This window comes from Oryzias latipes, chromosome 12, assembly GCF_053564925.1.
Source record: "Oryzias latipes strain Hd-rR chromosome 12, Olatipes_Hd-rR_3.1".
In the NCBI taxonomy this organism is placed as follows: Eukaryota; Metazoa; Chordata; class Actinopteri; order Beloniformes; family Adrianichthyidae; genus Oryzias; species Oryzias latipes.
In genome coordinates this window covers 2,370,531-2,436,492 of record NC_136248.1, presented here as the reverse complement: position 1 = coordinate 2,436,492, position 65,962 = coordinate 2,370,531, and the positions used below count along the sequence as shown (strand labels likewise).

The 65,962-nt window shown below is 43.0% G+C and overlaps 1 protein-coding gene and 1 long non-coding RNA gene across 8 annotated transcripts; one reads left to right on the top strand and one right to left on the bottom strand.

The window, feature by feature from the left end:
* The first annotated feature begins 9,607 nt into the window (after positions 1–9,607).
* Positions 9,608–64,990, top strand: LOC101161662 (uncharacterized). Of its 7 annotated transcripts, none has more exons than XM_078955581.1 (23): positions 9,608–9,721; positions 27,397–27,513; positions 30,604–30,734; positions 40,117–40,234; positions 41,986–42,176; positions 42,284–42,362; positions 51,537–52,061; positions 52,909–53,193; positions 54,904–55,002; positions 55,374–55,526; positions 55,606–55,707; positions 56,429–56,487; positions 56,561–56,708; positions 56,791–56,895; positions 58,806–58,958; positions 59,057–59,224; positions 59,318–59,491; positions 61,486–61,575; positions 61,655–61,738; positions 61,916–62,034; positions 62,962–63,070; positions 63,300–63,463; positions 63,643–64,990. In XM_078955581.1, exons 6-23 carry the CDS (start codon positions 42,324–42,326, stop codon positions 63,752–63,754), a joined length of 2,688 nt encoding a protein of 895 aa, XP_078811707.1. In that variant the 5' UTR covers positions 9,608–9,721; positions 27,397–27,513; positions 30,604–30,734; positions 40,117–40,234; positions 41,986–42,176; positions 42,284–42,323; the 3' UTR covers positions 63,755–64,990. The 7 variants fall into 7 exon arrangements, with proteins under 7 accessions (XP_078811707.1, XP_078811708.1, XP_078811706.1 ...); XM_078955580.1 differs by lacking the exon at positions 9,608–9,721 and adding an exon at positions 10,085–10,240; XM_020707918.3 differs by lacking the exon at positions 9,608–9,721 and adding an exon at positions 22,923–23,111.
* LOC144996250 (uncharacterized) lies at positions 27,229–30,607 on the bottom strand. Its single transcript, XR_013659261.1, has 2 exons — positions 30,434–30,607; positions 27,229–28,717 (listed from the first exon to the last, which is right to left on the bottom strand). It is a non-coding gene; the product is annotated as an uncharacterized LOC144996250 (long non-coding RNA).
* Positions 64,991–65,962: the final 972 nt, after the last annotated feature.

The window sequence follows — 65,962 nt, the reverse complement described above, 5'->3', positions numbered from 1 at the left end:
TCTGTAACAGTTCAAAGCTAAATTCATGTTTCCATTTTCATTCCAATCATCCATCTGTGTTCCCCACTTATGAAAGTCTCACAGGTGGACACCGGCTCTCTGCAGGTGAAAAAGGGCAAACCTGTGCAGGTGGGCTGCAGGAAACAGTTGGTGAGCCCTTTGAGTAAAAACACAACATGCAATGGTAAAGCTAGTATGAAGTAGATACAGACGGATCATACCGATGTTTCACTTTTTATCAAACATCACTAAATCAGTACAAGGGGCTCCTGTATGCTATTTCACTGAAGTATGTGCTCCTGCTGGAGCCGGGCCTTGCAGCTCTTTGACTAAAGACACCGTACCACAGCATCACCCATATGTCATAACTGCCATCCGCCTCACCAACGCTTCACCATATTCCAATATACACCATCCAATTGCCACACGTATGACAACCATCGTTGTCGTCACATCTGTTTTGGAGGCCGTACGAGCATCAAGGAAACTCCAAAACACACCTGGGCTCTCCGTAAGAGGCAGCCCCTCCTCTCTAAACCCGCAGCCCGTGTACGGGTCAGCCCCCTTACAGGTACAGGTGAGTCACAGCGGCAGCAGTCCAAGCAGAGGAGGCTCCTCCCTCTCCACAAAGACATCCTGTAGTTCTGCCAGGGAACGCCGAGGAGCTCCCAGACCAGCTGACAGACAGATTCCCTTCAGTGTATCCTGGTTCTTCCCTGGAGATTTATCCCAGTGGAAGATTCTTGGAATACCTCTTCATGAAGGTGTCAGGGAATCATCTGAAAGAGAAGGTTGTGGTGAGGCAGCAGCTTAGATCCTGTCCTGCAGGAGAAACTAGATTCAGTTTGCTTCTTATGAGCCGCTATAGGTGAGGGTAGGAACGTAGACTGACCAGTAAATCCACACTACAGCGCTCCGATCTTATGCTCCATCATTCATGAACGATAGCCCGGGATTCTTGAGCTTTATTCACACAGGAAATGCGTTTAAGAACACACGAAACATGACTTCTTGAGTTCATATTCAGACCAAGGTGTTCACAGTGGACAAGCAGGGAGGGGCTTCTTCTTCCTTTACTTTCTCTACTCTTTACTAGCTCATGTCCACCACCTACAGTTGGTGTTTTGGTGTGAAATATTGAAGTGATGCAAATATGGTGAACCTTCTCCAGTTTTCTTGTCCAACTCTATTCTGATGAAAGACTCAGAAAATTCCTGCCGGGCTCAAACCGCATCAATCATTCATTTCTCCTTCATGATCAATGTTCAAACGGTTGGCCCTTTTCGTGACTTAAAAGGGACGCCATCCATACGTTCCTACCAAAGTCCGCTCCCTGATTGGTCAAAGTTCCACCTGGTGTAACTTTCAACGTTTCACGCCTTTGGTACGCAGAGCCTGAAAACGGCGTCAGAAACCTGCTTGCCCACGTGTGAACGCCACAGTTTTCCAGCGGAAGGCTGGAACACGCATTCCATCGGCTCTACAATGAAAGTGGGGGCTTGAAAACAAGCTGCTGAGGCTGGTGGGGACGTAGCTGTAACTCTTGTGCTATCCTAGGCACTTTACCATTGGGAGTGGGTCATCTAGACCCACTAGACAGTGCTCTGAACCTTTTTTCTTCAATGATTTGTGATCTTCACTGGTGTCCATGGATTACATGAAATCTTTCCACCTTTATCCACCTTTGTCATGGTAGGGAGAACATGTCAATGGAAGGGGGGGGTCATCTAAGATAGCACAAGGGTTATTTTGAATTTCCACCAAACAAATTACCTTCAGCATATACTTGCTAAAACTTTTTAACTTATTTAAACTTTCCTCAGCTTAGATTTAGCCCATTTTGATTTAATATCAATATGCTTGAGATCCTAGTAAAGAGAAACAAATGTTGGCTCCTTAAACAGCTTTTTAAGAATTTCCAACTTGAAAACCTCAGAAACGTGAAAATAAACACAGATGTTTTATTTCTCCAAACAATGTAAAAGATGACACCAGGAAGTCAAAAACTTTTTTTGTTTTTGTTTCTACCAGCCGTTTTTTTGTCATCTTGTCCTTCTCTATTGGATATTTTTATTGGAGTTACTTCTCAAGAAACTTAATATTCAGAGAAATATTATCACATGTACTGGAATTAGGACACATTTGTTTCTGTCCAGGTCCTGACCGTAGAAAAAGAAAAGCAGAACACATAAGGGGTCAAAGTAAAATCGGAACATTTGAATGTGAACTTCTTTACATTAAGGCCTAATGTGGGCACATCTCAGTCCCCAGAGAAAGCAGCAGGTTGTGTTACATTGTGGGAACATACTGTTGTTGTTGTGAGATGCATGTATTTTTGGATCTTTAGAGGAGGTCTGAAGTATGAATGCTTTTCTGGGGTGTATGGTATCCGTTCTGATCCATACGTCCATTCTCAGTACCGTCTGGTCCCTGTGCAGGGTCACGGGGTTGCTGGAGCCAATCCCAGTCCGTCGCAGAACACCACACAGACAAAGACCCACCCACACTCACAGTGACATGAGTCTCGTTGAAAGTGCCTGTGCAGCATGTCACAGAAGGTAACGGATACGTTTGACAGCATCACCAGCTTCTCAGACGGTTCCGTCATTGTCAACATCCTCATCCAACAGCAGGCAGACTCATCAAACGTCCTCCGCTTGGTCCAGCAGATGTTGAAGGCCTAAAGTCTCCCTAGAAAACAGTTTGATTTAGTCCAGTTTTTACCATTTTCATTATCTTTTTTACGTTGTTCTGTGATCTATAGTTTTTTATGAGTTATGTCTCATGGCTACAATAAAAGAAATGCCCAAGTCATCATTCCTCCACTGCCGTGCCTGGCAGTTGGCTTGTGAGGATTGAAATTCAATGTTTTTCCAAACGTGGGGGTGGGCATAAAAACCAAACGACTTCCATTTTGGGGTTTCTGCTCCTTCAGGCAGGTATTATAAGCTCTGTTCAGATGCAGTTTTATGACCCTAACATTGAAAAAAAACAAAAAGAGTATCTGCTGTTTGATTTGCTAGACTGCTCTGATGATTTTATTTTACCAAAGATAAGCAAAGGAGCCTTAAAATTTCAACAACACTCCCTTCAACCATCATAGTCGTGTTCATTAGCAGGACTATATCCTTCAGCGCCTCACAGGTCCAGGACCACTAACAGCAGCACGGAGATACGTGTCACAGCAGACTGTTTCCACCATGTTTCTTCATCGATAATCTGATGAACAAGTCTGGTTGTCGCCAGGAGAAGACGTCTGACTGCTCCAGGCCACGTTTGAGGTTCCTGAGGGGGGTGTATTATGGTGTGGGCTTGTTTTTTAGGAGGTGGACATGCGGCAAGAAGGCGCTTAACCCTTGTGCTATCCTAGGCACTTTAACGTTGGGAGTTGGGTCATCTAGACCCACTAGACAGTGTTCTGAACCTTTTTTCTTCAATGATTTGTGATCTTCACTGGTGTCCATGGATTACATGAAATCTTTCCACCTTCATCCACCTTTGTCATGGTGGGGAGAACACGTCAATGGAAGGGGGGGGGGGGGGGGGGGGGTCATCTAAGATAGCACAAGGGTTAAATAAATTCTTTCTGAGTGGACCTGGATCCAGAACTGTTCTTCAAGCTTCTGCCAATCCCTGTCAAGCACCCTAACGTTAGAGGAAAATACATTTATGATGGAAGTTTGCTTTGATGTGGCTTTCTTTATTTGAATTCCTATAATTCAAGCAATTAAAACAAAACAAAAAAATACTAAAGAAGACAAATAAAAGGTTAATATATCTATTTATAGATAAACGTATTTTAAACCCAGGATAATTATTCATGGTTTGATTGGAAAATAAAAACTAAAAAGGAAAAGAGAAACACATCCATGTTTTTTTAATCCACAATCACGTCATCATAATTAATCATAAACAGACATGTTTGCACTCATACACACCACATGACACACTGAATCCATATAATGTGAAGTTTGTCAAAAAGAGTTTCATTAATTACATAATTAGTTTCCATAATCAGGTCCTTAACTTCAGATTAGGTTGAATGATACTTGACCAGTCCGAATGCAGATTAGTCATCAAATCCATCACTATTATTAATATCAAATAACAAAGGTGAAGTGCTTATTGGTTACATAAGAGGAAATTACAATATTGCAGAAATCCTGGAGTGTTTGTAAAGATTAATGCATTAAACACCATTAATAATTATTATTATTTCTTTTTTTTAAATCAGTTTCCTTATCACGGCTGAACCGGGTTACAGATGTAGGCATGATGTTTGATGAAAGGTCCATGTTCTCCAAGTTCTCCATGGTGATTGACAGGTGACTGTTGGATGGTTGGAACAACGTAAGCAAGCGTGTCCCGTCAATGCCCCCTCCCATTTGGTCATGTGACTGCGCGGTTGACCCATCTCTCTTCCTGTGTCCGTCCTGCTGATGGACTCTGACATGATGCAGTTTTCCCCGTATCCCTCGTGCAATCCTATGGGGTCCAGATGACCCGATCCTTACCATGACAAAGGAGGATAAAGGTGGAAAGATTTCATGTAATCCATGGACACCAGTGAAGATCACAAATCATTGAAGAAAAAAGGTTCAGAGCACTGTCCTGTGGGTCTAGATGACCCAACTCCCAACGTTAAAGTGCCTAGGATAGCACAAGGGTTACAGGAAGAACCGTCAGCACACTTCCCAGCATCACAGGATGAGTTTGGAACGTGGTGTAATGTAATTATACATCACAGGTGTGGTTTGTTCAATAATCTGCAAGGGATCCTTCATATGAATTTGCATGAAGATTTGAGCCATAAAATAACATTTGATTCATATCTTGTCAAGACACAGATCCCCACATGTAAGGAAGTAGGTCAAACTTCTGGTGTTTGCTGTATTCTTCCTTTAGGATTCCCCGCTGAAGCGCCGTTTCATCACATTTTAGTCCCTTGGAGTTGAGCGCATTAAAAGCCTAAAACCTCCCTCCTTACTCATCTTCCTCTTCGTGTTTTGAAAGTCCAAACATGCCCAAAACTGACTCTGCCTTCCAAGGTTGTTCCACCGTCGGTTTAGTCATCGGAGCACATCTCTGACAGAAATCCTCACCGCGCTGCTGAAACAGGCCTGCACCGACGGCACCATGTCAGCGTTTGGGCTGAGGTCATCCTCTCACCAGCACACCTTTGACTGGGATTTCATCCGTCTGTGTCCCCGAGCAACGATTTCCCACGTCAGAGGAGCTGATGCAGAAGGCAGGGCAGTTCACGTCCCACAGATGGAAGCCACCGAGTTCTCTCATGAAATGAAAGATGCCCCTTATTACCCTAAAACCCCCAGCAACAGACTAATGTCTCTGCGTGGTGCGTTCACTGAGCTCCGGACATCAGCGGAACCCAATCGGCCTCCCAGCCCAAGTCAGTCCGCTACATTTTTCATTTTTCTACAATCTGCTTCAAAACAAAACAGAGAAAACACCAGAAGAAATTTAAAACTGATCAGTTTAAACAAAAGTATGATTTTCCCCTTAAACTTTAACGTAATCAGACATCAGAACTCCACGTTTCCACTGATTTCTGGTGAAACCTCATGCAAGGCGGAAGCCTCTGGTTCAGGCTGACTCGTCCCCCCCCCCTCCTCGTCTGCAGGCAGCAGCTCCAGTGAACGTTGGTGGATCCAGACGTTTGTGTCGATTAAGACGAGATGCCGGATTCTTTTCTGATGCCGCTCTGGGCAGAAAAAGTTTAAAGTTTTACAGCGGGGGTAGAAGATGAATCATTTAGCATGGAAAGAAAGCAAACACTTCAGACAAAAGCCGTGCACAGACACTGGAGCATGATGGCACAGAGACACACAAACCCACTGAAAAACTGACACAAACTCACAAAAACATCACCGTCCTGCAGCTGGTAACACAAAGACCCCAGCTAACCACTGCTGGGTGGGACTCAAACCTCGTCCCTGCAGCCGCTCACCCAACCGGTTTTTCCCCAACTGTCCTAACTGGTAACGCTGCACTGACTCTGCATGTTTTACGCTCGGTTTTGTTTGTTGTTTCACCCCTAATTTATCCGAGGGAGCGGTTTGGAGACAGCGGGTGACTGAATCTCTGGACGTCTCATTAATCTTTGTGGGATTCAAATGTTGCTTTGATTTTCATGGAGTCACATCTTTACAACTTTAAGAAACCATTTAATGTTATTGGAATTTCAGAATGTTGGTACAAATCCAGCACTGGTTAAAATCCTGAATCCTAACAGTTTTTTAAACTATTGATTTGATTTGATTGATTTCAAGCATTGTAGTCAAAGTAATAAAGAATGTACACAGATTTATCAAACTCATTACAGAAATGATGAAATGCATCGATTAAGAAAACAGAAAATATAGAAGTGATCTTATATAATCCCACCCCTACTGAGTTCATTAATTAAACTACTAATTAATTAAACCATAAAGGACCAAAGATCCTCTTAAGGATGTAACAAACCCAAAGGGGTATGATTCTTGGTTCTGTGGTGAGTGGTCCCAGGTTCAAATCCTGGACAATTGTAACAAACCCAAACCCAAGTCTGCTACTCTCAGCGGGACGAGCTGCAACACAAACACTCACCAGGAGAACGGGACGCCATGACCAATAGAGGGACCAGTTCACAAGCGTTAGTGTTCATTCGGCATAGCTAGACAACCGCAGCCTCTCACAGCCCAGCGTCCGCCTCTTTAATCTGCGTCCGCTTCTCCTGGGTGACAGCCCTTCAATGCAGCTGTCCCACCTCTCAGCTGATCGAGTCGCTAAAACAGAGAACAGAAAAGAACAACAACAAAGAAAACTGGCAGGCCGTAACAAAGGATCTAAGCGGATCTGAGATCTGTTGAGGTAAAAAGACGTTTCATGCTGAACTCTGCAGAATTGGACCCATTTTGGTCCATTTTGATCTGCAAAATTCACTTTTGGTTGAGCAGAAAAACTGAGCTCTGTCTTCTTATCAAACTGGAGTTGTGCCAGAGTGCTGCTTGTGTCTTAGGAGCTATAGGTAAGTTAAAAAAAAAATCCAATTCTTCTCCATTGGTCAAAGCGGGATAACTGTTGGATTTTCCGAATCCAGCCACAGTTCAGTGAAAAACACAACGTGGCTGAAAAGTCAAGAGGTTTGAAACAAAACGCTGAGCCGTGGCTTTGAGGATTACGCTGAGTCACACATGAGCTGCATATCTGAGAGCTCATGTCACATAAACGTCTCCTCATCAATGATTGCAGCATTGTGAGTAAAGGTTACCTCACTGAGACGCACCCCTCCACAGTCTGTTTCTTAGAACACACCCAGAAAAAGGCAGCTGACATGAAACACTGTGTTCTCTACATGTGAGGAGTGAAGGTGAAAGGAAGCCTGATGGTTTCAGCCTTTTCGGTCTTAATGTTGCTGCACTGAAACCTGAAAATAGTGCTCATCGATTCTGACCATGATGGTTAAGTTTAGCCGTCCTAAAGCTGTTTGGCCGACCGGAAGCGGGTTCCTGACGATCCTCCAGCAGTCATGGCTTTATCTCACCAGGCTCACCTTTACTCAGATGCTGAGCTTCTCACTGGAAAATTCTTACCAGTGAATTCAGATAAACTTTCTAAGAATTGCTGCTTTTATCCTGAACAGTTATCAGAATTTCCTGGAGTTAATTTGAATCTCAAAGTGCAAGAAAGAAACCCAAGAAGGTCCCGACTTCTGGAATACTGACTGGACACAGAAAGTCCACTCCAGTCAAATTCAGCCCAAATCTTCACAAAAGTCATGAATGTAAATGTCGTGTTTATATTCCAGCCTTTCAAACTGAATGGATGAGGTCCGGTCTGAAGGTTTGGGGAAACAACAAATCTGATTTCAGACAAACTCAGAAGTTCAAAAAACTGTTAGAATGAACGTAAAACTTTCCTGTGCCGTATACGTTCATCCCAACGGCCCTTACGGGGGGATACGGGCTGTCTGCTGGCTAAAAATGGGCAAACGTGTGCGGGGCACGCTGGTGACCCATGAGAAATGTCCGGTTCAGTGAGCCCATAGAGAAAAAATCTTAATGCACTTGTTTTTCTAAAGACATGCTCAGGCAACAGGTGGTAGTGAACACTTCAGCAACACATTAGGGTAAGTAAAGTTAAAGTCCCATGTGTTAAGTTCTCTGCATTTGAGCCCTCCCCTGGGGGAGCGGTGAGCTGCAGACACAGCCGCACTCGGGAACCATTTGGTGGTTTAACCCCCCAATCCAACCCCTTAATGCTGAGTGTCAAGCAGGGAGGCATTTTTAGAGTCTTTGGTGTGAATCGGCCTGGATTTGAACTCATCTCCCAGTCACAGGGCAGACACTCTACCACAAGGCCACTGAGCAAGTAGGTGAGACATAGATGTGTCGTATAGACTTTTCCAAACCCTCCGCACTGCACAGGTGGTCCAACGATGCTGTTCTAGTGACAGGTGCACACTCCTTGTGCGCAGCCTTGCTGTGGAAATTTGACAAATTCCTCCATTTTATCCTCAGTCACTTTGAGCTGCAGCTCTCACCTTTTGTTTTCTACCTTCACAAAGCTTCTTCCATCATCCCCTTCAACCGTCAACCCTCCGAGTCTGCTGGTCGAGGTCGTTTTTCCCGTCAGTGGTGGCAGAACCTCAGACAAACCACCGAACCACTTCAACACACTTAACAACCAGCCTGAACCCCCACCCCCCTGCAGACCCGTCCTGTCCGACGGCGGCGAAGGATCCAGGCATGAACACGGACAGCAAGTACACAGACGGCTGAACCAGGAATCAAACCAGAAACCTCAATCAGTGAGGAGGCAGACATTCTTGTCAGTATGAGATGTATGAACCAAATCTGTGTCTTCTGAGTCCAGATAATGTAGGTTGAATCTCAGGCAGTGAAAATCTAAGCGTAAACATGTAATTTCATAAATGATCTCAATTCTGCTGCCTCTGCAATGCCGCCAAACCTGAAGGATTTGGAATCAATGAGCAGCTTAGAAGCAGCTTGATAGAAATAGTTTTCTTACAATACTTCCACAAACACGTTGCCAAAACAAACGGCTGTGACAGGAAGAAAGGCTCTGAAGGCAGCATTACTCACAGCTTTTTAATGCCTGCTTGAATGTGTGAAAGTCCACAGAACAACCTGCTGAAGGGCGTGTTCTCCGAGGAATGTGAGGCGCGGTCTAAGTGTTTCCCAAAACACAGCGGCAGTTGGATGCCTATAGCAACCAGCAGCTCCTGAACGTGCAGTGATCCGGTTCACAGGATCACTGGAAGATTCCAGTCTGATGTGTTTACATGCAGCCCGGAAATCTGATCATTGGAGAATCCTGGATTCCAAATCTGTGTCAAAAACCCCTGTGGTGTGTCTGAGTGTGTGCATTTGTGTGTGTCTTTGTGCATGCGCTCGTTTGTGTGTGTATGCCTGCCTGCATGCATGCATGTGTGCCTTTGTTTGTGCCCGTATGTGTGTGCGTGTGGTGGGATCAGAGTCAAACTTCCTGTTTTCTCTGAAACATTGGCTCTTTGTTTGCAGAGTCAGAACTGTGCTCGATCACTGACAAATATCTGTGAGAGGACCTCGGATTATGCTGCTGAATCTTCAATGATAAGATGAAAGTGGAGGGATAGTCTGGGTGAAGGTCTGAGTGGATCTGATCTGGATCAGAGGGATGGATCATCTGGGTTTTTGGTTTCTCTCTTGAGGAACAGCAGGTGGGTGAATCTTGCTGATGTTTAGCTGCTTTTTACTGAGCAGATTTAACTTTAACCAGCACGCCGCATGTTTTGCTAACCGGCCTTGCTGCTCACCTGCTCATTTCAAACGTCGGCTTTCGGGTTTTTTGTTGTCTCTGGTGAAAGCTTCATGGATTGTTGGTGGAGAGGCCTGAGCGGCTGTTGGTGCGGATCAGATGATGGATGGGGTGGAGGGTAAATGGTTAAAGAGCTGCAGAGGAAATTCCTGAAGTTCCCCCTTAACGTGTGCTTTCCATAAAAGGCCAGGGGGGAGCTGGCGTTCCTGTTGAATGTTTTCACCAAGAATTCAAACAAAGAATGTGACTTTTCAGCGGCTCCTCCCTCCACGGAGTGACAGCGCTCCTGCGTGCGCGTTACGCACGGCCCCGGAGCGCGGCAGGTGTGTCGGCCCCACCCACAAGGTGAACTCCTGTCATTGTGGGTCTGCAGTCAGTCAGTCAGTCAGCAGCGGAGCGCCGCGGAGGGGAGCGACAACAGGTAAGGGCTCAGGAGTTAGGAGGGTTGAGCGGGGTTCCGATGCGCGCGGTTTGGGGTGTATGTGTGTGTGTGTGTGTGGGGGGGGGGGGGGGGGGGGTTGTAAACGTCTGCAGGTTAGTCCCGTCAGAGCGTTTAGATCACTGACAGCAGCAGCAGTAAAAGCAGAAGACAGCCCGCCTGAAGTGTAAAGTTCAGTGGAATCTGACCAAATGAGGGAAACATCTGCTGGAGTCTCCTGCTGCCCAAAGCTGGGTTATGACGTCATTGATCATTCGTACTGTTATTGGTTTATTAGATGAGAGTGCTGTTAGCTCAGAAAGAGCCATCGATAATATGTGTTTCAGGATAAACTCTGCAGATGTTGACCATCTCAGACTGTTGCCACATGAATTTAAATGTCATTTTATGTTACAAATCCACAATTTTAAAGGTGAAGGCAGGTGACACGTGCAGCCTGATGACCGCCGTATCAACTCCTTTTACTGGAACTTTTACTGAAAGTTCAAAGATTTGAAGGATTCCTGGATGTCAGCTTTGTGTGGCCTTTAAGCTTCGACTGACTCCTGCACACACACCGAGCATCAAGGTGAGCAGCCCCACAAGGACCTGGAGTCAAAGAGCAGGTCTGACTGCACTATGCTCTCTGACAGCGGGGCAGGGAGGGGCTTATCTGTAGATCAGCTGAGTGGAGATGTCCTCCTCACGCACGCTCACATACTGGCTCCAAGTGGGGACGCCTGCCGGTTATCAGGTGTCAACGAGCAAACCCCCTCTCTGTCTTCTGCAACAGTGAAACAATGAAGTGGAATCCGTCTGAGGAGCTGTCATAAACATCTGGGCCTCACCTGGCCTCCCACTCAGCTCACATCTTTAACGTTACACAGTCGGACACCTGAAAGAGTTTTATGGACTGGCTGTACTTTGGTAATCAGTCTTGAACAATCAGTCAATGAACTCAGATCGGTGTGTCGTGTAATCACTTGTTTAGAGAAGCAGTTTTTCAAGCGCTGCTGTTTCTGCTCCTTCACTCATTTTGCGTCTCGTAACGACATCAGAAGATTCAGAATTCCTCCTTTGACTGGCCGTCTTTGTTCTTTGTTTCAATGTGTGAAAAAAAGAAGTAAACTTTGATGTTGGGAGCTGGAGTTTGCATTCAGGAGGGCGTGAGGGTGTGTGTGCAGTCGTTGAGCACTCCAGATGTTACTCAGAAACAGGAGGGATGGGCTCCAGCAGACACCCGGGCCCTGATTAGAACAAGTGACTAAGAGAATAGATAATGGGACTCTGTGCAGCGTCCCAAAGGAAAAAAACATAAGGAAAAAGGCGAAAATCTTCCACGTCACACCTGTGTCCACCTATGGTCTCATCAACTCAGACCAAAGCTCTGCTTTCAAGTAAAAAACTGAACATGCAGCAATATTTATTTTCACGTGGAGTGTTTTAAAAAGGAAACATCCTGACATTTAAAATGTATCTTTAAAGAAATAGTTATGTTACCTTTTAGAGCCCCGTGTCTTCTAACGGTGCAATGAGTTCTTTTGAAATCAGAAACATGGGCTGCATGGTGGTGCTGTGGTTGCCACTCTCGCCTCACACCAAGGTGTCCCTGGTTCAAATCCTAGTGTGTGGAGTTTGCATGTTCTCCTTGTGCATGTGTGGGTTTTCTGTGGAAACACGCTTCCTCCCACCGTTCAAAAACAGGCTTTGTTGGTTAATTAGAGGTTCTATTCCGTAGGTGTGACTGTGAATGTTTGTGTATGTGTGGCCTTGAGACAGACTGGTGACCTGCTTAGGGTGTACCACACCTTTACCTGACGGTGTGGGATAGGCTCCAGCAACCTTGTGACCCTAAATTGGATTCAGCAGGTTCGGAAGATGGATCAATGTATTTGGAATAGTTTAGATAATGATTTGAGTTCAATTCCTGGAGTCGGGTTCATTTTCACAGTTAAATCGTCAAGGTAGAAACTTTAGTTTGAAGAATAAAAATAAAAAAACCAACTCAACATGTTTATGAGACAGACACCAATGTCCAATAAGAAGAAGAAAAAAAACGCTAAATAAATCTTACTTTTGCTTCCAAAACACAAACCGGCGGTTTTCCTGCTGTGTTCTCCTCAAGCTGGATCTCAGTGATGACCACTTCCTGTCATCAATCCAGCTACCTGAACCCTCCCATCTGCTTTTTTTCCCCTCTCTGCTTCCCTTAAATCCCCTTTTATCTTTATAGTCTGTTTCCTTTTTTTCCCGTCTTCTGTACATTTCTCTTCCTGTAGAAGTTGCTTTGGGAAATAAAAAAAGGGCGTTTACGTCTGTTTCTCTGCACATGTCAACACTCAAGCTCCGCCCCTGCCGCTCTGTTTGTGTCTGCGTTGCACTTTCTTTCATGCACCGCATTCTTCCCCTTGTCTTCTTCACTGGGAGTTCACCAACCAGATCAACCAGAAGACTGTAAAATGACATGAAGACTTGAGGTTTTCTGGATTTGTCATCAGGTTTTCTACCTGAACGGTCAGGTGAACTGAACAGCAGACAGAGTTGGAGCTTTGGGGATCCTGCTTCATCAGCGTCTTCCTCTCCTGATGCTCAGACTGCCATGTCACTGCCGGCTTGGTTTGTGTCACATGACTGTGAGCAGTCGTTTTTCTGATTTCTCTCACAGCAATGTGAAACCTGTGAGCAAAAAGCAGAAGCAGCTCCCCCTGGAGCAGAGGCAGCCCTCATCTGTAGTAACCTAAACATCCAGATGGACGTGTCTGCTGTGGAATTCCACTGGTGTGAGGAGAGGTTGAGCTCAGGGTGTTGGTATGTTTGCTGTCACCTCCTTTCTGCACATGCTGCAGATGACACCCATGCTGCCTGGTTCAGACAAACATGCAAAAAAACATTTGTTCTGCTGAGAGTTCAGCATCCTTTCAGCCCATCAACATCCTGATATTTCTAGTGTGCAGTTGATGCTTCCTGTTACTTAACGCGCAGGAAATACAGTCTTTCTGCTAAACGGCTTTAAGTTAACCTGCAGAAAGGCATCGGCAAATGTTTTCTGCCTTCACCCTCTGGGTTCAACATAATCCAACCATTGTGTTCATCTCCATCCTCTCAGAACTTGATGTCCTCTGGTGACATGTGGGAAACACCCCAACGTGGCATCTGACTCCTTTCAATCATTAACACAGAGGAATTCATGAAGTGAAAATTCCCACCAACCCCGAACAAGCCCTGCTGTGCTCCTCACCAGACCCAGCCTGAACCAGAAGTGATCTCCTGGATCAGGAGGCTTTTCTGGGTCTGTTCTGGCTCAGTTGTGTGTTTGGATTGTGGATCTTTAGCTCCTAAAGAGGTGCATTACAGAATACGATGGGAAAGTGTGAAGAAGAAGAACGGCCAGTTAATGGCAGGTATTTTAGGAATGAGGACGTGCTCTTTTTTTGTATTTATTTAACTCTTCAGCACAACATTTAACTTCTGCTCCTGTGTGGGTCACGCAGAGACGTGAGGGATCTCCCATGCAGACCTGTAATTAGCTCTGCCAGTGAGGAGGAAAGGCTCCTTTGTGTGATTTCACGCTGTGATTTGATGTCATGCATCCTGACTTTTGTAAAGTTGGTTGAGCTGAACAGACATATTTGACTCATCTGTCATGTTGAGGCTTAGTTTTTCAAAACTCGTCCATTTGTGGGTCTTTGGTTTGTCTTTGTTGATCCAGTTCTGTTGGTTTCCATCATTGTCAGCTCTGCTTCCTGTTTTGGTCCATCCGTTTCACAGCTTTTGCTCTTTAGATTCCACAGATTGTTTCTCGAAATCTGATTTGTTCATAACAAAATTGCTGCATAAATTATAGAAATTAGTTTGTAACAAATCTGTCATAAACTCTGACAAAGAAGTAAAAAAAATGAAGTTCTGAGGTTCTGAGGTCTTCAAAAATTGATAAAAACTCTCTTTGGGTTGAAACATCACAGATGCTGTGGACTCCAACTCACAGCCTCTGAAGGAAATTATTCCATATTTTAATTTTTGTTGAATTAATGTCTCTCTATAACCAGGGAAATATCATTGTCATTGCAAAGAATTAATACACAATTTCTCACTCTTTAACTTACAAAACTACAAAAAGCAAGTGTAAAAATGTTCTTTTTCGTATTCTAAAAGCTGATCCTCAAGGACTAAGAAATGCATTTCAGCCTAAACTCCTGCTGCTTACAGAACATTTTCAGTTTTTGGATTATTCTCTGAATTCAGATGCTTTTCTGTGAATTTCTCAGCAGGTCACATTGAGAATCGCTTGAATCTCTTGTTTCTCCATCTCAAGACCTGATTTGAACATCTTAGCTTGTCAGAAGTTTGTTTCCACACAGATGGAGAAAGATCCCAGCAGCAGCAGAAGGCACACTGCATGCTTTATATTCAACCTTATTTCATATACGTTTTTAACACTCAATACTCTCAGTACTCAATACTCTAGCTGGGTAGCTCATTTGATAAGGTGAAAGGTTGCCACACAGGAATCCAAGGTTTGATTCCCGGAGGGGAATAAACAATGGTGAGCAATTAACATCACCCACTGGGGGTCTTTGCGCAAGACCCTTAACGCTACTGCCTCCCAGGCGCAGTTCACCGCTCCCCCAGGGGATAAATCAAATGTGGAGAAGAATTTCCCATTGTTTCCCATAAAGAAAGTATCAATTATTATTATTATTAAGTGAAAGGAAAGAGGCAGAGAGTCAGTCAGACTTCATCAACTGTGTTCCCCAGTAATCCTAGATCTTGTTTTAAACACGCCACATTAGCCATGTTAGGGTATTCACCACACCTTTGACCCCTCAACCTTCTGTGTTGTTCATCCTTATCCCTTCAGAGATCGCCACAGCCAACCACTTTACACCGATTTGCACAGGTCTTAGAGCCTTTGGGGATTTTTACGTTGGATGACACAACCCTCTGGTACATGTTTTCCAGCTTTCACGTGTTTTTTAACTGCTGTCATTAAATCAACAGTTCAATTTGTCTTTTCACTCACTTTCGGTCCCACCGTGGGCACTGCCCTCAATTTGGAACTAGCAGGTTGCAGGTTAGATCCCCTGGTTTACAGAAACCGTCAAGCTTCACGGTAAAGCACCATGTTGATGGTGCTGAAGCATCAACACGACGCTCAGCGTTTCATTTCAGTCCGTTTGTCTGCGTTTGTGCCGCTGGTCCACCGACACCCAGCTGAGAGTCTGATTCCAGGAATGAGCTGATGTTGGGTGCACACACAGCAGACAGGAAACCAGTTATGAAGGGAGCCAGTTTTGACCCAAAATAACCATGTTACTAGGAATACATTTGAATGTTTTTCTTTTTTATTTGCTGCCAAGAAAAAAACTTCAACGTTTTCATTACGGGGCAGAAATAAACTGTTCTTTTTGCACCAACAATGAATCCAAATAAAATCCTAGTAAATGTCCTTTAGATACTTGAGGAAATACAACAATAGTATGTCAGGAAGCCCCCAAACTACCTTTCAAAATACCCAAGAACTACAGTGGAAGATCAGTAGAAAGAATGACAGGAAAATCCTGCTCCTCACATGCAAAACATCAGGCTGTGTGGGGTTCACATACTTTCATCAGTACTTTAAATGTTTTTTCATACAAGCATTATTAAACAGTACATGTCAGATTTAGAAAAAAGAGTCAAATGATTAGTTTCCCAAACCTAAAAATATGTTTTTTGTTTTTGTGTTTCTGATGCTGCTGTGATTATAAAGAGATTGCGCCCCCCCTTCAGGTTGACAGCCCCTTCGTTCCCCCCCCCAGCTGTAAATGGGGCTATGTTTGCTTGAAAAATGCAACTAGCCCTCTCCAGAATCGGTCCTGAGCAGTGGTGACTGTGTGCCGTGTTGTGCTCGTATTTATGTGTCCATTAGCACAATCAACCCCAGAAATTCAGTCTTTCCACAAATCAAAAGATGAATTTTCCCCACTTTTTCCCGCTCTGCGGTGAGGAGGTGTTGTGGGCTCGGAGGTCTGCCCTGCGTTTTCTGCATGCAGTCATTACTTCTGCTAATGGACTCCTGAGAGTCTAATTATTCGCCTGCTTCATTTAGAAGCAGCTTCTCCTGGAATGAATCTTAGCTCATGTTTTTGTGCATTTTATAGCTTCTGGTGTTTTTTTCCTTCAAGTTTTAATGAGTGTTGTTTTGCATTATGCATTACCTCTAGGCTTCAATTTGGCATCTGGGAAAGCTGGCGTGACTCCAAGACTGTGGTCACCTGGTGCTTATTACTCATTAAGCCTTGTTGGAGGGGCTACTGCCGGAAAGTTAGACTCAGAAAACGCTCAAACTTTTTTAGTTTGTTGTTGAATTAAGTTGAGTTCCAGGATTTTCTGCTAAGGAAACATTTACTTTTAGTTTGTCATCCGTATTATTGTTATTCCGTACAGCATTTATGATGACGATATTGGAGAAAGTTCCTCTGAAACTCTGCATTTGGCTGACAGTCACTGCTCTGCTCCGTCACGCTTCACTGATGTTTACATGATGAGGAGATAAGAAGATGTTCCTGTGATCTCTGATGCTTGACGCTTTTGAAGAAGTGATTTGATCTGTTCTCCTGACTAAAGTGGCAGAGTTGAGCTCAGGACTTCAGAACCAGAAAACTCTTCTGGCTGTGGAAGAGAGATGTCTTCTGCTGCACATAGATAGAAATCTGTGATCAAATACAGAATGAAGTGAAAAGGAAACACTGAAGCGCTTTAGTGGGAGTCTTAATTTTATATCCTTCACAATCAGTGGGTTTGGATAGCTTGAGCTGCCGGCGCCAACTCTGTTTCTTCGCCACGCTGAGCTGTGGATGATTCTCCTCGCTGAAGCTGTGGTGGACAGGTGTCACTGAGGCTCTTTGGGTGAATGCTCTGACACTCCAATGTTCTGCCTGACGCACTGAAATCACCACATCCACTTTTTCGTCAGTTTTCTTCCAGCCCACAGCCTGATACTGCCACCTCCATGCTTCACAGTCAGAAGCATGGGACTTGTGATCCCCTAACTGATGTAGAGTTTCTTTGGCTGCTGCTGAGTATCTTCTAAAGACGAATTTGTTTTTCAAGGAAATCTAAGTTAAACTTTGCACTGGCTATCATTTTAGGTTGTGTGGTTTTGTTGAGCTTCAGTTTGAACCTGTTTGGTTGTTTGTCAGGTTTCTGTCTGTTCATCTGCCTGTCTCACTAATGACAGCTCAGATCGTTGTAATGGTTTCTTTAAGGCGAGCCTTTGGGCAAAAGTCGCTGTGAGCAGGTTAGAAACCTCGCCCTGCACGTCTGTGTGTGTGTGTGTGTGTGTGTGTGTTCATTCTGGGTGGTGATGGGAACAGCATTGTGCCAAACCCTCAAATAACCTGCAGCAGTATTTTTATGTATACAAACTGCCATGAATTGCGCACATATTGTTGGTGCCTTGGAGCAGAAGCGATTCTGCTGCGTTTTGGGCGAGTTCGCTTTGGGATGTGTGCACGCTCTCAGAGAGGCCAGATGTTTCGTCCTGTCTGAGAAACGATGCAGACACCCGATCTTGGACTGGAGTAATGGTTAAACACGAGGAAATGGTTCAGCTCCGCTTTGGCTGAACAGGGAGGAGTTGAAAGCAAACATGTTGCTTTCTCTCTGCACCATTAGCCGCAGACAAACAGGTTGGACTGTTGTGTTTGTGCAGACAGTCGGGCTGAGGCGGTAAAAGTTGGTCTCCTTCATAAAGGCTGGGGAACATTTGAGCACTTCTGTCAAACTGTATCAGATGTTTCCAGTGGGGCCCAGCAAAGCGAGTTCGAAAGTCCTGGAGCACACAGGCGTTTGTTTCGCTGTTTCTCCCATTTATACCTGAATGGGACTCTCCCATTGTGAGTAACTAGTCTGTAAAGCAAACCCCTCAGAAGTTTGTGTTTGTGGAAGACTCTTCCAACCATGAAGGAAAACAACCGTGACACTAAATTCCAATTACCAGACATAGTCGACTTTTATTTTTATTTTTACATATTTAGATTAATAAAAAATATAAATTATTTCTATAAATAATGAAATATTCTCAGGAGGAATGGTGCTCCAAACATTTTTTTTAAATCTTTTTTGGTCTCCGTAAAACAAACAATGGAATAAAACTTATTTTCAAAAGTTTCCCTGCAGACTAATGAAGGTGATCTGGACTGTGACTGTCTCTGAGTCGGATTTTAAGGTTCACAGCTGACATCCAAGCTCATATTTATCCATGTTTCTATGTAAGAAGAGTGGCATGGGGGGGGGGGGGGGTCCTGTGCTCCCATCTGAGTTTCTCTAAATCATCCTGAAGCGCTTCACAGAGGACCATGTCCAGCCTCCGGGTCCTCTCTGCATTTTGCAGTGGTCCCACCTCTACCTGAACCAGGTGTGTTCCCCCAACTAGCAGCTGTGGCGCTGGGCGTTGGACAGCGCTGCTCGCCGTCCTGCAGCTCACACAGCCTGGTTCATCGTCTGTATTTGTGAGGAGCTGATCTGCTGAGATTAGCTGAAAATATTTTACAGATACTGAAATCCGAACGGCGTCAGCGACATGCAGAGGCGAGCAGAACACGGGTTCAGGTTCAGCACAACGCCATGCAGAATGATGCAGACCCGCCGGGTCATCCTGTGTGAACAGCCTGCTCCAATCAAAGTTCTGCGCTGACCTTAAAAATGTCACGTTATCACGAAGCAAAGAGCTGATTTCACAGTTTCTCTCCTTGCTGTTTGATCTGAGGAGCATAAAATCCCAAAATATTCCATTCCTTCTCATTTCAAACCTCCACTGATCCTTGAAGATTTTCTTTGAAGCCCTTTTCAAGCCGTCCTCCTTTTGCACCCATGAGTCAGTTCTTTATCCAATTAAAACTTCTGATCACATATCAAGAATTTGCTGCCTCTATGACGGTCATGAGGGCAAAGTCTGCAGGTGAAGCACTGAGTCCATTTATAAGACTAGTTTGTTTATTACCACAGTTGCATAGTTTTGAATCCAGGCTGATCGCATGTAAAGTAAAGAACGCTGACAGTGAGGTTCACCTGAGGATGCAAGTCCGGAGGTTCACTTTGGTTTGACGTCAGAGTTTGCTCTCGCCCCTCGTTTGGTATTTGGAGGTTCAGGCACGATTGCAGATCTCGTGTGTTTTTCTGAAAGCACAGTGCTGGGACCTGCATGACTTCTCTAAAAGTGCACACGGACCTCCCTGAGCTCGCCACACACCGCCATCACAGACAGCCAGAGGGTTTGCTCTTCTATTATATGAAGTTGAACTCTGTCAGACCACTTAAAACTCAACTTAGAGCCCACCAAACCACAGCGATGGTCCCAAAAGCATTACATTAAACATTAAAACCACAGATGAGAAGTAACGTTTAAGTTACACTGATGTCAAATGTCCCAGTAGGTGGGATAATATTTCATCTTAGTGTGACTAACTGATTGGAACCAAACTGAATGTTCTGGACAGAACTTGAGGAAGTTTCTCCATAATCAGCAGCGGAACGAAGATCTCCAGCTCTGGAAAACGTCTACATGACACAAAGAGGAATGTTGCTCCTTATCAACCAGCCAGAGGAGAAAACTGGCAGAGAGGGAAGTCTGACACAGCCTGACACAGGAAAACATTACAACACCCCCCTCAAAAAAGAGCTGCTGCTGCCAATCGGTGTGATTCACCTCCATCTAATGCTCTGCTTCAACATGTCAGTGACAGGAATGCTGATCAACCATAACCGCCATCTGCTGGGCACTTTCCCGTTACTAGTTTTCCCTGCTGTCTGTGATGAACTTGGCAGCTATCTGCTTCATATTGAAACAGCGCTGATGGTCTCCTGCTGCTCCCTCCTGCCTCAGAGCTCATGAGCACTTCCTGAGCCGCGACTCACACGTGAGGAGTTTCCTCCGCCTCACAAAGAGACACCCATGCTGACTAATGGTCTGCTGACACCGTGACGGTGCACCTCCAGCAGCGTGCACTCCTCCGTGGTCTGTAGTTCATGAGCGTGGGGCTGAAATCCTGTGAGATCAATGAGTTTTCCTGGTTTAGAAAGGGTGATTGTGGTTCATGTTAGTCTGTGGGGAGTTTTATTGTTGTTTTCAGTGCAGGAGTGAACTGTGTCAATGCCTGAGAGGCTTTTTCTGGAATCCTGAGCTCCAAAGTCTGTCCAAAGAAGGAGAGTCTGCAGCAGAAAAACCCTCACTCCCTTGGGAGGTTTAAGAATTTGGAAATAACTGAAGAGAGGGAATGTACTTTCACCCGAGCGTGTTTTTGTGTTGTTGTCATGGAGGGGACTTTCATAACAGCACTTTCACAACTGCGTTCATAGATTTAGAAGCAGACTTTAGGGTGAAAGGTAAAGACCAGCTCTAAAAAAAAAAACGCTATTTAGGGTGTTTTTAAAATGTTCTTTTGGCATTTTTCTCACGATGGAGGACATGTACTCAAGAGTTTCAGATTAAAATTGCCCTTCTGAGTATATCTTTATTTAAATCTTGATTAATTTGAAGCAGACTGAAAAGCTCTCGACGTAGAAATTCAAATGTGTCCATTCTGATGCATCCACTTACCGACAAATAGATCCGTGAACGTCTTTGTTGTAGTCGTCTGAGCTGGAATCTGGATCTAACCTGCACGGCTGATAGATCTGATTTTGCTCGCCATTTTTGATGCACGGGTTATGTTGGGTTGGGCGTTTGAGGGGCTGTAGGCTAGCAGGAGAGCGTGTAAGCAAAGGGATGATGGTTTCCTTCTGCGCCAACAGTCACAACTCAGAGGGGAATTTTGGATGAACTCCTGCTGCTCTGCAGAAACGATGTCTTAGAAAACGACTCAGGTTTGTTGATTTAGGCTAAAACGCATAACTTAAAGATGACTGGGAACTTTAGAACATAGATCAAAAGATGATGGGAGGTCAGTGCCTCAATGGAAGGGTTTTTGGTTTAGTAAGAAAATGTTTGCGGTGATGAAAGTGAGCGATGGAGATTTGGACTCCTTCAAAATGTTTGTTCATCTTTATTTTGACATCCAGGAGCACTCAGATCTAATGAAGAGGGTCTCTATTGTTGTCTTGTTTCATCTGGGGCTCTTCAGAAACACTGAATGCTGTCATCATTCTCCTCTGCTTTTTTAAAAGACTGACAGTTTGTAACAAGGGAGGCTTTATTTTAACTGAGATGGAAGACTTCCTTTAAATTCACAAAAACAAACGCTAACCCAGGGGTCTGCCGCCTTTAATGCTGAAAGAACAATTTGGCTTTCTCACTGATCAGAAGTCTTCTTTCAAAAATGTCAGGTGCTGCTTATATATTTTCTTTAGAAATACATGTAACTTAAAGTTCTTTTTTGGCAGAAATAAACACAGAAAAAGCATTTTCTGTAGATGTGGAATTGTTTTTTACTTTTGACAAATGTGTGTATGACTGTCATCCCGTCCCTGATTGGCTCATCCCGCTGAAGCGACTGTGCTCCCATGTAGTCTGAAACAATGCAAGTCAAAAATGCCCTTTTGTCTTTTAATTTCTGTCAACCTTTTCTCTCTTGACTACTGCTGTTAACTTGAACATTACGATTCAACAGAAATGGTATCTAAAGAATATACAAATGTACTTTCTAAGCCACTCCTTTCTGTAATGCTAATAAAGTTTTTGAGCAGCATGAAATCATATCTGCTTTAAACTCTACACCACTTTTCACAAAAGGTTTGATCGTATTTGAAGTATTTGATGGTAGGAATGGCAGGGTTGGTGTATAAAATAAAACAACATTTCCTTCTATTTTAGAAGCACCTCAGCCATAAATGAACAAACCGAACTAATCTCAATAAATCAACACCAAGCATTTTCTGAAAATTAGTATCGTGTTTTGAGAGCCACCATAGAGGAGCCACATGTGGCCTCAGTTTGCAGCCCCCCAGCCGGACTGAGGAAGACATTTAGAGTGACGCATCAGACATTCCACTTCAGCAGCTGAAAAACACCCACCCGTGTTGCTGCAACCTTGCCGTTTCATAAAGGTGCCCCTCCCACTTTAATGTTTAACTTTACAGAGCAATCTACTCAAAAGTGAAAACTTGATCCTGGACGAAATCCCTGCCTGTCCTTCAGGAGGAAGAGGAGGAGGAACGCTGATAAAACGGTTGGTGAATCCTTTCCTCGCCCTCCACTTCTGTCAAATCCAGAGCCATGTCCACAGAAATAAACAGATCCTATTCCTCGCTTTGGAATTTAGCGTCACTCTTTAGAATGAACTCAGACGTGCAGAACCATCGGTTTTATTTACAGCCAACAATTTTTCTCTGCTTTCAAGTGAAGTGAACATGACAGCGTCTAGTCATGCTTGAAACTCTCAATCCTGTTACATAAACTACTAATTGGAGGCTGTGTGTGTTTTCAAGATAAAGAAAAAAAGTCAACAGAAGTGTGGAGGGAGTTCCAGGTCTACAGGAGGCTCCGCCCACATTTTACCTGCTAGTCTATCAAGGAGTGCCCGATCTGGAGATCTGCCAAGGTCACCTAGATCCACCCTGAGGTGGGGATGGTCTGAGCTGAGGGTGCAGTGAGTGCAGAGCTAGCTGCCTGTGTCTGCTTGAAGCGGCTTGTGTGTTGATGTTTGGCTCATGAGGACCTGCCGCCACAAACAAATAAGAAGCACAGTGAGCTGATCAATCAGCCACACAATTCCTGACACAGTCTGGCCTCGTTGGCTGCATATTAACCATGCCGCTCACATTCCCGGTGCCTCAGCCCCCTGTCTGCCTGCTGGGGGTTGTATTTAGGGTCATCTCCATGTACACAGCAGTGCGGCGGACACACACCGCCGGGAAACTAGCTCCTAGTGTGATCATGAAGCCATCCAGCCCTGCGGTGAGTATGGGAAACTTTTCACACGGGGTGTTTGTTCCTGAAACGGCTGGAAATGGTTTGGAAAGTTTAAAAATTCGCTCTGTTGACTTTGAATAGCTCTCATTGGACTGGAAAGTTTCCCTTTTAGATAACACCTCCACCCTGTCTGTGAGTGTGCAGGGAAATTTGGCATGCCTCAGCTGACGCCGGATTGGTGCTTCCCAAGCAGAAATCGAGCACAAAATTCAGAAGCTCGGGCGTTTCAGAGTTCAGACAGCAGCTGCAGGTGCAGAGGAGGGACGGTCCGACGCGGCAGGCAGGACTCTGCTGCACGCATGCCCGAGTCTGAGGCCGTCACCGCGTGCCAAGTTCCTTCTCTGAATAATCAGCGTTTATCTTGTGAACAGCTCATGGGGGGAGGGGAGGAGCTGGGAGTCCATATGCGTCCGTTACTGTCGCCTCCGTGCTCGCGCTGGTTCACGCACCAAAAACACAAACGCACAAAGCCTGAGAAACCCAATGCAGATCTCTTAGGAGGCCTGATTGATACTCCCACTCACACATGCGTCCTGTGCTCTAAGCATTCTGGGAATGAACAATAGCAACAACAGCACTGATTGTTCTATTCTCTTCTTCATTAATTCTTTTTTTTTGTTCTTGGGACTTCTTGATGAGGTGCTGTGCTGATTTTTGGGAACTTCTCACCAACTTTTCATTTGTTCCTTAGTCCAAAATGGGACAAGGAGTGACAGGATGTTTCGTCCTCCAAACCTGTTGTAGTTTGGGTTCTGTTTGTGTTCATTTAACTTCCTGTCTTATTTTGAAGGTTCCTTCCTGCATGTCTCAGTCTAATTTTTCCTTCCCTGGTCCCAATCTCCCCTGATCCTTTTCACCTGTGTCTCCTCAGTCCTGTTTGTACATAAGTCTTGTCTCTGCCGTCCTCTTGTGCTGGTCCATACTGCCTGCTACCCTTTTTCTCTGCGTACCCCGTCAGTTGGTTTTCCAGTTTCCCTGCTTGGCAGTGCCCTGGTTTTTTTGGGAACACCCTGCCTCCCGTCTCTGCACTTGGGTCCTGCACCAACCCCTCGACATAACAAACCTGTCCCCTTCTACCTGCATCCATTCTATGCCTAAAGCTTCACAAATACAATCTTTTTCAAATGGCATGTTTTTGTCTGGTCCTGAGTCACAACAATTTGAATAAAGAAATACTCAAAAATGCTATTTTAATTTAATTTTCTATACATGTTTAGAAAACACTTTTGCTTCATTCAGAGGTTAGATGACGACTGGAGCAAAAGTGCAGCAGCTGTGAGCATTTGTTCTTTTAATTAAACTTCTGAAATCACAACCATTTCAAAAAAGTTGCCACACTTTATTTTGAATTTGAGAGGTTTCCAATAAAATGAGTGTCTTCGGTTTTCTCCTGGCTCAAAGACTTCCTGTATGTCCGCTGATAATTGGAAAACCCAGCCTTACTTTGAAAATAAAAAAGGAAACTCGCTACTGAACCTTAAAAACATTGAAAAGTGTTAGATTTGAAAGTGTCTTAAGGTTTTATCATGACCCAGCAGTCAAAGCTTCAATAGAAATGTGAGCTGCTGTGTGGAGATGCAGGCATGCAGGAGCCGTGAAGGACTGGTCTGTGCAAAGGTTTCTTGCCTTCGCTCCGTACTTTCGCTCCGTGGATGTGAGGTGCTGCTGTTTTGACAGACGAGCTCCGTCACCAGGAGTTGACATTTCTACTCGGCTAATTTGTTTCAACACTTATGTTTGCTGGAAACATAATTAAGAAAACAAATTAGAAGTACAGAATCATCATTTCTTGAAGACAGGGTGGGAGAGTAATGAGGAGAAATTATAGCGTCTCACATTCATCAGGCACTGGTGTACTTTGTAATTACCTTTTATGTGAGGAAAAAGGACTTGTTTGGCTCCTCTGAGCATTCCATCACCTTACATTTAAACTTTTTCCCTTCTTTTCATCTTTAAAACCCCTCGCTGCTGCCGTCGGGCAGCCATCATCTGAGGGTTGAACGTCAACTTTGCTCTAGTTCAATATAAACTCAGATCCCTTTCTCTTCAAAACCCTGATTTCTTTGGTTTAGATGTTTTGTGCATTTTGCAGCCCATCGGAGATCTGAACATACGCGGACACTGGGCCGTGCTTTTCTCTTCCTTCTGCTTTTTTCTTTTTTTGCTCTTTTTGATTCTAAATTGAAGAAAAAAATCAAAATGAAAAGTTGATCAGAAATGTTACAGAAAAGAGGTGGAGAGAGGCTAAAGAGGAAACAGGCTTCCACACCTCCACCTCCTCACCTGTGCAGTATCTCACCTTTCATCCAGCTGCTTTGTCTCTTCAGAGGTTCTGAGGAACATTGATTTCTTTGGACTTTGGAGAAGCCAATTTTATCCATACGGCACTTTTCATACACGTCGTTTTCATCTTCTGGCCATATGAACACGTGAAGTTGGTAATCTGAAACGCACACACCTGATATTCTGTTAAAAATAGATGTGAGACAACTAAGAAAACACTGGAGCTAAAATAATAGCAGTTAAATTACATATTATAAAAACAAAAGTAAAGTGCGGATGGGATTAAAGCTACAAGCAGCGTTGTGTGGCCCGCAGGCGCTTCCCGCCCCCTCATTACCTCCTTTTTACCTGGCCTCTCCGGCTGCTTCAGACCCTTTCACTTATTTCATAATTGGTAGTTTGTCTGTTGGTTTATCTCCATTTTATTTTTGGTAGCTTCGGGGTGACGAACAGCTCTATGAAATTTATAGAAGAATCTGCAAAAGTAAACTTTACCTTGGCAACAGAGGTTTTCTGCTAACCACGCCCACATCCCTAATATGTTGGTATATGTTAGTAGTTTTTTTCACGTGTGTGAACAAAAAATGTTCTTTTCCCAAATTGTGGAAACTGTGAAAATCGCCCATTTTCCCACTTTTGCCACAAATTGGCCACCAAACCGTAATAATTTCAAAACTTGTGTTTTGGTTGTGTAAGTGGATTATTTCTCCTGTTGTGATGACAACGTTGTTTTTTTTGTCTTTTTTTTGAGAATTTCAAATCTGGTCCTTCAGCCCAGGACTGCTGCGGGACAGAATGGTGTAAAGATAAGAAATAATCAAACTTTCAGAGAAGGAAGAGACATTTCAGAAAGCAGAAATTACTCGTCTGAGTGTGGATTTGTTGGTCAGCTCCATCACTGATGAGTCTGATCCTCTGTAAGCGTAGAAAATGAAGAGTGCGTTTAAAAACTTTCTGAAGATTCCTGGAGTCTCACAAAAGACAAAGAATTTGTTGGTTTACCCACCGGTTGTTTGATTGGTGTGAACACTTTGCCATCTTGGTGGAATTTGATGTCTTACCTTTCTGAGCGTGGGGAAAGGGGAGGTGCAAGTACACCTGTCCGTCTTTGAGACACACCCAGTTCCAGAGATGGGAAAGAGAAACAAATGACCACGCCCTGATTTGAGCACAATGTCCATCTGAGATAAAACATCTCATTAGGTTTATAAGAGCTTAGCCCCTGCAGAATCTTTTGGGATAAATCTCCCCACAGAGGTGGAGTCAAGAGTTGTTGCCCTGAATTAATATGTTCTGGTTTCCTGATCTGACTCTGGTTGCTTTCCAAATCAAACCATCCAGAAGGATGAAGGGAACGTTTTTGGTCAGCTGGAAGCCTGGATGGTTACTAAATCTGGGGTTGGGGATTTAAGAAACCATGTTTGGTGATGGTTACTTTTGACTGAGAAATCCATCCGAATGTGCTGACGGTCAGCTGTTAAAAGAGAAAAGCAGGTCGGTTAAAGGTTGATTTGCACGTAAGTGAGTGTAAGTGCAGAATCTGGCTGCTTTTGTAGACCTGTAAATGGCTTTTAGAAGGGTCTTGATCCTGATGCCTACAATAAATGCCCCCAAAGTAAGGGTCTGGAAGATGTTGGAGTCACAGAAAAAAAAACGAATGAAATTATTGCACGCAAAAAGAAAAGTTCAGGATTTACACGTTATAATTAACAAAGATGAGCTGTTCCACATTGTCTCCATGCTGCAGAAACCCAGAAAAAGTCGATTTTCCAGTTTGTTACACAAACCAAATATCTGCCTCAGAAGAAAAGCTCTCTCCTCCTTCTTGCATTTGTTTATTAGAAATGATTTGTGCATCAGGAGTCAGCAGTTCTCCGCTTGGTGTGCGATTGTTGCTAAAGCTGCTGTTGTGAAACCACAGATTTATTGTGCGCCGGTTGCTGGGATGACAGTGGGTGAAAAACTGTCTTTTTCTTTTGTTTCCTAGAAGTGTCCAGATCCACAGACAGACAAAGAGGAACTGCCTGCTTCTCTGGAAAAACTACGGCAGCTTATAGAAGACAAAATTGATATCCTGCAGTTGCCCTCCATAGAGGATCAGCAGGTAAACTGACACTAGAATCCCCATCAATACTACAAAAATGTCCATTAAATGTACCATTAAATGTAGGACCACGCTAAGGTTAACACCCCTCTGAACAGAAAAAACATTGAAGACTAATTTTTCTATAATTGGGAATAGAGGTGTTAAATCTCATTTCATATTAAATCAAAAACATTTAAGGTGGACATTAATTGTGAAGTGGCTTGCCTTAGAAGGTTTCTGATAACACGAGAATGTGACGAGGCGTCGTCTGCCTTTGCCTCAGGTTGGATTTGGCAGATTTCAGGAATATCTTTGTATCTCAGCAGCCATTTGTGAATGTCAGATCTCGGTTTTCCTCATAATTTCTTGTAAAAGAACAGGGGATCCGATTTGCAGATCAGACCCTGCTTTTGGCCATTCACTAGTGTCAACTATAAAAAAGGCCTTTGAATGCCACTTGTTGAGGAGCTCTGTCTGCTGGAATTTACAGCTTTGCTCAGAAAAGATCTTCCTGCCAGGAATTTGTAACTCTGCAATTGCAAGGATTAGGATGAAAACGTTGCGTCATGCTTTGTCTATTCCTTGTTTCCGATTGCAGAGGATTGATAATCTTTAAACATTTCTCTTCAGACAGTGATGCTATTTTGTCCAGTGCGGTGGTGTGACAGTTATTAGTGATGCAGTGGAACTGGGGGACTTGTGAGAATGAGAGGCTGGAGCCAGATCCGTGTGCTGAGTGTGGATGCGGTGCCAGTTTGTGAACAGACTGAGTCACATGCACGCAGACAGACAGATGAAGGGTGGATTAGAGTGATCTCAGTGTTCTGCCAGGATGACTCAGCCAGTCTGTTGTCTTTCAGCCTTCAGCAGCTCACTGAAGGACTCCTGTCACCTCAACAAGTTCAGACTCAGCCAGTATGGATGTTGAACTCCTCGGTGTTCTTTCGTTTTTCCTCTTTAAATCCTTCTGTGCTCAAACACCCTTCAGGTGGCTTGGAACTCCAGAGTTTTGTTGCGATGATGGACAGACCAAACGAGCGGGGGCCATTGGATTTAACCAAATCTACCGATTAAAAATTCTGCGAATGTTTCACAGTTTTTGTAGTCCAAAGATTATTCTAAATTCAAATCCATCCAGGGATTATTCGCTGCCATGATTTTATTCCATTTGCTTCTCGACGAGTCTCAACTTTGTCAGAGTCAGAGCTTTGAATGAAAAACCCTGAAATAAAGAAATGACGTGTCATTTTTTTCATGTCAGGGGACCAACACACTTTACTGCTTTTTTGTTAGCATTTTGTTGACCAAAAGCTTTTAATGCCACTTATTCATCAATCACAAACATGAATCCCATGAGACAAAAGGCTTTTCTACAGATTCTAAGAAAAAATAGTTTTTTAAACCCCCCAAACTGGACTGTGACGCATCTGAAAACCCATCGCCACACCTTAAACCTAACGTTGGCATTTTATACCAAACTGAGTCCAGAATCTGTCTGAAGCATCAAAATGAAACCGGTACTCTGAGGTAGAAGTTTCTGTAGAGCAGAAAAAACTCTGGATGTTCAGCTGAGCTCATGTTGGCCTCACCTGGATTTGGGCCATTGACTGTATAAGAGAACTGGACTGAGTGGGTGTGACGTCATCCATGGTAAATGAAGCCAATTTAGTCGCCGTTTTTCCACGATACGGACATCGCCACGATGAAGCCAAACTACAGTAATAGCTCCGAGTCGGTCTAAGTCAACGTTTCTATTGCAACTACTGTCACCAGTCAGGAGTAAGCTTATTGGAAGTCCACACCCCTCCCACTGAAAGTGGGCTCAAGAGAGCCTGTCAATCAAAGATTGAGGTGGGGGCCAGCGGACACCACATGCTTTTATTGAGGTTCCTGATTGGTCAGTTTATATTCAAGTCATTCAAGTTTATAGCTTGAATAACTTGCAAAAATGAAAAGAAGAAGATGTTTAAAAAGGTTCTTCTGACCAATAAAATGACTGACAGCTGAGTATTTCTCTGAAGAAGTTTTTTTTTTTTTTAACTTGTCCTGTCCAACAGCTGGGCAGACAGATGAGAGCTGAGGGCCTCTTGTGTTGGACATATTTTACTTTAACAACAGGGTACATGAATCTTCTGACAAACCAGAGGTATGACTGAATAAACCCCTTTTGGAATCAAGGTCAAACTTTATTCAGTTCTCTCAAGAGGTTTATGGGATTCTGGCCGCTTGGAGCCCCCGGGTACTTCCTGTTTGGAATGTTATGGGGGAGGGATCACTCAGTCCAGTTCTCCTATACAGTCAATGGTTTGGGATGCTGAAGTGTGGGCGGAGCTTCACAAGATTAGAGCTGGGATCAGGTTAATTAACCAACTAACTTGGTTTTTCAATCAGTCTATTTTAGTTGAATTCATTTCCAATGTCTATCAATTGGTTTCCCCTAAACTACTATTCCTTTCTCCTAAAGAGAAATTCCTGACTTCTTTTTTGCTGAATCTTAAATCTGAATTTTAAAGATGCTTGATCACTGTCTGGATGTTTGTTGCTCATCTCCTCTGTGTGCTAACAAGCCCTTCAGCAGACATTGGACTTTACTGTTCCGCATTGTCAAATATCTGGATACGCTTGACTGTTATTGACCGTCAGCGGCTTCCTCTCTGCGGCTCATTCATCACAATACACTGCAGACTCACTGAATCTCTCTGAGATTCACTAAAGAAGTGTTTGCAATCGGGTAATAGGGCTAAACAGCTGATCATGGTTGTGTCCACTTGTGGGGATATCATCGATCCAAGCTGTGAGTGCTTTTTATCCGAGGTGTCAGTTTGTCTTTTAAAAGGAGCATACTGTGTGATGATCAGTAACTTTCTTCCTGCTTAACCCGAATGACAGGAAGGCTAAGGGAATATCAAACAATACCTCTGACAATTTATTCTCTCACCTGTGAGTGAGAGCAGCATCCTCCCTCTGACTTTCATCAGACAGGCTTGGCTAACAGCAGCAGGGGAGTCACGCCTTCACACTCTCAGGGCAGAAGCTGCAGCTCTTCATCCAGCTGTCCCGACCCAGAAGGCCCTCCTGACATTCTGGTCTGTGACTCGTCTGCCTCAGGATTCACGGTGTGAGGAGGACGAAGGAGAAGGAGGACTGTGGAGGTTGGCTGTTGTGAGTCGGGAGCTGTCCTTTCACCTCCAGCAGCTGCAGACGCAGACAGAGCAGGAGCTCAGCAACATTCAAACACAGTGAGTGTTGATTCACAGACAAACACTGTCCAAGCACGGCTCTTCATCTCTGAAGATGTCATCAACATTTTCCTTCAAGAATGTCTCAATGTAACCCGGCAAACCTTCAATCTATTAGAAAGAAACTCCAATGTAGGACTTTATATGATACAAGTAAAGCTCTGCTGTCTTTTGAACTTCTCTGAATTCTTTCTGTAACACAACAGAAATCGTCATCCTCACAAGCAGCTTTTTTCCCGTCAACGTCCTCTGAAGCCAAATCTGTTGTTTTAAAAACTGGACTCCCGTCTTCATTAAACAGAGTCGTGTTTGAACACGAGGGAGGCAGATCACGTGGGTTTGTGGGATTTTGTGACTGAGCTGAAACCTGATTGTGGGAATTTCACCGTATCTCATGACAACAGCCGGTTCTGCTCGACTGAAAAAACAACAGGACCCGGCCTGCCGTGCAGCTCATAAGGGGCTGGGAGAGAGCCAGGACAGGAAAGGAAAAGTGAAAAGGAGAAAGTTGGGTTTTGTGCCATGCTTTTAGGAATCTTTATCTGCCAGATCAATAGTTTTCAGTTGGAAACTCCCATGAATCATGATGGTTCATTTGTCCGTTTGGATTTGTCCAGAAGGGCAGCAAACATCGTCTTCTGTTAGGCTCCTGATGATCCGAGGTTCCTCATCTTTGCTGCATTTTTTACTCTGGATGGCTCAAACTAAACAAAACACACAAAAAAGAATCTGCTGATTGAATTTTCAGAGGAACTGGAGCCAGGTCAGGACACCAGATGACCATCCCTCCATTCCATCCAGTCCAATAACAGACGTAAATATGGACATAGACAGACATAGACACCTCTGAAGGAAAACTCACTGTTCAGGAATCCTGTGTGAAAATGTACTTAAACATAAAAACTGTGCTGAACGCTGCCTTTTATTAAGAATTTTTCATTTTTTTAAACTCCATGTCTGTCCTACCGGACATGTTCTAACTTAAATGAGAGCTGGACAGAGTGACCCCTCCCCCCTGGCGTTCCAAACAGGAAGTACAGTCAGTCATGCTATTGGTCAGAAATATGTGACCAATATCCTTGGAGTTGTACACGGTTAAAATTGGATCAGGGATCAATTTTATTCAGTAAACTGGAAATAAAATTGGAATAAACTGTAAATGTATGACTTTAACATCTGATGGTTATCACATTTTTTGCTTTAGATTTTTTTTTTATAAAGATCAAACATTAAACCTGTTCTTCAGTTTTAGGATTTTCCGAACACACGAGTTGAAAACATTATTATCAACAGTTTGTTTTACATTTACCGTTGAAAAAGTGAGAAGATTGCAGGAATGGAGCTCCTGGTCATGACCTTTATGACCTGCATGACCTTTATGACCTGCATGAACTTCATGACTAAGACTATCGCTGAACGCATACTTGATAAGATATAATTTACCAAGTAATGTACAGTTTTAGTGTCAGTCAGAGGTCACAGACAGACACGGGGGAATTTACAAAACAAATACATTTCACTTCAAAAGGGACTCTTAAATGAATCAGAGAGAGTTTTTACACAGATGTGGAAACATCTATGACTTCTGAATCAATCAGGAGCTTCTGAAGGATACTTTTGAGGAAAAAATACAATTTAGATGAAAACTGGTGATGACACAGAGAAGGACAACACAATGGAACACAATAGTGGAACACAATATTCACGTGTTCCATTTAAATAATATAAAGAAATAACCTCTTTGACATCATTTTTTTTTCAATAGGCTTTTTTAATAAAGATAGAGGCCAAACAACCGATTCTTTTCTTAAAAGAAACAAAAATGTGTGCCTCATTATAAAAAGAGTTCAACATTCATCGGTTATACCAAACATTGCTAATCAAATGAATAAAAACATGTTTTGTTCGTCTTTTGAAGCGTTTGATGGCATCTCTAAACTTTTTGTAGTGTATCACAAGGAGGACTTCAAAATATATTTACCCCAATGCCCAAAAATATCAGTGTGGCTCCGGTTAGAACCCCTAAACACTGAGGACAATGTGCACACACACAAAAAGAAAAGAAACAGCAACAAATCCTGTAGCTTGATCTTTCCTTGATAGATCAGGGATCATGTTTGCTTGCAGGGGATTAAACTCTTCAGGCATTTTGGATCATCATGGTTTAACACATTATCTATTTTAAAAACAATTAGTAATAACTAGAATAAGAAATCACTGGTCCTTTTACAGTGTCTTCATCTATGAAACTCTGCGTGAGGAGCAGCAGTTCTACCTGAAAACCAAACCAGACCGACTGGTCGTGCCATGGAGCACCTCGTGGTGCAAAGCTCTTCCATGTCTCCCACCGCTCTGCCTACCTATAGACACAAGACTGTCTCCCATGTTCTTCATGAAAGTGGCTTTGGATTCCACCCCCCCCCCCTAAACGTGACCCCTGCAGGGAACAAGTTGGCGGAAAAAACAGCAGAGGGTGGTCGGTGTTGGGATTTAATTGGTTTGCCTGAGTTTGTTTTCACGTCTCCTCTGGATTCTGTCAAAGATGAGTTTGGACTTTGTTGCTCTCAGGCTGCCAGGTCCTCTGAGCTCATGAAATCAATGCAACAAGCTGAAACACATCTCACGGTGTCAGGCGTGGCGTGGCACACACACCCTCATATTGTGATCATATTCCGGGAAATGTTAACGGCAGCCCCAGAGCCAAAGGGTTCCTGTCAGATCAAAGGCTGCTTGATAAAACGGCCAAAGATTCCTTGGCAGACGGGATGATGGCGCCCACTTCTCCCATCCACCTGGATTACTAAAGAAAGACGTCACCCTGCTTTCATTTTGCCTGGGTTTTCTTTGGCTTTAGGAGGGCTTATGTGGAGACGCTGGCACCAGTGCTGGGCTGGTCCTCCAGCTGGGATGATGGAAAGAAAAGCCAGCCTAATGCAGGGGCAGTGTTGGTTTAGTTTTTTTCAGCCCTACTGCTTTTATGGCTCTTGTTTGGGTTGAGCTCCTTTGAAATGGAGTTTTTAAAACAGCTTTAACTGAGTTTGCACTCTTCGGCACTTCTAAGTTTACACACTTTGGCAGCACTTGTGAGCCGTTGTCTGGAGTTTGCAGAGAAAACATCTTTCATTTTGCTCCCAGTACTTTTGCTTTTTACGTTTTGGTTACACTGTTTGAAGTGAACACATCCCACCTTCAAAGGAGCAGAAATCAACATGTGTCAATCATTTTAAAGGGTCTATGTCCTGTTTTTCTTAAGCCATCCAGAGAAAACTACATCCAGATATATGATAAGGCAGTATATTAACTTTAAAGAATGATTTTTTAAAATGAAATATAAGTTATATTCGCTGCTCATTTTTCTAAGTAAGATGATTCGACCTCTGAAGCTCCGCCTTTCTCTCCTTGTGGGTGCCGCCCATTTCATGACATCAACCTTGAGCCGGCAGGGTGTCTGCCTTTCTCCCCCGAAAATCGCCGATCAGCGCTAGCTCCACTGAGAAAGTGTGTCTGTGTGTTAGCCTGGGGGCGGAGCTGGCAGTGCAGATTCTTCCTGGAAGAGGCGGTTCCTCACTTTGTGATGTCACAATGTGAGAACCCACTCGTTTTTGTGGATTGAGAGGGGCTGGTGCTCATAGAGCAGGTTTTAGGTTTTCTAATACACTTAGAAGCGCAAAGCGTTGATTTTTGCATGATAGAAGCTCTTCAAGAGATTAGAAATGAAATTTAGATTTTCAGTTGAAACCTCTTTGTCGTCTGATAGATTTTCAAATCTACAGGAAGACTTTGGAAAGAAGATGAAGAAGTGATTTTGTGTCACAATAGTCTGTCTCTACCACGCGGTGTCGTGGACCCAGCCGTCGCTCAGCGGCCAGACGCCGAGCTCCGCGGAGGACGGAGAAGCGAGGATCCCGCTGACCGACGGCGGAGCACGCCTGAGATTTTTCATTAAAATGCAGGAAAAAAACAGACTTTTTTCTTTAGAAATGCATTTGTGGTTCACTCTCCGTGTTAATATAAAATGATTGAGATACTTGCCGTCACATTTGAACGTTTATCAGAAGAGTTATTGAAGCAGGAAGTCCGAATCTGTGAAGATCTTTCTAACTTTACCAAGTCCTCTGAATCCTGCACTGTGATTTGTTGACTCCGCCTACTCTTACCCCCCCCCCCAGTTCCATTTTCGCAAGGAATGTGTCAGAATTCAGAGCGCAGTTGTAGCGCACTTGTGATTTGCGCCAGCAGATTGGAGCACACGCAGAAGCACATTTGAGCAGTTGTAATCACAGATTTGACGTTATAACTCTAAATGAACACATGCAAATGGAAATTTGTCAGTTCACAGCAGAAGATTTTTACACACAGATGCAGATTTTTGATGCACAAGTTTTCACATTCTATAACTTATTAAGTTCTCAAATCAAATCTACAAGTGCGTTCTTTTTGGAGCATTTTTACCTTCATAGAGTATGGCTTCAGTTAAATCTGGAGATGAAACTATTATTTAAGTCTTTTAAAAAATAACTAATCTTTATCAAAAATGTTGTCACAAATCGGGTGGATAAACGAGGAGCAGACGGGCCGAAAACTTTGACAGGATTTTGATCTTTTCTTTGTAACCCTTGTGCTATCCTAGGCACTTTAACGTTGGGAGGTGGGTCATCTAGACCCACTAGACAGAGCTCTGAACCTTTTTTCTTCAATGATTTGTGATTTCACTGGTGTCCATGGATTACATGAAATCTTTCCACCTTTATCCACCTTTGTCATGGTAGGGAGAACACGTCAATGGAAGGGGGGGGGGGGGTCATCTAAGATAGCACAAGGGTTTTTAAGGTCTTTGTTCCTCTTCCTTTATAATGCTCTCTCCTCTTCTCTTCTCTTCAGATTTTCTGTCTTTTACTTCCCTAAAAATCTTTCAGAGTTTTATCCTGAATTCTTCATGTTTTCTTCCTCCAGAGCTGCAGTCATCATTTTTGAATGTTTTCGTGTTTTCATAAACTTTACTTACAGTCAGGGGTGGAGCTGGGAACATTTTACATGGGAAGGTGGGAGAGGGGCAAAGGACTTTGGAAGCGTGGCAAAACACCAGAGTGGAAGGCCATTACAAATGAAAGGATCAACAGTTTATTTACTCTGTATTTTATTCAAAAATGTTGCTTTAGCTATTTTGCAATGCTTAAACTGATGATTTCTTCATCCTTGTCAATAATGGTACTAATATTGACTAAAAGTTTTAGGGGGGGTTGAGTGTGGGGCAAAGCTTTTGGCCCCCCTGTAGCTCCGCCCCTGCTTACAGCGGCTGCACAGACATTATGGGATTTGTTTAGAGTTTCTTTAGAAGACTTGGTTCAGCTCCTTCTCCCCCCCCCATTAACAGTTCACGTGCTCAGAAGGGATTTGGTTTTCTTTTGGATGAATTATAAATAAAGTTGGAGTGGATTCGCCTCCTTCAGAGGTTCAAAGAAGCCCTGTTGGTTGGGCTGCAGTGTGATTTTCAAGGCTTCTCTGTGATGGGCTGCTGTCCATCACCTGCTGCATGCTCCACCCTGCTGCCTCCACCTGTGGCATGACGTGGATCAGCTGATTGGATAATTAAGTTTGAGATTTTTTTTCTGCCTGTTTCTCATCAGACTCATGAATGTGTGAAGTCAGACTCAAACCTGGAAAGACAGTCTTCTTTGTGACGGTGTGCAGAAACACCTTGAATCAGCCAGAATGTGATATGATATTAATATTCATATTTGAAGGAGTTCCCAGAGTGGGTTGGATTTGTCAGACGCTCAGTTATTAGAAAGGACAATCTGCTGGTTGTGAGATGCGTTAATGTAAGGAAGAGTGAATGACACCCACACATTTTTCACCCGCAATTATGGACCGAAATGTGTTTGTCGCATACATTCACGTAATTACGGAGCCCCAGTGGTGCTTTTCTGTGTGCAAGAAGCCACAGTGAGCGCGCCAACAGCTGGCTGTGTGTGCGTGCACGCATGTGTGTGTGTGAAGTGTGTGATCCACTCTGAAACGTGCAGACGTTCTTTGATAATTACTCTCATTTGTCTCCCTCTCTTATTTCACGAATGGTTCAGATCGAGTTTGATTGACAGGTGACAAAGGAGCTCGTTCGCACCAAGATGTTTGCCTCTCTACTCAATCTGGAGCTGAAACACGTCTGTGCTAAAGTTAGAAGAAGTGAGACGATTTTGACAAAGTGGATGTGATTCTCTGCATTTTATCGTTTAGCTGCACTTCAACTGAGATCATCTGTGGATATTTGAGGTTTGTAGAGACAAAACTCAGAGGATTTAGAAACCTCTGCATGAGTTTCCCTTCAGAACTGAAGGTGCTCTCTTCCGTCACTGCATGCAAACTGAACAAAGTTATCCACTGAAGAAGGTCTGCTTTTTCATACTTAACTACATTTAATGGATCAAACCTTCTATCGGAGACAAAGGAGCGTCTTGCAAGGAACATTGTATTATTATAATTTTTTATTTAATCTGGTTTTGACCGTGACAGAAACCCAGCAAAACTGGCCACAAAATGCAGGCTTGAGGAAAAATGTAAAGCTCTGAAATGTTTAAGTCCTGCACTTTCCCAACCACACCATGATGCACACTTTGTCTACACAAAGTTCCACAATAGACTCAATTATTAGAAAGCACGTTTATCTTAACGTCCCAATACAATCATGTTCTGATCTATTGTCAAAGCGTTCCCAGTGGTCTTTTCATTATGGTTATGCAGTTTTTAGCCAAAATTTAAGAAAACTGTGTCATTTTTTAGGACATAGTTTCTGCAGGGCAGCAGGAGTTCATTAGAAATTTGCCTCTGTGAGCACAGAGTAAGCCTGCCTCCAATTCCCATCATCCATCTGTTTACATGTTCTCCTACTAGCTTACAGCCCCCTACAACTCCAAGCTAACATTAGCGGTGCAACAAAAACAGAAACCAATATCAGAGCTATTCACCTGTCCAGTTCTGATCCAGATTCCAGCTCAGACCAGGAAAACAGACGTTCATGGATCTGTTAGTCTGCAGGTGGATGATCAGAATGGAGCAGAGCAGGCAGCTTGTGGCCTGAAAATTTCAGATTGTACGTAACAACGTCATTTTTTGTTGGCTCCTGATTCACAAAGATTTGGAAAAAGAAATACTAAGAAATGGAATTTCTATCATCTTAAATATGTCCTCCATGATGATAAAAATGCCACAAGAACATGTTAAAACCACCAAAAACGGAATTTTCATTAGAGTGCCTTTTGTTTTTATATTATTTGTTTATTTGGAACCCCATTAGCTTCCACAAAGTGGTTGCTGGTCGTCCTGGGTTCCATAAGCAGAAAAACACATGGATTTTACAAATTTCACAAAAACCTAAAACGATTTTACAAATTTCACAAACTAATTGATCAGATTTCCTTTAAAAGCTTCACATGGTAAAATAAAACAAATCTTTGTACCATCATACCAAAAACACAGAGCCATCTTGTCATATATTCTGACATCACATGCACACGCAGAAGGGCTTGGGGAGGTTGGCAGAAGCAGCAGAGCCCCGAAAGGGGCCGCCAGGCGGGCAGCAAGGCCAGGGAGGGCGGGCAGCAGAGAATGGCAAGGGCCATTTGTTGCTTCTTCCCTCCTGTTTTCCAACCAAGCCTCGACACTTGACGCCTAAAGCAAAATTACTGTAACGTTTTCCAAAGTGAAGGAATTTTCTGCTCTTTGCAGCCTCACAGATAATACTTTTGAAAGTTTTGTTTGTCTCCCTTGTTCGTCATTAAGTGAGTTAGCTCATTGCTTTTCCACCTCCGCTCGTTAAACAGAGTTTTTCTCCGTTTCCCGGGTTACCATGGTGACACGCCCAGCAACAATCGCAGAGCAAACATTTGTCTGCAGTTTTTCACCATCATCTACTTTAACACACCTTACTCTGAAGTGATTCAGTCAGTCCTGCAAGTTCTGACTGGACTTCATGTGCAGCAAACAGAGTGCGGGCCGGCTGTAGGAACCACAGTCCGGCGACCCGGCCCCACAGGGGGGCCGCCCCGAGTTCGCTATGGTGCTGCTGTCCCTGCGCAGTGGAATCAAGGCCAAAATTTGATCAAAAGCTGTTCATATTTTTTGGGGATTTAACCTTTGAACTTAGCAGCAGCACACTTTTGGAGCTTCTGTTGTTTTTTTTCTCTGCAGTTCACTTTTCAGGGCTGCTGTGTGGCTCTGGAGCAGTTTTCTGTTCAGACTGGCAGTTATCAGCACCGAGGCATTCAACTAAAGCTATGAAATAAAGAAATCCGCTTGAAAACACAAACAGTATATATTTTGTATGGATGATAGTGGACAGGAAGAGTGACTGTAGTCTGTAAGGATTTTTTTGTCAGCTTCAAATCTTTTTCTCCCATCTTTCACCCCAAAGATTTCTTAGTTTGGACTCATGGAGGCCTCCTTGAAAACCTTATCATCAGGAATCAATTGTTTCTCCCAAAGCCGTATAGTTTTGCTGCCGTCGTGTTATTTTCATCTGTTTCTTTTCTAGTTTGTGTCTTTTCCATGTTCATGGTTGTCTCATTTTAATAACTCAGAGGAGGTCCCTCTTCATCCCCACAAACACAAAACCCTTCTTTGCCTCTCATCTTCAAGCGCTCTTACAGAGGGGTAGTGCCTCCCAGTGGAGACATGAGTCATCGCAACCCAACCCAGATGAAGCAAAAACATGTCTGACTGACTTCTTACACCCTGTGTCAAACTAGTGAACTCGAAGATGCTTTTAAGCACAAACTTTCTTCCCACAGTAGCATCACTGGTCCTGATGCCACATTTAATGTCAACTTCAACGGAACAATTACATTCGATTGTTGCTAAGGCTCCTTCATCTGCTGTCTTTGTTGAAATGAGAAACTGAAACAATGGGGTTATCTCGATTAAGCCGTTTCAAAAGGAGGATCTATCTATCTATCTATCTATCTATCTATCTATCTATCTATCTATCTATCTATCTATCTATCTATCTATCTATCTATCTATCTATCTATCTATCTATCTATCTATCTATCTATCTATCTATCTATCTATCTATCTATCTATCTATCTATCTATCTATCTATCTATCTATCTATCTATCTATCTATCTATCTATCTATCTATCTATCTATCTATCTATCTATCTATCTATCTATCTATCTATCTTCCACATTTAAGATCAGTCTTTAAGGGCTTTGATCTACCAAATGTCCAAGTTACTTTTGTATAATCTCTACCATCTTTGAGGATACCTAGGTAAAATAGAAAACAATTTAAAAAATGGAATTGTTGAATAAACTCCTATCTGTCAAACGTAGGTTCTCTCTCAGTCGTGTGGTCTGAGTGTTTTTTTGTGTTGTGTGGACAGACTGAGTCAGATCGAAGGCTGCCGGCAGCAGCTGACCGGGGAGCTGTCGGAGCTTCAGAAGAGGAAGGAGCAGACCGAGGAAGAGCTGAGGAGAAGCTCCTGCCCTCACGCGTCTGCAGTAAGTGTCCACAGACACACACCCAGAGCAGTGGCTTTAAGGAAAAGCAAATATTCACACACACTCCTGATCATTCATCACAAGTCCAGACAGCCCCACTTCACAAACGACAATATTGTGTTTAAGCAGCAACTTTATAACATGTCTAATGTCCAAAAGGAGGAAGGAGTGTTTCAGGTTCAAAAGAAAGAATCCAACAAAAGACAATGGAAAAACTGAAGCCATTTCTGAGTCACTTTATTGTCGTGATAATGCAACAGTCCTGAGTACCTAGAATCGCTGTTCTAGATCTGTCACCTGGTTATTACAACAACAGCTTATTTTCCGTAACTGTAGTGACATAATCTGTTATGAATTGCTCATTTAAAACCGTGATTAAGGTGTCAAAGGATGAAAAAAAACAGCAAAAATGACTGTTTGGAATCTTGGAAGTTATTTAATGCTGTTCATTCAGACAACTCCAGCAAAAGTACTTTTAGTATTAACTTATAGAAGTCAAGAATGGATTACCTGAAGGGATTTTGGATGTAACTCCTGCGGTGAGTTTGAAAGCTTGCTTCTGCACGGACTAAAACTCCCTGTAAGTGGAGGAATTATTAAAATACCTTAACATTAAATTATGTTCAGGTATGGATGGACAGAAAAGAGACATTGGAGAAAATGAAAGCCACAAGCCCCTCCCCTTTGACCTGGCCTCACTGGCTGAGCTGAGTCTGGCCCTCCACTCTACCCCCCCGCCACCCTGGTCAGAGCTGCATGTGACAGATTAATGAAAAATACCATTTTTCCCAAACGGCAGCTATTCTGTTAGTTTTATCTCCATAGCAACTATTTTAGGTTTTGGTCACCTGGAGGTGTCAAACAGGTCTATACAGTTTTTAAAAGAATCTGCAAAAATAAACTTTTGCATTTCCTTGGCAACAAGGAAACCTCCCCCACAATGATGTTCATTTCATGTGTTATTTATGTTTTCCCCAGCTTGAATTAGCCATTCATGTATTACATTTTTACAATATTCCAGTAAAAACTGTGCCAGCAACACGGGAACGCCACGGTGACACAGTTCAATACCTGCAACTTCTAATTTCAACGTTTTATCCCAAGAAGCTTCCCAATAATGCTCGAGGAGTCGATAGCTTGAAGCAGTATAGATTTGAAGAAGGTGATGTTTTTGGAGAAACAAAAATGGTGACCCCATTTCTGGGGTCAAAGGTCAATGAAACTACGGTTATGGTTGTGGACTTGACCTGTTGTTGGAGCGATTTGAAGATCGCTCAGACAAATGAAAATGCCCACATTTCAATGCCGAAAAATGGCCGCCAAGCTGTGGGTTATGTGGCCATCCCATAAAATATCAGAACATCCGTTGGATGTTGGATGGATTTTCTGTGTTTTAGTTTTGTTAATGGATTGAGAAATATCGTTTTGAGACCCCATGCCTTTTCTTGATGGTTTCTCCCGCTGTGATGTCGTACATTTTCAGGGGGGGGGGTCATTCACTATGTCAAAAATTCCTCACTGGGTACAAAGTATTTACAAATAAGATAAGTTTTTCAGTTTGTGGCGGGGTCAAACTTTCGCTAAAAGCTGCAGTGAGAAAAAAGACTTAGTCCTTTAGTCCATGACAGCTTTGGACAGAATGAGACACAGGAACATCAGTTTTAAGACAGAAAGACACATTTTAGATCATATTTTGACATAAATCAAAATGCAGTATAGGTTTTTAATCTTTCTACGACTTTCATTGACAGTTTACCTTGTGCGCCTGCCGGGATCTCCAGGCCGTCTTTGCAGAGCGTTTGCTTCAGTCTGAGGGGCTGGTGTTCCAGAGAAACGCATTGAGCGCGCTCTGTAACCTTCTGACCCAGGACCTGCAGAAGTACCAGGAGGAAAGGCAACAGCTGACCCGTTTCGCCCAGAGAGTACTCGGGAAACCCCACAGGTACCCAGCTCCTCCCCTAGTTGTGACCATTTTGTTGTGATCGGGGTGAGCGAGAGCAGGAAAGGTGCTGAAGCGTCCCGCCTTGATTCTTCACATTCTTCTCACAGGTCAGGGGGAGAGGAAACCCTCAGACAGAGCGAGGACGGCATGCAGGGGAAGAACGAGACGGTGCAGGAAAACAACATGGTACGTCTGTAAACTGGTTACACTTTCTGATAAGGAGAGAGGGCTGCAGCCCGCAGAGGTGGACGTTTGGTTCTACTGTCAACCTGCAGAGGACAAACCGTCCTCTGATCGGTGTTTTTGGAGTGAAATGATCCAGTGGCCGTCAAGAGGAGGTGCACGGGGTCTGTGGAGGGTTTTGCATCTGGCTGAGCATAAAGGGTGGGGGGGGTTGCGCACTTTGAATGACACATTGGAGGGGTAAAAACCACCCAAATCTATCTGCATTTTTTCTGGTTTTGAGACCACAAAGTTGTGATTTCAGTATAGGAATACCTGGGTAAGACATATTTTCTGATTATTCTAATTATTTTACCCTGATAAAAATGTAACAAAGAACATTTAACCCTTTCGAAACGTCTGTTTTTGCATCGGAAAAACTGTAAATGTTATCAAGTAGAAGTAACTCATTTGTAGCTCAAAATAGTTATGTGAAATGCTGACCTGTTGAAAGATATGTAATGGATTGGAAATAAAAAAGAACTTGTTAACCCTTGTGCTATCTTAGATGACCCCCCCTTCCATTGAGGTGTTCTCCCTACCATGACAAAGGTGGATAAAGGTGGAAAGAGTTCATGTAATCCATGGACACCAGTGAAGATCACAAATCATTGAAGAAAAAAGGGTTCAGAGCACTGTCTAGTGGGTCTAGATGACCCAACTCCCAATGTTAAAGTGCCTGGGATAGCACAAGGGTTACAGGGCCTATATCATGCAAAATCAATGTTTTTGAGCTGTTAGGTGTTTTCTAATGTTTTTTCCTCACAAAAAACAACCCAAGTGGTATTTAGAGTATTTCTCTATAAACCTGCTCTCCAAAGCACCAGCCCCTCCCACTCCACGCAAACGAATGGGTCCTCACATTGTGACATCACAAAGTGAGGACCTAGCGGTGATCGCCTAAACGCTTTTATTTTCAATGAACAATCTGCACATCCAACTTTGTAAAACTTCGCGGGATTTTCCGTGGGTGGAACGCAGACACGCTACCGAGGCCGGGTCTAGGTTGACGTCATGAAATGGGCGGCACCCTCAAGGTGCGAAGGGCGGAGCCTCAGAGGTCGAGTCACCGTGAGGCCATGTCACAAAGCCACCACGTACATTCTGCGCTTATTGCACAAATGAAAATTAGTCGGACGTGAATAAACATGGAAAAAGGGAGAAAAGTTGGTCACAAATGTATCACAAATAAAACACAGTTAAAATCCTGTAAGAAGTATGAATAAAACACGCAAAGAACACGTAAACCGACGTAGAACATGAACCGTGTGTGATTATTGCGATGTTTATATGCAGTTCCTTAGTGATTTGTGAGTCAATTACATATGTTAAACGTGATCTGTGCGCCGTATACGTGATATAAAAGAAACATCAGTTATACGTGCCTCAAAATTCTGTTAGACATACGTGGAACGGTCGTGGAAAGACACAAATTTGCATCTTACAAAAATCACACACATTTGCATGAGATTTTGGTAATAATTGCATATAAACCACGTAAAATACGTGTAAACTGACTAATTCTGAACCAGCCAAAACTTTTGAACAGCTCAAAACTGAATTAATGTAAAGACCTGTCAGCCAAAACGATCAATGGACATCTGCACGCATCGACGAATGACGGACGATAGAAACACGCAGTGGCTGTGTGGCATGGCTTTTACTTCTGGGTAGGAAAATCAACTGTGATAATAACTCATATTACATTAAAAAAAGGGTTCTTAATGTGCCAAAGGTAATATATTATCATTTAAAGATATATGAAAGGCTCAGGAAAACCATAACGTAGGCCCTTACAAATAAATGTCTTAGATGAAGAAAACTTTTGTAGAAAACAGACACATTGACTTGGTAAGAAACTGTGTTTTGAGCATTCAACTGCATCAGGTCAAAGTGGGCCAAACATGTGGTCTCTGACTGGTGTCCGGGGCTAAAGTTCCAAATATTTTTCAATAAACAGACAACTTTTCATACATAAATATGTGTAGCGTGACCCAAATTCAGCAAGCAGCCAAAAATAGGTAAAGGAAGCAGATTATTATTCAGAATATTCCAACTGGATTTGCATCAGAACAAAGCATACATTTAGGGAGCTGCAGTTTATTCAAGTGTTTATTAAGAATTTTTCTAAATGGGGTTAGTGTGAGATGAGACAGAAATGTTATGAGAAAAAGCTAACAGTGACACTAATGTGACTCCCATGCTTTTATGTTAAAGTATGGCAGAATAGCATTAGCACACATTAGCACAAAAGTAAAAGCAGAGACAGCTAATGGTTTGATCAACAGAAAAACACACACACCTTTGTGTGTGTTTGTTTGCTTGTGTGTGTGTCTGACAGACAGAGCCAGATGAGCAGGCAGATGTTTCCTCCATCTTCACTCTGACTGTCTGAGACAGCGTGACAACAGCTGGATCAAAGCCAAACGCACATGCACACACACACACACGACACACACACATGCAGGCCTCCTTCCCTAAAAACATCCCATAATAAATTGACAGAGTTGTGACAAGAAACGATGAGGGAAGAAACCTGGTTTGGAGTCTTATTATAACAGGAAAACCTGTCAAAGTGTCACCACAGTTTAACTGGTGAAGCTTTAACGCAAACAGCAGACAGGCCGGCTGCCAGAGCGCTGCTGCTGCTGCTGCTGCTGCTGCTGCTGCTGCTGCTGCTGCCACCGCCGCTGCACAAATACACAACAGGACCAACTTCTAACCGATCCCACTTTTTCTACTAATAAAAGGCTCTGGAATGCGGCAGTACTCCCCTCTGTCTGCTGCATCATGATGGCCTGACACAGGACAAAACATCTGTCCGATCACAGCTGCCCTTATGGATGGATCCGGCTGTCTGCGGGCAAAATAATGGGCAAAACTCTACGGGACACACAGGTGGTCCACTGGAAATATCAAAGTTGTAGACTACTCGGTGAGCCCGAATAGTGAAAATGTTCATGCATTTTCAATACACTTCAATACACTTCACTTACAGCACACACGACAATGGTACGTTCCATTTTCATGGTGTCCTTTAAAAGGATGAAAGGATTATTTTCAGAGGAATGTCAGTAACACTTTCATCCATTCATTGATCCATCTTATAAACCCGCAGAGTCCCTGTTGGGGTTGCAAGCTTGCCGGAGCCCATGGGAGCTACTGTTGGGCCCTGGACAGGTCTGTCCCAGGGTCATGTCAGTAACACTGAAAACACATAATCTGCTGCTTTTAATGAAGACGTACAGGTTCCCTGTCCTGTAAGAACTGAAGTGCAGCTCAACCTGGATATTTTCCAGGAGTCGATTTAGGGACAGAAGATGCTGCTTTAGTGTGTAAAGAAATGGTGAACAATTGACCTTTTCTGCTGCGAAAATTGTGTTTTTGTTTCAGCTTCTTGGTACTTTTCCTGCAAAAAAATATTAAGTTAAATTCACTCTCTTTTCAGCACAATGTTGGAAATGTGTAAAACATTTGATGGATGGATGTGTGGATGGATGGATAATGATGGATGGATGGATGGATGGATGGATGGATGGATGGATGGATGGATGGATGGATGGATGGATGGATAATGATGGATGGATGGATGGATCGATGGATGGATGGATGGATCGATGGATGGATGGATAATGATGGATGGATTGATGGATGATGGATGGATGATGGATGGATGGATGGATGGATCGATGGGTAGGTGGATGGACAATTGGATGGATGGATGGATGGCTAATGGATGGATGGATGGATGGATGGATGTATGGATGGATGGATGGATGGATGGATAATGGATGGATGGATGGATGGGTGGATGGGTGGATGATCGATGGATGGATGGATGGATGGATGGATGGATGGATGGATGGATAATGGATGGATGGATGGATGGATGGATGGATGGATGGATGGATGGATAATGGATGGATGGATGGGTGGATGGGTGGATGATCGATGGATGGATGGATGGATGGATGGATGGATGGATGGATGGATAATGGATGGATGGATGGATGGATGGATAATGGATGGATGGATGGATGGATGGATGGATCGATGGGTAGGTGGATGGACAATTGGATGGATGGATGGATGGATGGGTGGATGATCGATGGATGGATGGATGGATGGATGGATGGATGGATGGATGGATGGATGGATGGATGGATGGATAATGATGGATGGATTGATGGATGATGGATGGATGATGGATGGATGGATGGATGGATGGATCGATGGGTAGGTGGATGGACAATTGGATGGATGGATGGATGGATGGATAATGGATGGATGGATGGATGGATGGATAATGGATGGATGGATGGGTGGATGGGTGGATGATCGATGGATGGATGGATGGATGAATGGATGGATAATGGATGGATGGATGGATGGATGGATGGATGGATGGATGGATGGATGGATGGATGGATAATGGATGGATGGATGGGTGGATGGGTGGATGATCGATGGATGGATGGATGGATGGATGGATGGATGGATAATGGATGGATGGATGGATGGATAATGGATGGATGGATGGATGGATGGATGGATGGATGGATGGATGGATGGATGGATAATGGATGGATGGATGGGTGGATGGATGGATGGATGGATAATGGATGGGTGGATGGGTGGATGGGTGGATGGATGGATGGATGGATGGATGGATGGATGGATGGATGGATAATGGATGGGTGGATGGGTGGATGATCGATGGATGGATGGATGGATGGATAATGGATGGATGGATGGATGGATGGATGGATGGATGGATAATGGATGGATGGATGGATAATGGATGGATAGATGGATGGATGGATAATGGATGGATGGATGGATGGATGGATGGATGGATGGATGGATGGATGGATGGATAATGGATGGATGGATGGATGGATGGATGGATGGATGGATGGATGGATAATGGATGGATGGATGGATGGATGGATGGATGGATGGATGGATAATGGATGGATAATGGATGGATGGATGGATGGATGGATAATGGATGGATGGATGGGTGGATGGGTGGATGGATGGATGGATGGATGGATAATGGATGGATGGATGGATGGATGGATGGATGGATGGATAATGGATGGGTGGATGGGTGGATGGATGGATGGATGGATGGATAATGGATGGATGGATGGATAATGGATGGATAGATGGATGGATGGATAATGGATGGATGGATGGATGGATAATGGATGGATGGATGGATAATGGATGGATAAAGGATGGATGGATGGATGGATGGATGGATGGATGGATGGATGGATGGATGGATAATGGATGGATAATGGATGGATAGATGGATGGATGGATGGATGGATAATGGATGAATGGATAATGGATGGGTGGATGGGTGGATGATCGATGGATGGATGGATGGATGGATGGATGGATGGATGGATGGATGGATGGATGGATGGATGGATGGATAATGGATGGATGGATGGATGGATAATGGATGGATGGATGGATAATGGATGGATGGATGGGTGGATGGGTGGATGGGTGGATGGATGGATGGATGGATAATGGATGGATGGATGGGTGGATGGGTGGACAGGCTGGCCCCATTTGTTATTCTAAAAAGTGTTGACATTTCTACACTAGATGTGATCCAGCACCACCTGACGTCTGGTTATTGACGGCCCTGAAGCTTTAAAGCGGCCCGTTTCCCTCCTTTGTTTCACCACTGCATTATTGACATGATTCTGCTAATTGCCATCTGCCCTAAAGCTCTTCATGCATTAGCACAGATAGTCAGGGTGTCTGGACGTTACGGTGGAAAACAATGGTTCTCCGCTCTTAGCGTGCGCGGTAAATGTGATCCCGTCAAAGAGGAACAGGCTGTCGTTGTTTGAAACCATCAGAAATGGATTTTAGGAGACAAGTGCAGGACAACGACTATTTTAACCCTGAATTCTGAAAAAAGGTGGCTGTGCACGGGATAATCGGTGGGTCTGAGTGGACCATGGGGGTAGCGTCTTCAATGTGCACTCCCACGCTGCTGCCTGTAATCTCTGACCTCTTCATCAGATTATTGTGCGGCTAGTCTGTCAGAGTGGACTGTTTAATCACTCATGATTAACGGTTAATGGAATAAATGTGGTCGGAGTAACATGGTTTTATCATTTACAGTGGCATCAGATTGTAGGTTTAGGTTCAACAGTTAGGAAAACATTCAGCTGTGGAGCAGGTTTTGGTTGGTGTTGGACCGGGTCAGGTTGGTTTTGTTGCGCGGGCTCGTCTTCGGGTTGTTCAGCTTTAAAGTGACATTTTCTGTTGTACAGCGGCAGTCAAAACTGGAATAAACGTTTTTTTTAGGTTTGAGAAAAATCAAAAAAAGATCAAACTTTCTGTCAACTTTATTGATAAAAAGCCAAAAGAATGAATATGTTTGGGTTAGCAGCTCTTGTTAGTCTTTAACCTTCAGCTAATTCCCCTAAAAAATGCATTCACGTTGTTTTTTTTTGTTTTTTTGTCTATTTTCAATCATTTCACTAAAAAGTTGACTTTTGGTCGCAAAACAAAATCAAAACAACATCAAAGATAAGTATGCCTTATTTTTGGTATTCCACTTTTTGATTTTTTCAAAATAAAACAGCTTTTATATACATTTTATCTTTTTTTTTTTAAATAGAATCATGTATCTTAAATCAGATCATAATAATAATAGTTCATAGCATAGCTGGTTGGGAACATTGAGCAGAAAAAGAAACTGGAAAAAGGAGAACGTGGCAAACCTGGGAAATCATGGGAACAAAAACAAACGGCCCTCAAATAATTTTCAGTTCAGATACATTGACTTCACACAAAGAAAAAAACTTTTCTATGACAAAAATTTTTATCACACCAAATAAATGTCATTCCCATTAATGTCATAGCTAATAAAAAATAAAATTAATTGTTAAATTAAGATGAGAAAAAGACAAACAAAGACCAGAAGAAATGATTACGTTTAGAGAAGTGAAATAATTATTACTAAAAACACCTCTGGTTCCCGCTTGTTTAACCAAAAACAACTAAAATGAGCTTTTAGACATCAAAAATGTTCATAAACTGAAAAATAACCCTAAACTTTAATCAGCATCTCAGTTTCTTCACATTTTTGACCAGCTCTTCTTCTTTCTGGGCTTGTTTGCTTAAACCATAACCTTCACTTCATCCGTCTGTCCGTCAGCTCATTTCGGAAACCCATTGAATTGAATTAGGGTTGCTGGAGCCTATCCTAGATACTGTTGGGTTAAGACGGAATATATCCCAGCCAGCAGGCCCAAGTGGGCCCGTATACAATTTAAAAGTGGGCAGTGAATGTGCCACTGGCCAACCGGACAATGCGCCAGGCGGCCGCCCGGTGGACAGCGTAGCACTCCCACATTTTCTGCCCACTTTGAAATGTTGAGTATAACCGCCAAACCTAAATGTACAATTAATATGTTTACATAGATGGTTTTCTTTTCTACCAAGATATAAAAACCCCAAAATTAAGTTTTCCTGTTGGAATTCTAATCATGTCTAATTGCATGGCTTTTGGGTCTATATATAACATTTTATTTGTTGTTGTCTTTTTTCATTGAGGTTTTACCTGCTAAAGTATTGAAACATCTCAAACAAACCAAGTTAGGGTAAAAAATGTGCTTAACTCTTTTTTTGTGTCTCAGACTTTAGCTAAATTTGTTAGACTTCTGAGGGAAGGGTTGTTTCATACAGCCATAGTAAGCAGAACTGAACAAGAGAACAGCTATTTACTGTACTGCCCCCCCCAAAAAAATGTGCATTGGATGCACCTACCCACCTATGAAAATTTCCACCGGTCCCAGGCGCCAGCCGGTTTGTTTTGCAGCCCACCTGTGCAACAGTCGCTGCTGGTCAGGTGATCCCAGGTTCTGACTGAAGGAACACCTGATCCAAAACCAGCAGCAACCTGGGCAGGGATGCGTGGAAACCAAGAAGACCTCAAGAACCTCAAGAAACAGCCCCTCTTTAGCCGAACCAAACCAAGTGATGCCTCACTGCGGTCATGTGGTTCTCCTGTGTCTGTAAAGAGACAACAAGAAAACGATGGACCTCCAAACGTCTTAGTTTCCTGGAACATCTTTGCTAATGTTGCACATTATGAAGGAAGGCTGTAAATCATCTGTGGGATTGTCAGGTGAGAACGACCAGTTGCATCCCGTTTGTTGCGACCCCCCCTGCAGCGCCTCCTCTCAGTTTCCCTGGAGACGTTCAGCACATGAGGACGTCTATCAGGAGCAGCTGCCGTGCTCCTGTCCCTCCACCCAGACTGTGCTAGCTAAGCTTTCAGGCACAAATAATAACATTAAAATTATCAGCTCCACGCTAATCCCACCATGACCTGTAAACATTTTAATACCACAGTGATTAGCAATGATCCCGCACATCCACCCTCCCTCTCTGCCCTGCTAAGCCTGGGCTCCTGTTCCACCCCAGCGTCAGCTCGCCATCCCACGGGGAGGCAGCCAGGCGAGTCCCTGGATTAAGGCCACTCGGTGCTCTGGACCCTGGAGCCTGAAAAGTTAAACCCCTGGACCTTGGCCACTTCATTTCTCTGAGTGGCATCAGCCCTCTTGGTATGATTGTTAATTAAAGTTGGATTTATTTGAGGGTTTTTTGGCAAAAGCAGAAAAAGTTCTTGCATCCTTGGTTCCTTTTTCTGCTTTCTATCCTGTGAGGTAGATGATTTTTGGATTGTTTTTGTGTTTATCATGTTTACCTGTGTTTCAAAGCTGTGTGAGAAAGTGTCACGGTGTGCTGTGGGGGTGCGTGGGGGATTTTTTTTTCACGCGTGAGCAGATGTTGCAGTTTCTCAAGAGGGATTTAAGCCGGGATAGGAACACACAAACATGTCATTATGAAGGCATTTCATCAGTCAACAGCAACCTCATGCTGCAGGAAATCAGGAATAATATCACCGATGTGTTGCTGCCCGCAAAGAAAATTAGTTTTACTAAAAGAAAAATCCTTTATCCTCTGTATTCATGGTCATGGCTGACAAAGTTTGACTCCGGTTTTTGATTTATTTTGTCATGTCAGCCACGTTTCCAGCTCAGAATCTTGCGTGGCAATATTTTTGGCATCTTTAACTGTGTTCAACTCTTTCAGCAAACTCTGGATTTCTCTGCAAAGTCACCACTTAGTTCTCACCTGAGCAGAAAGGACGGAGAGGCCGAGAAGGCCTGGAGAGCCTCTCTGATGAGACCGATAGTTGGCCTGACCAATAAATCAAACCTGCTGCGAGGCGGCAGCGTCAAAGACCTGATCACCAAGTTCTCTGGTCCAGACACCATCTCATCTCAGCAACAGAGCTTTCCCCTGGGACCTGACAGAGTCCTAAAGGTCGCCTCCATGGACCCTTTCAATTCCCCCAAGTCAACGTCCAGTCCACCCATGGCAAAGAGAGCTGGGCAAGAGGCAAACCCTGTTCCCAGCATCGTCGTGACTCCATTTAAAGAAACCACTCAGAATGGGCTTGAACTGACGGAGAAAGCCACTAAGGCTAGTCAGGTTGCTGCAAGAATCAAGTGTCCTGTTGAGGGTGTCACCCCAAACTCTGCTCTAGAACCAAGAAGCAAAGCAGAAGCGCCAGACTCTGGTAGAGATTCACTGGCTGACTCTGGCGTGGGATCGGTAAGACATGGAGAACAGAGCAAATCCACAGCCCCGCCATGACTGACAGCCTTGCATGAATGAAAAGCCTTCGCACTCTTTCTGCTTGGAGATGTTGCATCAACTTGGCACCAAGAGTTTGTTCAACATTTCCATGCATGATGTTTCACTAAACACGCTTGCTGACATGAAAGCATGAAACCAAAGCACAGCATTGAAGCGCGCACCGCCGAATGAAACTAATCAAAAGCCTCACGCTCACTGACAGATCTAACAAATGCAGAACTCTGATTCTCTGTGTGTGATGTTTGTTGCCATTTTTGTAAGATGGTTGTGTTGTGATGTCGAGTGATTTGATCTTTCAGGTAAAATAATTCACAAATATTTAGTCTCTAAGAATTAGGGAGTTAATCGATTTCTGCCACTTTTTTAGGATGTCAATAGATTACAAAGCCTGCAATCATCAAAAAACACAACTAGATGTCCTCAAACGCAAATATTATCCTTAGCTTGTGTTTGAGAAAGATGAGTACAGTTGGACACTGGAGGATGTTTGGTTTTCATGAACTCCTTGTGTTGTGTTACATGAAATCCATTGAATCCATCTTTAGGGAAGCAGTGGCTTCCTCCTCAGCAAAAAAAATGTTTATGCCTCTACAGTGAATATAGATTACCACGTTTTACGTCATTTTTCAGTTAGTTTAGAATTTTGGTTGTCAGTTTGTTCCTCAGCTTGTCTGATAAACGTCTATAAGAGCAGCAACACACTCTGCTCAGTCCATCCTTCATCCATCCATGTTCGCTGTGTGTGCAGGTCTAATTCTGAGCTTTGGCCAGATTGCTAAGGTTGTCCTTCTTCGTCCTCCAGGAGCCAGAGTTGGATCAGAACAGATACCCAGACAGCCCGTCAGAGGAGGGCCTCTCCACACCCCGAGCCGCGTCGAGCAGCGAAAGCCCAAAGTTTCACACGTACACGAACAACGAACCGGGAATCAATGGGGTAAGCGGCAGGGATGAGGATGGAGGCCGCGGGTCAGTCGGGGAGAAAAGCCCCAGGCTGGCCAGATGGGAAACCACCCGGCTGGGGTTGAACCACTACCGCGGGTCCCTGGAGTCCCTGGCCTCACGGGACTGGGACACAGGTCCTGACAGGGTGGGTGAGGCCGACCATGTGCTCTTTTTGTCTGTGAAACTCAGCTCCAGACGATTAAGGCTGATTTTTAGAAGAAGTTAATCCCACTTGATTAGTGGAAAGTCCAAATCTATACCAGTTCTTAAACAGTGCCATATGCCGGTACAAATCTGGAACAGCACTTTTTGAACCTAAGGGCTTTAATTGACTCCGAGTCTAAAGGTGCACATTTTTCCAAAGCACAACTCAAGCTGTGTTGTAGATTAAATGACCAGAAATTTGCTGGTGATGCTTTCAAATCACAATCAAAGCAAAATGACTGCTGCCTCCCATCTGTCAAATTCATCAGTGATTTTCTTTCCTGTAATTCAGTTTTATGAGAAATCACTTCATGTTTCAATCATTTTTTTTTACTGGCTCATGCAACACAACATACAATAGCACACTAAATAATGGTGAACCCCTTTCTGCCTTCACACACCCCGTCTTCTTTGCTACAGCGATCCAAGTATTTTACAAGCTCGGTTACATCAGTGTTCCTCTTTTCAGTTTTTCAGCACCACCTTCAGGACAAAACGCAGCTGGAAGGTTTCCCTTTTGCTTTTCTAGTCATCCAATTGTTATCACAGCTTTTAATCAATGCAGAAATGTCAAGTGTCAGTCTTTTCTGCTGTTTTTACACATATATGCAAATTTAGAAAAACCTGAGATTGTCACTGACCAGAAAATGTCAACAGCATTTCAAGTCACAATCACGTCAGCACATCTGTTGTAAATCAATGACCGGGGGTGTAACGATTCATTTTCACGATTCCATTTGTATCAGAATTAGTGGTTGACAATACGATTCATTGTAGATTTTGGTTCATGTAGAATGATCTGATCCTCTGACCTAAAGTGGATCCAGATCATCTTCATCCAAACTTCCAGACAGAAATTCCTGCTACTGAACAGTTTTCCAGATTCTTGGATTTCTTCCAGATCATCAAGTTAATGAAATCTGTGTCCAAACCAACAAGTAAACTAGAATGAATGTCAAATCCATTCACATGTTAGTTTCCTAAAGTTCTCCACTGTTGTTTTTCCACATCCAAAGAATCCAAAGGGAACATTCTTAGAACATTCTAGACACTGGATGGTCACATGACTTTATTCAAAGGCTGTCCACACATTGGACTGGAATGATGGACGGATCCGTGTTGATGACATCACATGTGTTGTCTGCTGGGATTGGTTGGCTTTACCTTACAGTCAAATAAACCTACAGTGTCTCAATCCAGATGATATTTTCTAAGATCAGTAAAATAGTTTTATTTCATTTTGAAACATATGATGGTTTAGGTCGATACGGTTAGATTCAATTAACAACTTGCCTCAGACAGAATGACTTATGGATCGCATAGAAATCGATTCACCGGTTAAATCGATTAATCGCTACACCCCTATCATCGACACACCTGTGATTATGATTCACAACAATAATAATTTCACCCTGTTGAAGGAAGAAACTTCCTATTTAAGGTCCAGACTGTGAATTATTTGAAAACCACAAGCTTATAAAAGAAAGAATAAGCAGACATTTTATGTATTTCCAAGCGTTGAAAGTCAGAAGCCTTCCTTCAGGGTGTGTCTTGTTCTGTAAGTGTATTCATTTGTATGTCAAGGGAAAATCTGCCTGGATTTGCTTGCTTTGTTGTGTGATAAAGACATGGGGATGTGTTTGTATTCCAGGTGGGCTTCACCGACAGCCCGTCCAGGGTATTTAACAGCCCTTACACCTCAGCCACTTCTCTGGAGTACAACCCCTCATACAGGGTGTCAGAGTTCAAGGTCTGTCCTGCCAAAGCCTCTGGCTTCATTTCTGATCACAAAACAGTTTTGAAAGGCATTTCATTTGTTTGCGTCGGTAACACTTTATGTTAAGATTCCTTAACAAGCTTTTTTTAACTTATTATTGCTAAATGTCTCACTTACACCCTATAAACCCATTAATAATGCTTGTTAACGAGTTAACAATGCTTTTCAACTTGTTAATATAAAGTGTTACCTTTGCTTCTTGTTATTTGATGCAGAAAAGCCTGATGTGTTTTAAGAAGCAGAAAATGTTATAAATAATAAAAAAAACACACACATGTAGAAGGTAGAGACGTTGTAGACTTTGCTTTACCGGAGCTTTGTTTGGCCTGCGTCTCCACTTCCAGGGTAGGCTGTCTCCCTCCACCTCGGAGCTGAACTTGTACAGCTTTAACAGTCGCAGCACCAGCCCAGTGGGCACCCCCACCTTTGCCTCCTCTCGTCCCCGCTTCTCCGCCTACGACACACTCATGAGGAGGAGGGCCGAAGCCAACAGCCCTGTGGGTTTACAGCCACGCACACATTGCAAACAGTCGTTCATCATTTCGAACTGCGTTTTAAATGTCTCTTTGCCTTCAGGTGGCCTCCACCCATTACAGCATGCGCTCTGCTACACTGGGGGCCCCCAACAAAAGAGACTATATAGAAGAGCTGACCAAAGAGCTGGACACATGCCAGAAGGTAAGCTTTAACAAAGTAACACTGCTGTGCCTTTGCCATCTAACCCTGACAAACATTCAGCTCCATTCTAAGCTGCATTCACTGACTGTGCGGATCCTGTGCTGTGTTGAAGTGTTGATCTGACCAACCAAACAATCCCGCATCATAACACTGCCACCCCAGGCAGTAGGTCCTTCAGTGTGTCAGATGGGAGCGTCATCTCGGGACGCACCATTCTGCAACTGACAGGAGCTGCTTGAGTCACTAATTATAATCAGTTATCTGCTCAGTTAGATTTCTTTCTCCTTTTTTTCCCACTGTCACGCCCCAAATAAGAGGATATCATAACAATCCTTACTAGTTTAGGATGGTGTGCTGTTTTTTTTTTACCTTTTGCGTGCCTTGAGACGACGAGTTGATGCTTTATACAAACTGAAACCGAATAAACAGGAGTCATCCTCCATTCAGTCCTCTACTCTCTGCAGCAGGACGTTGTCTCTGAGTTCATCTCCTCCAGAGTCAGAAAATATTTACTTCCCTCAATCATCAGCCTGTTTCACTGCACCTTCAAGTGGGTGTTGCATTATGGGTGTTAATGCGTCTGGTTGGAAAAAATCAGCATATTTTTGTTTATGTGTTTATTTTTATGGTAAAAGTGTCTCTCTGTCTGTCAAGTGTTGCCGCTTGTTTTAGGACAAAGAGCATCTTTCACCTGCGTGCGTATTTTTCTGTTTTTGTGCAGCGTAATCAGTTCCTGGAGGCAGAAAGTGTGCAGATGGAGAAGGAGAGGAGCCAGATCAGGTCAGACATGATGTTTTACTCATCAAGCCTGTCAGTTGGTTCAGTAGGCTTGATGAACAGTTTCTCCTTAAAGGCTTGACATCCGTAACCTGCTGGTGAGCAAAGAGGACCTCCACAGGACCAACACCCAGCTGACCAATGAGCTGAAGAGGCTGAGAGAGCAAATGGTAGAGATGGAGAGGGAGAAGCAGGCTGTGGTGGAGGAGTGCAGATCAATGGAGGTGCGTCTTCACGAATGGACAGAACATTTTTGGCCTCCTGCAGTGTTCGGTGCTGCACTGACTCTTGCTTGTTGCTGCGCAGTTTGAGGTGAAGCAAGCCAGGGAGATGATGGTGGAGGCCAACACCCAGGAGTACGCCTTCAACTACCTGCAGCAGTCGCTCCAAAACAAGATCCAGGATGCTGAGGTACGATGAGGCTCAGCTGAGCCCACCTCTGTCACCAGAGACGCTTAATCACACAAAATATGCACCTTCAAAACTCAAACCGTTGAGTGTGACCCAAAGTGGAACAGAGGTCGATTATGGAGAACGAACAAATCCTAGATGTCGTAATAGTGTATAAAGGTGTAGATTCTTCTTGTTATTAAATGTTATTACTTTTGCATTTTTGCACATTTTAAACACCCTTTCCTTCTTTTTGCACATTGCTGTTGTTCTTTTTGTTTCTCTATTTTGCACTGGACTGCTGTAACAATTGAATTTCCCCAACGTGGGATCTATAAAGAATATCTCTATCTCATCTCTAGATGCAGTTACAGAAAAGAGGTTCTCTCTTTGTCCACTTCTGAGGTGTCTTCATCTCTTCTGCACAACAAAAACTTTAGCCATTTGTGCATAAAGTGTGAATATCTGCATTCCAGATGTACTAAGTTTAACTTGAAACAGCGCCTGCACTCCTGCCTCTTCCACTACTTAGAAACAAGTCAAGAATTCTTACCGTACTGACAGATTCTCATTAAATAATCAGATAAAAATATTTCAATAGGGTAAGAGCAGTGGTTTTACCAAGAAATCTTATCTTAAGAAAAAAATTCTAGTCACTAGACATGTTTTCTCAAACTAAGATTTTTTTTGCTGCTGGAAATTTTTCTTGATGAGATTATTTTTCTTGCAAGAAAGAAAATAAGACAGTTATTCTTAAAATAAGAGTCGTTTTATTCTTTTACAATTCAGTTTTGGGTGTGCGTTTGAAAAGTCAATGTAATTCTTTGTTTGAATTGTTAATACTCCCTCCGTTTTGGACTTTTGTGTTTTTAGGAAGTCGTATATCTTTAGGAAGGACAGGGTTGGTGCAAAGTTTCTTCTGCTTGGAGGGGAAACCCGAACCGCAACACCTTAAAAAGCCCTTAACACGAGTGTCAAACCTACATGCATATTTACCTAGCAGTATTTAGATTATTTGATACCATAAAGTGTTTATTTTGGAAACTTTTTAGCAACAATCAAAAAATGTACTGAAATTCAAATCACTTCAGGTCAGACTTTCTGCAAAATGAATATTTAGCATCACAACATCAGTTTTTCCCATTGAGTCACTTTTTTGCTTTGCTTTTTTCTTTATGACACTAAAGCAAGCAAATGCTTTGCTGAAAGAGACAATAAGGATCGAGTTTTTACTTTCTGCTTGGGAAACGTTGAGAAACTGCGTTGTTCGGCAAACTATTTTTGGAATTTTAATGGGTCAATAATAAAATCCAAATAATTCTTTAAAAAGAAATTCAAGCCCAGTTAGATGATGCTGTGTATCACCTGTGTGTCAAACCAAAGACACTATGCCAAAAAATGAGTTTAAAGTCATTATAAAAAATGTTCCACTGGTCAGGTTTGAAGACAGGAATCAGAGGACGGAATATCAGTATTTAAATGATACAAGCTGATGTAATAAATGATAAATAGTTTATACTTGTACATTGCTTTTCTACTTTGCTTTAAGGCCCCATTCACCGTACAGTCACGACCCCATTCACACACATTCCCACTCTGATGGCGGCTTCACTGCCATACGTCCACGATCTATACCTACCAGGAGCAAGCTGGGGTAAAGTGTCTTGCCAAAGGACACTCCAACACATGGGCGCAAGGCAGGAATCAAACCTGTGATAGTCTTCTCAGAGGTTGACCGCTCTACCTCTGGTTCACAGCCGCTTTAAAATAGAGGGCATATGATTCAGGATCATTTGATGAATAAAAGTCTGCCTAACATTGTTTACAGCACACACTGACATCAGGGCCGTGTGTGCCCTAATGTCACAAGATGAACACAGCAGTGTCGCTCTGTGTGATGAAGCGCGGCTCAGATGTTTGTTGGTGTTCAGGAGAACCTGGAGAAGCAGACGCAGCGCGCTCAGGACCTGTCTGACAAACTGTGGCTGGCAGAGAGACAGTTGGAGGAGCTGGAGATGGAGAAAGGCACCAAAGACAAGAAGACGTCAGAACTCAACGCCACTATTCTCAGACTAGAGACGGAGGTACAGGCGTGAGCAAACACCAACACAAGGCCCTCTTTTCCATATCTGCATATTTGCTGTTATGCACCACTGATTCTTTTTATTTTGTGTTTCTGCAGCTGGGTGATGCCCTGCAGAACTTAACACAGGTCTCCACAGAGCTGAGCCTGCAGCAGAAGCTGCGTGACGATGCTCACCTGAGGGTGGAGGAGTTGGAGGAGACTCTGCTGGATAAGGACCAAGAACTACAGAGACTGCAATCTCTTGTCAGCAAGCTGCAAGGAGAGGTGATCAAGCTGTTCATCTCCACTGTGGATGCAACGTCACAGAGCAGAGCTCGCCTGTTTGTTAGTGCTTCATGACTGTGTGTCTGCGTTCAGGTCTCTGGGAAGCTGATTGATAAGGAGAGGACGCTGGAGGAGGAGATTCAGCTGAGAGAAAGGCTGCAGCTGATGTGCAAACAGGCTGAGAGGACGGTGGAAGACCTCACGATGGAGCTGCAGAGCACAAACCAGGCCAAAGAGGACCTGGCAAAGCAGCTCAAACAGACTCAGGTACTGCTCGCACTGCTTTAGACCGACCGAAGACACAATTGGAAATTTGCCTCTTAGAAGTTTCTTGGACTTTAGAGGCTTTTGACTCCAGAAGAATTCTCAATAGATACATTTATGTTGGACAAATGACACCAGGTTTGCCGTCTACACCTTTTCTAAATGAATTCGGTTTTTTGTGCATTTTATGCGTTAAACTTTTCCTTTTCGTGTACTTCCATTTAAAATAATTGGTTGCATACTGTGTGCTTTATACTGTACCTGTTCCCATCATTCATCATAGAAACACTTTAACTTTGAGACACAGAATGAAAAAGGAAAACCAGGAAATAATAAGTATTTGAACCCTTGTCTATCAGCTAGAATTTTGACCCTCAAAGACCTGTTAGTCCACCTTGAAGTAGTCCACCCCCCCTCCACTTATTATCCTAAACTAGAAGCGCCTTTTTTGGTGGTTAGCTAGATAAAGACACCTGTCCACCCCATACAATTGGTAAGACTCAAACTACTAGCATGACCAAGACCAAAGAGCTGTCCAAAGACACCAGAGACAACATTGTGGACCTCCACATGGCTGGAAAGGGCTACGGGGCAATTACCAAGCAGCTTGGTGCAAAAAGATCCACTGTTGAAGCAATTCTTAGAAAATGAAGAAGCTAAACATTACTGTCAATCTCATTGGGACTGGGACATGATCTCACCTGGTGGGGTCTCAGTGATCCTAAGAAAGTTGAGGACTTAGCCCGGAACTACAAAGGAGTAGCAGGTCAGTGACCTGAAAAGGGCTTGGACCACAGGTCACTGTCATGGTTTGAAATTATGCATGGCATGGAAGGTTCCCATGCCTAAACCAGTACATGGCCAGGCCCGTCTAAAGTTTGCCAATGATTTGGATGATCCAGAGGATCATGGGAGAAAGTCATGTGGTCAGATGAGATCAAAATTGAACTTTTTGTTCTTCCATTCGCCGAACAATGATGAATACCAACCCAAGAACACCATCCCTACTGTGAAGCATGGGGGGGCTGCATCATAATATGGGGGTGTTTTCCTGGACATGGGACAGGACGACTGCACTGTGTACTACGAAGAGGATGGCTGGGGCCATTGCCAGGTTTTGGTGAACAAGCTCCTTCCCTCAGTTATGGCATTGACGATGGGTCATGACTGGGTCTTCCAATGATCCAAAGCACACAGCCAGGAGAACCAAGGAGTGGCTCCGTAAGAAGCATGTTGAGGTTCTGGAGTGGCCTAGCCACTCTCCAGACATCAACCCAATAGAAAATCTGGGGAGGGAGCTCAAACTCTGTGTTTCTCAGCGACAGCCCAGAAACCTGACCGATTTAGAGACCTCTACCAACCAGGGTTACATTATAAAGTACTGAGATGTACTTTTGTTAAAGTGGTACAGAGTTCAGTGTTTCTATGATGAATATTAAAGACCAAACTGGGACAACTTTCAGAATCAAAGACCTACAAATATGGCTTTGCCCCGCTACAAATTGATTGGACTGAATTCAGCCAAAGTTATTTATAAGATGCTTGGAAATTTGTACTAATTCTAATATACCTTATATAACATACAAACTCATGGGAGAAGGGTGTTTGCCCTGCATTTACCACAGTTATAGAGGATTAAAGATAACACATAATTGTCGTTTTAATTTTGTGGATATTCCATGCTGACGCTCAACTGCAGCCCCACGACACAGAGCATCTACAGAGCGTCTTTGTTCACCTGACCCTTGATTTGAACAGAGATGTCCACTTGATTTATTCAGTCATGCAAACCATCAGGATTTGAGGCTAATGGGGTATTAATTATGCTAATCCTTTTTAGCAATCACCATGCTAATTCCATAATCCCACATATCCATAATGTTGCCATTTCTGAGGAAACTTAATCTGTCAATATCCTGAACCTGCAGCCGTTGACACCAAAGTGACCTCAAACCAGAAATCCTCATGTTTGCTTTTTGTTTCTGTTAAAAACTTAGGAAAAGATGCTTGACCTGGAGAGTGACCTGGAGGAGCTGCAGGAGAGCGAGCATAGGTGGGCTGCCAAACACAAGAGGACCATCGAGCAGGTGAATTCCCTCAAAACAAGAAGTGCCGCTAATGCAGACCTGGTTCTGGTTACTGATTCTTCTTTGTGTTTGGCCTCAGACTGAGCTGCTACAACAGAAGCTGATTCAGCAGAAAGAGCTGAATGAGGAGCTGGAGGCTGAGAAAGCCTCCATGGAGAGACAGGTAATGTCCACTTTTCCACCAACAAAGAAGAAACAAATCAGTCTGTTCTGTGTGGACGGACTAAAACTGCATCTCAAATTCATGGACCCCGTCTCATCTCTGCACCCCGTCACAGCCACAGACCTTTTCTTTCACGTCACACTGTGTTTTGCATGAGTGTTTTTTGTGTCTTTGTAGCTGCGTGAGCTGCGGCTGGAGGTGGAAGACCTGCATAGCTCCAAAGTGCAGGAAGACGTCATTTCTAAAGCAGAAATCAGAGCCAAGGAGCTGGAGAACGCTCTGAGGGTGGAGGAGAGGTGAGTCAGCACAAACTCCACCTGAAAGGTTTCTGCCGTTGTCATGGAGACATTAGTTGAAAAACATCTCTAAAGATGAGAGGTGTAACGATTCGTTTTAACCAGAATTCAATTCATACCAAAATGTGTGGTTGACGATAAGATTCATTGTCGATTTTGGTTCATTTTGAACGATCCAATTCTCTGACCTAAACTTAAGCCAGATCATATTTATCCCAAACTTCCACCACTGTGACTCAGACAGAAATTCCTGCTACTGAACACTGACTTTTTCCAGATTCCTTCAAGATAATTCTAGTTTACTTGTTTGTCCAAACCAACAAGTAAACTAGAATGAATGTCAAATCCATTCACATGTTAGTTTCCTAAAGTTCACCACTGTTGTTTTTCCACATCCAAAGAATCCAAAGACACTGGACACTAGACACTGGATGGTCACATGACTTTATTCAAAGTCTGTCCACACATTGGACTGGAGTGACGGACTGATCTGTGTTGATGACATCACATGTGTTGTCCACTGTGATTGGTCGTTTTTACCTTATAGTCAAATAAACCTAATGTGTCTCAATCCAGATGGTATTTTCCAAGATCGATTATAATTGAATTGTTTCATTTTGAAATAATTTTATGACAATATAAGTTGATTCGACTCAATTAACAACTTGCCTCAGTTAGATTGATCTGGTTGGACTTAAGGCATATCAATAGATTCATCAATTAATTGTTACACCCCTGCTAACGATGGATAGCTTTTAATTAAGCAAACTCATTTATTACACATGATTCCCTATTTGATGTTTATCCAGTGAAAGCAGAGCATCCACAGTTATGATTGCATAGAATCTCAGTCTCTGTTTTTGAACAGTTTTTTCATTTGATCTGTTGGATCGGTTAATGTGACTGATGTGCACGTGTTCTGGGCAGGAGCAAAGCTTCCCTGTCAAACACCATCAATAAACTGGAGAGGAGGATCAGTGAGCTGACCGATCAGATGGACGAGGAGACCAGGATAGCTAATGAACAGAAAGAACTGGTAAATGAAGATCAGCAGAACAAATGCAGTGGGAGCTGTTCATGTTTCCTCCACTAGAGGGCAGTAGAGGAATGCAAACAGTGCTGTTTGTCTTCACAGTTTAGTCATAGTACTTGTAAAAGGCATCAGACTGTTACTGACTTTAGTTAAACGTTATAGAAAGTAAACATTGATACCAGATCCTTTCATTTTGATGGCTTCACTGCAATGGTTGTACTCACTCCTGCAGATGACCCAGAGAATTCGTTCCCTCAAGCGGCAGCTGAATGAGGTTGAAGAGGAGGCAAGCAGGAAGGAGGCGCAGTACCGCCACATCCAAAGGGAGCTGGCTGAACAGCGAGAGAACACCAGCCGCCTGGAGAGACAACTGCTCGAGCAACACCTGCAGAACAAGTACTTAATAAAACAACAATAACACTAAACTACCACCTCGTTCAGGTTTCTTTTTTTTTGTCTCATATATCCCTTCGACAGGGATTAAGGATCACAATTAAGATCAACCAGTTTTAGACATTTTCCTTTAATTCTCACGTAGCTTCTCCTCATTTTAAGGCATGCTTCATGTGTTTCAGACGTAAAGAGAACCTGACCATCCGCCAGACTCTGGACAACCTGAGGTTAGACCTGGATGATGAAGATGAAGAGGAGAATGTACCAGAAACAAACAATGTCACCAAAGTCTAAAAAACCATCCCACGCTGTAATTCTAGCTTCAGTTCTGCCTCCAGCAGCTTTTCAAAGTGAAGCAGTTATATTGTGAGGTCGATCTTATCCCTGATAAAAGAGGGCCGCCACATCTATGCAATATCACACGACAAAAAGACAATAACACTGTTGAACGCACTAGGATTCTCCATTAGGTGAGTTTTTTGTTCTGAAGCCACAAGTGTTAAGACAAACAAAATACCAAGTTAAAACTAAGTTATGAAGACATGATGGAATTAAAAAAACTTCTTTTTTTGAGTTGATGGAAATACAGCTGCTTGATTAAGGAAAAACAAAGTCTTAAAAAAAAAACACATTGTTTTCTTTAATTAAAAATTAATTCCAGAAAATGATCATCTCTGTGAAAATGTCACACTAAAAAGTGTAACAGTACGTTTGTGATGGAGTCTCTCAAAAGTGCAGTTTTCAATCCAAACACTTGTTGGTAGGAAGCTTTATTTATACAAAACACTTTTTGTCCCAACTTGTGTGTCTCCTGTTTGTTTAAAACTACTGCACAGTCAAGCTTTTAACGGTTGCTTGCAGGACGCAACTTTTATTTTTAGGATTGGCTCGTGTAACAGAAGTGTGGTTAAGCTGTATTGTCATGTATTTAACGGGTTTTGCTGCTGTTTGAAACTACTGTTTTATGTCGTTCAAATTGTTATTATAGGCAAAAAGAAAAAAAAGAAAATCTTTAGTGATGGTAGAACGTGTAAAACAGGGACAGGGTTGTTGTTTTGTTTTATTTTGAAAAAGGACATCCACCCAGGACATTTCCAGCATGTTTGATGCTTGAAGTCAAAGGAAAGAAAAGGGAAATGCTGTTGTGCGTAGTGTGAGGGTCTCAAATAAGCCACTTCTATTTGCTAGAAATGTGACTTTTCATTCATACTTACTAACTGTACCATTTTCTTTTCCTGTTGAGAGATGAAAATGCTTTTGTTTGAGAAGACATTGGTTTCTTTGTTTTAATTTTAATGGTAAAAGTAAACATGTACATTTAGATAAAAAAAGGATGAGGGGGGACTTTTACTTTTCTTGCCCTGATTAAAGTGCTTCACTCTCAATAATGTGTAAAAACCCTTTACATGTTATTTTACACAAAGGATGGAGTGACAGAAGTGCCAAACTAGGAAGAAACACTTGTAAATGTGCAAAAGTGGAATGTCAAAAAGTTTTCTTGTCAGAATAAATGTTCTTTTCTTTTATAAACAGATAGTTTCTCCATTTGCTTTGCCACACTGATTTTCATTATGTTCCTTTTTAACTTAACTTTGAATTTTCCATTTGGTAAAAATGAAGCTTTACCCATTAACTATATGAACTACTTTTTTTAATAATATAATAATATAACAATATATATAATCTCTCTCTCTCTCTCTCTCTCTCTCTCTCTCTCTCGAGATAGAGAGAGAATAATATATATATTATTATGGAGATTATATATATATATATATATATATATATATATATATATATATATATATATATATATATATATATATATATATATATATATATATATATAATTCTTTTTTACATTGGTTTTTCGGATCATCAAGTTCTGTTAAATATATCATATAGATGAACAGTGATATTTGAGAAGTGGATGAAGTTTATTGGATTTAAAGAAACTGTGCAATAATTACTTAAAAATAGGCAGGTGATTAAATTTGGGCACCCCTGTTTTATTGATTTGACTACCTTTAGCAATAATTGCTGGAACACTAAAATTTGTTCTATAAGCTCATTGATCCTTGACCTATATACACATGTGAAGCCAATCATGAGAAGAGGTATTTAAGGTGGCCAAGAGCAAGTTTTTCTCCTCTTTGCATCTTCTCTGTAGAATGTCAACATGGGAATCTCAAAACAGCTGTCAGATGACCTGAAAACAAAGATTGTTCAACATCATAGTTTAGGTGAAGGATACAAAAAGCTTGCTAAGAGACTTCAATTCAATTCAATTTTATTTGTATAGCCCAAATTCACAACAACAGTCGTCTCAATGGGCTTTCGTATAGGTAATTGAAAAAGTTAAACATTAACTCAAAAGGATCATGAATACATAGAATTCAATAGGAAAATACTAAAATAAACTAACAAACTGACTAAACTAATCTGGACATCTCTGCCCTTAGACCCCCCTTCGCGGTAAGGAAAAACTCCTAAAAAAAACGGATT

Excerpts from the sequence above, each read along its gene's own strand:
- LOC101161662 (XM_020707918.3), top strand. The coding sequence starts at position 22,965 with ATGCCGCTCACATTCCCGGTGCCTCAGCCCCCTGTCTGCCTGCTGGGG. Across the intron at positions 27,514-30,603 it reads CCTCCATAGAGGATCAGCAG|GATTCACGGTGTGAGGAGGA; the intron begins GTAAACTGACAC and ends CGTCTGCCTCAG. Across the intron at positions 61,576-61,654 it reads ACAAGAGGACCATCGAGCAG|ACTGAGCTGCTACAACAGAA; the intron begins GTGAATTCCCTC and ends GTTTGGCCTCAG.